This window comes from Loxodonta africana, chromosome 4 (genome assembly GCF_030014295.1).
Source record: "Loxodonta africana isolate mLoxAfr1 chromosome 4, mLoxAfr1.hap2, whole genome shotgun sequence".
Taxonomy (NCBI): domain Eukaryota; kingdom Metazoa; phylum Chordata; class Mammalia; order Proboscidea; family Elephantidae; genus Loxodonta; species Loxodonta africana.
The window spans coordinates 133,694,078-133,766,166 of NC_087345.1; the positions used below are offsets into that span (position 1 = coordinate 133,694,078).

The window sequence follows — 72,089 nt, forward strand, 5'->3', positions numbered from 1 at the left end:
ACCCTAGTTGCCATGGCAATGGCCAGCCAGTGGGAGGTGGAGGGAATTGGTCAGGTGCGGGCCCCCCCACTAGCCTCCCCTACAGCCCTGGACTCCTTCCTACCCACCCCCACTCAGGCCCAGCCGGTGGGCTCAGGAAGGAAGAGATGGGGAGTCCGAGAGGGAGGGAGGCAAGCAGGAAGGATGTGAAGGACAGAGAGAAGGAGCTGAAGGACAGAAAGAGATCAGAGGAAGGTGGGAGGGGGAATCTGGAGGGCTCCTGGGCCGACAGGGGTCCCTCGCCCTTCGGGGTTAAGGGGTAAGGTCAGGTGGCTCCTCCCTCCAGCCACCCACCGTGTTCTCCAGGGCAGAAACAGCAGGTGGCTTGGAGGAGGGGCTGACCCGAGGGGAAAGGAGGCAGCTGGGGTGCGGGAAGAGAAGCCGGGGGCTGGGGTAGGGGTCGTCTTACCTCTGGCTGCGCCTAGCACTGCCATGGAGACCGCACTCCCGAGGCGGCTGGCTCGGACTCCCGCCGCCTGCCGGCTCCAGCGCGCCGTCCTCCCTCCTCCCTCCCTCTCTCCCTCCCTCTGGGCTTCCCTCCTCCCCCCTTAGTCCCAGCCTCTCCGGCACGGCCCCTTCTCACTCGGTCTCTGCCCCTCTAGGTCTCTAGAGGCCTCTCTCTCCCGGGGTCACCCCGTTTGGTAGCCCGGGTTAGGGGCACAGAAGGAAAGCTTTTCGGGGGGTGGGGTGGAGTGGAGTGCAGGGCGGATAACTGGACAGAGGTGACTTGGAGGGGGAGGGGCAAAGAAGGAGCCTGGGGGCGGGGGCGAGAAGGATGGCGGGTGAGATGGTCGTGTCCTGCCCCCACCCCATCCCGTTTTTCAACACGAAGGCAAGCTCGAAGAGGCAGCTGGTGTTGCTCAGGACTGAGGAGCTGGCTGTTCAGGGAGGAGGAAGCGTGTGTCACGGTGTGTCACTGTGTGTCACTGTGTGTATCTGTGTGAGGGCTGTGCCTTGGGTAGAGCTCAGGTGGGCATGTGCTGGAGGTGTGTTGGGAGTGAGGGGCTGCTGTGATGCTAACTGGGGCTGCTTGTGGGGTGGGGGGTGTGTGTACACCGGTCTAAAAGGATACGGGCACACACATACACAAAAGGCTCCTCCTCCTGGAACACACGCTTATGCTGGGGATACACAATTTGCACTCACACGCAGTTTCTCAAAGTTCTTTCTCCCCATCATACACGTACACAATGTAGTACACATACAACCCCTAGCCTCTCTCCCAGATATCACACACATGTTACCACAAAGCCTTAACCTTACATACACAGCCCTTTAGGGTAGGTAGGTGGGTAATCAGCCTCCAGGGAATTTTTCCTTTCCAGGGTAACTTCATCTCCTTTCTGGGGCAGGCCTGGCAACCTCTCCTCTGGTTTGATCACAATGATCAGAAGATTCCTGGCATCCAGAGAAGCTTTCGTCTGATAGTATGTCACTTTCTCTGTTTATCTCTCTCTCTCTCTCACACACACACACACACACACACTCTCCAGCCCCCAAAGACTGTGCACACAGCATTAGCCCCACTTTTCGGAGAGGATGGGTCCTGATAGAATTAAACAGAATCAGAATGCCGAGCATCCTCTTTATGGTAAATTTATTGCATTTTCCGTCAGCTCAGGGAGGCATGGGTTGGGGATGGGTAGGGATACAAAGTAGGCAGTGGGGATCTGTGGCAACAATTGGGTGGTTTTCCTGGAAGAGGCATTCTAGAAAGAAAGAGGGAGAGGGCAAAGATGTTGGGGGCAGGGGAATGAGAAAGAGAAGTAAGAAAGGCAGAGGAGACTGGAGGCCCTGAGTTTAGAAATGAGTCAAGAAGAGGAGGAAGAACATATCTGATCCCATGATTCCTATGTCCTGAATGGTTGGGGGGCATGGAGGAGGATGCAGGGCAGGAAGATTGAGGCCCAGGGCTATCACCCTTCACAGGGGGTTCCCTCAGGGTCTTCACTCTCAGGCTAGCTCACTGCCCCCTCCCCCTAACAAAGTTCACCTTCCAGAAAGTTCTATTCAGGGTAAGTGTCAAGTCACTGGGTACTCTCTCCCACAGGGCCTGTGCTCTGATTAGGAAAACTGAAGGCTTTTTCCTCTGGTAACAGGATCCTGCCACCAGCAGGTGATAAAGGAAGGATTTTAGGCAGGGAGGCCTTCCTTCATGCTCCTGAATTCTGAGGCAGGCCCTCCCTGTGGATGGTGAGGGCTTGTGAATCTAAAGGTACGTACTAGGGACTTATGACCAGCCAGTTGCAGGAATCTGGGTGGTATTCGTCCTTGTGTTCAAGAAACAGCAGTGGAACTGGACTAGGGGTCAAGAGACCTGGGTTAATCCTAACTCCAACACTTACTATGTGACACTGGGCAATCAGCTAACCTCTCTGAGTTCCATTCCTGATCTATAAACTGGAGCTGTCCTGTCATTGTCTGAATTATGGGATTTCATAAGGTTCATATAGACAATTGATGTGAAATTGGTTTATAAACTGAGATATGCTGCTTGGGTAATAAGGAATTATGTACAAGTATGTGGCTGTATACACAGGGTGTGTGTCCAGGTGTGCCTGTTTATGCACAGGTTTGGATGTAAGTCCATGGCCCTGCCAACGCAGTGGGGATGGGCAGTCAGGAGCCTTTGGATCTGGGTATGTCTTGACTGGCTGTGTGATCTTGGACAAGTCCCTGCCTTCTCTGGTCTCAGGGTCCTCTCCTGTAAAAGGACAATCTTGTGCTTCCTATTTCCAGACACCTAGCCTCACCCTGCATCCCAGGCAGGGCTGGTCCTGTGTTTTCCCCTGGGGTCCAAGTGGGCAGCAAGGGAGAGGGTTAAGAAGAGTGAGTGAGAAGGAAATGGGCAAAGAAATGGCATGATTAAGCCTCTGGAAGGCTGGGAGCAAGATCCTACCAGCTGGGTTGAGGCCTAACCAAAGGGCCTGGGAATGGGAAAGGAGAAACAGAAGAGGCAAACTGTAGATGAGGAGACCAGGAGATGGTCAGAGGCACTGGAATAGGCTACATTCACCTGGTCTGTAGCCCCCTAGAGTACAATAGGAATTGCAGGGGTGGACAGCAGCGGAGGCTGTGAGTGGGAAGCTCCCCCTGGCCTGGTGCCTCAAATGAGACTACACGTCTTCTGGAGCCGGCTGGAGGAAGAAAGAATAGGAGACCAAGTCTATTTCTCCCCAACTCCTTTGCCTCTGGGACTTCCATGTCTCCCAGACCCGCCCTTCTCTTCCAGTGCAGTGTGGCCTCTGGGCCACAGCTGCAGTGCCACATCCAGAAACATCCCAGGCCTGCTACCCCTCCACCCCCTCCAGGCTGTCTCCTTCCTACCTCAGCCATCCCTTTCACCTCCTGCACTCCATCTCCTCACCTCAGTCTCTCTCTCCCTCCCTTCTTCCTCATCCCCTCCCTCTTTACCTTTCCTGTTTCCTCCTCTTGCCACCCCTGCTCTCTCTTCCTCCTCCTTCCCCTCCCTTCTCCTCTCTCCCATTTTCTTACTGGGGACACTGGCAAGTCTTCTTCTCACTGAGGAGCCTCTTGATCTGAGACATCCGCTCTGCCTGGCGCTGTCCAGGGAGAAGGAGGGGAGTTGTGAGGGTCCCAGGCCTCCAGGAGGGAGGTGCCCCTTGGAGGGGGCAGGGGGGAAGCTGGGAGAGAAGCAGTTACTATAGCTGAGACCATCTGTCCCGGAATTTGCTCTCTCCTCCTTCCTGTCTCTCTCTCTGCATGGCAGTTGGGACAGGGCCCTATATCCAGTGAAGAAACCTTGGGGCAGAGAGAGCCGGACCAGAAGCAGGTAATATATCCAGGACACACTTGTTGCTGTTCAGGCCTCAGGTGCTCGTGGGTCCTATAAGGGGTGGGGGTGTAGTTGCTCATGTTGGAGGGTCTGGGGAGGCTCACTCACCCGCCGGCGCTGGTGCCTGACACAGCAGAAGATGCCCAACCCAGTGAAAAGCAGCAGGCCTATGCCGCCACCCAGCCCTATAGCCAGGAGCACTTTGGACTGGAACATTTTGGGCAAAACTGCAAGAGAAAGGGGTGTGTTCAGCCCACTGCCCTTCATCAGGGGCACAGGGCAGTCTGGAGGGGCTGAGGAAGGGTGGCTGCCCAGCCAGACTGGGTACTGTGCTTGGGCTGGGAGAAAGGGGCAGGGTTCCCAGGGCTCCTAAGGGCCCCAACAGGGCTTGAGGGGGAAGAACTGGGGAAGTTTATGTTTTAGAGACTATAGGGTATGCTGGAGAACTCTGGTTTAGGGCCTGTGTGTGTATGTGTGTGTTTGGAGGGGACCCAGAGAAGGTAGCTCTCGGTCAGGTGGGCCCCATTCCTGGGCTTCAGACCTTAGGGAACTGGAAATTGTGCCATGGGCTACATATGTATAGTCCATCCATCTTAGAGGAATTGGGAGGTGGCCTCGGCCAAGCCCAGGAAGGTCCCATGGCTGAGGAGGCAGAGGCTTGGGGTTAGGGCATGGGAGCTGGATTCTCACCCTCAACCTTGGATTCCAGCAGGACCTTGCCCTCGTCACTCAGCAGACACAACCACCGTCCCTCTTCAGGGTTCGACACCTGCACCAGCTTCTGCTGCTTCAAGACCTTTGTCGTCTGGTTCTCTATCTGCAGGCTCAGACTCATCTTGGGGGAGATGGGTCCCAGCACCTCACAGGTCAGATTGTTCTGGAGCTGAGTCACTGCAGAGAGGCAAGAGGCTGGGGCTGGGAGCCTGGACCTCTGGGTTCCCTGCACTGCCAAGCTCTAAGGGCATTCAGTAGAACAATAAAAATGACACTTTGCATGAGTGCCCTTATCTTAGCCTCTCAGAGAACATTTTCATGCAGCTGTAACAGAGAACACACAGCTTCTGGAGTCCAGTGGTCTTGGGTTTGAATCGCAGCTCCACTGCTTACTACCTACGTGTCTCTGGGCAAGTTGTTTAACTCTCTCTGAGCCAAAAAAATAGTTAAATGAATTCTCGTAAAGTGCTTAGAACCAGGCCTAGCATGTACTAAACATCAAGTGTTAGCCATTATTATTTGTGGAGTTATGATAAGTAGGAGCCCTGGTGGTGCAATTGTTAAGAGCTGTGCTGCTAATCAAAAGGATTGGCGGTTCGAATCCACTAGGCACTCCTTGGAAACCCTATGGGGCAGTTCTACTCTGTCCTATGGTGTTGCTATGAGTCCGAATTGACTCAACAGCAAAGAGCTTGGTTTCTTGGTTTTTATGATAGTTAAAAAGATAAAGATGTGAAGAACTCACCCTAGAGCTTGACACAGTGTTATTATCATCACTACTATCTTACTAGGAGCAGATTTTGTTATCCTCATTTGGCAGGTGAGAAAGCAGGCCCAGGGTGGGTAGGGGGTTTAGCCAGGGTCACAGAGGGTGAGCTGGGCAGAGGCAGACCTAGAACCTTGGTTCTCAGTCCACGACCTCTGGGGACTCTCAGTGGAAGCAGCCTCACGCTGGCCCAGGGTTGTTGGGGGAGGACATGTGGATCCAGCCTAAGTTCAAAATCAGCCCAAAACCCAGAGGGCCCTTGATCAGCTTGATCAGGCATCCAGGGCCTAAAACCAGTTGCCATCAAGTCAGTTCCAATTCCCGGTGACTCCTTGTGCGTCAGAGAAGGACTGTGCTCCACAGGGTTCTCAATAGCTGATTTTTCAGAAATAGATCAGAAGGCCTGTCTTTCTAGGTGCCTCTGAGTGGATGCGAACCAATGTTTTGGTTAACAGCTGTGCATGTTAACCGTTTGACTACCGAAGACTCCTAACCAAGGCCTAACTAGGCATCCTCTTTAATAGTCCACCCTGCCTCAGAGGGAGCCCTGGGCCAGGCCCCTCCACCTCCCTTCCCCGCCCTCCCCATATCAGCCTGGCTCCTCACCTCTCATCACCACAAGGCTCACTTTCTGATGTAGCTTTCCTTCGGCAAGATCCAGGGTCAGGTTTCCAAAACCAGCATACTGAGGCAAGGCCTGGGGCAGGGTGAAGCTGAGCGGCAACGCCTCACTCATCTGGAGCCTCTTCTGTATATATGATGTGGACACCTTCTTGTTGTTCAAGGAGAAGGTGATCCAGGTCTTGGGGGAGGAAGCCCCCTCTGCCTGCCATTTCAGCTCCCCAGTCAGGTCTTTATCTTTGAAGGTAAGTGGGAAGGAGAATTTCACCTGCTCCCCGTCTTTCTTATAGATTGTGGTGGAGTCCTCCTGGAAAGCTGGAGGTGGGATGGGAGAGAACCTGCGTCAGATGGAGGCAGGCAGATGAGGCTGGGCAGGGTGAGGAGGCATGTAGTGGGGGCAGCAGAGATGGAAGGGGGACCAGGATAAGCTCAAACACGTACATTAGCATTTCAGGTCCTTAAATTCCCTTTTACCTCTTCAATCTCTCCTGTCTCTCCACCCCAACATGTTCCCAAGGCAGCCTCCCTCCTCCAGGAAGCCTCATAGAGCAGCCCAGTCACAGGGGGACCTCTCCTTCCTCAGGATCCCTAGAGCACAGAGGGCATTTGGCTTGCACTACTTATAAGAAGCACTGATTGTGCAGCAGTTAAGTGCTCAGTTGCTAACTGAAAGGTTGGCAGTTTGAACTCACCTTGCAGTTCCATGGGAGAGACCTGGCAATCTCCTTCAGTAAAGATTACAGCCAAAACCCTATGGGGCAGTTCTACTCCATCACATGGGGTCACTACAAGTCAGAATCGACTCAGCAGCACCCAACAACAACCATTTAGGTGTGCAATTTATCACCCTTCACAAAATAAGAGCAAGCACTTAGAGCTTACCGTGTGCCAGACACTGTTCTAAGTGTGTGAAATATATTAGCTTATTTATTTCTTGTCATAACTCTACAAGATGGGTACTGTCACAGTATCATCCCCATTTTACAGATGCAGCAATCAAGGCACGGAGAGGTTCAATAGCTTGCCCAAAGCCATATATTTGTCAGTGTAAGAGCCAGGATTTAAATCAAAGTCCAAGCATGAAACCACTATACTCCACTACCTTATGTCACATAAGCACCTGGAGGACACAAGCTGGAGTGGGACCTGTGTTCTTGGCTTTGGGTCTTTCCCTCAGTGCCTAGGTCACGGCTGTACAGGTGCAATGTAGAATTTCATCAGGGCTTGCTTGCTGGTGTTAGTGTCCTGAGTAACTGGATGTGCCAAACTGGGAGGGATGGGGAGCTGAGGCAATGAAGAAACTAGATACCCTCAACATTCCTCCTTTGAGGTCTCCTCCAAGGGCCTCTGTTCCCTTCATCTTTATATTCTCTCCCCTCCCCCACTCCTCCATGTCCACCACCCAAGGACTGGCTGTTCCTCAGCACATTGAGGAAGAGAGGGCCCAGGATGACCCTCAGGACAGACCTCAGCTCTTGGGTCCCTGGGCCTACCCCTCCCCCCAGCACCAGGCCTAGGAGCAGAGCAGTGAGAGAAGAGGGAGGGCCTGTCAGCCTCTGAGGTGGGAGGAGACTGCAGGGGAGAAGAGCTCCTCTTACCCAGCACGAAGATGTTTATCTTGAGCTTCAGAGTCTTATGGTTCTGGGAGACCGTACATGTCCAGCTGCCACTGTGCTGGGATCCCAGCTGGGGCACCAAGAGGCTCTTAGCCCCAGTCTTGCTTTTATCCCATGGACCGTTCCATTGCACTGAGGGGTTACTATCAGGAGGGCTCTCCAAGGTCAATGTGAGGCTTTTCCCCTGCAGCACGTGGACTCCAGGACTGGCAGTCACTGTGGAGGGAGCAGGACACCTATGTCTCCCCCCACTCCCACATACACAAACACACACACACACACACACACACACACACACACACACCCCATCCCCAAGAGGCTGAGAAACCAGGGGGGTCTCTACCCTTGTCCCAACATTTCCTTTCCTCCCAACACCCAGCTGCCAACCCCAAATCCAGCCGTCTCCTCCTCCTCTTCCCCTCTTCCCTTCCCCATTCTCTCCTTCTTTCAATTGGTTCCTGCCCTTCTCTTTCTTCTTCTCTAAACCTCTACCTCTCTCCCTGAGGAGGGCTTGAGGAGACTTGGTGGCCAGTCTGATCCATCTCCAGACTGTTTAAGTACCGCCAGCTCAAGCCCTATTCTGGTGTAGAGATGGGTGTAGAAGAGGAAGATGGCGTGGGGGTATTCTCATCCCAGACCCTCTCCACTTACATCTGAACACCATCAATTGAACCTCTTCCTTCTTGTTCTCCACTTCACAGATGTAATTCCCTGAGTCTTTCATCTCAAGATTCTTGATGATCAGAGGAAAGTATCCTTGGTCCCACAGGTTTTTTTTGCATTCAATGCGACTTTTCAGCCAAGATTGAGCTGGAAGCAGAAGCCATATGGAAGAGGTTGGGGAGCTCTAGAGATATGGCACCACCAGATATGGCACCACTGGTGAGGGTAGTATCCACAACCCTGCTGATCTGAGTTACTAATTTCCAGCAGAATCTGCCCCTCATGCTAAGCAGAGAACTCCAGACTGGTGAGGAGGTCCCATTACATTCATTTACCCAACAGGGACAATATTTCACTAATCCAAAATGAAAAATAATATCCTCATTTGAGAGCATAGACTCCTATGTGCCAAATACTTGACAAGCATCATTTCAATTAATCTTCACAGCAATTCCAAAAATGGATATAGTTTTTATTATTTTACAAACAAAGAAACTGAGGTTCAGAGATTAAATAATTGCCCAAACTCTTATAACATTGTTGGTGGGAGTGTTAACTGGTGCATTTCGTTGGAAAGTAATTTGTAATGTCTGTCACAATTATAAAGGCATGCACAAAACTTAATGTCTACCGAGAAAAGAAGGGATAGTCTAAATAAATTAGAGTTCTCCCATTCAGTAGAATGCTATGCAGTCAAAGAAAATAAGGAAGCTGCTTATATACCGATATGATACAATCTCTAAGATACATCATTAGCTGAATAAAGCAAGGTATTAAACAGACTATATAATATGCTACCATTTGTTTAAAAAGGGAGAGGAAATAAATAAGTAAATAGCTAAATATATATATATATATATGGCACAGTGGTTAAGAGCTCAGCTGCTAACCAAAAGGTTGGCAGTTAGAATCCATCATTCAATCCTTGGAAGCCCTATGGGGTGGTTCTACTCCATCCTGTAGGGTTGATATGAGTTGGAATCAACTTGATGGCAAAGAGTTTTGTTTGGTTTTGGAATATATGTGTATGTATGTATATATGTGTGTGTATATATATGCTATTATTTCTGGAATGGAACATAAGAAAATGGTAACCTTGGGTGCCTCAGGGAAGAGGAATTGAATACCTGTGGGACAAGCGTTAGAGAGACTTTTCACTATATGCCCTTTTCTGTCTTTTGAATTTTGATCTAATAATGTTGGAGCCAGGATTAAAATACAGGCCTGTTGAGTACACTATGCTGCAATACTGTCTCTGGAAAGCTCCTCAGGCATGGATATGTGGTATCTTCCAGCTTGTCTTTTAGTATCTAACATCATCACCAACAGGAAGTTCTTCTCTTTAGCCAATTATTTTTGGGTGTAGTGGCAGCTCCAGATTTCTGTAAATGAGGGCCCTTTCTCTAAATTCTAAGGAACTTCTTTAGAAGGAACAATTGGTTTGCAAAGCAAGCTACAGGACTTGTCTTGAAGCTGGGTTTACATAACAAACACACGGTTTGTCACTTAGATTATATATTTAGAGGGATAGTGTCTTGGTTATCTAGTGCTGCTATAACAGAAATACCACAAGAGTACGACTTTAACAAAGAGAAATTTATTCTCTCAAAGTCTAGTAGGCTATAAGTCCAAATTCAGTGTGTCAGCTCCAGAGGAAGGTTTTATAGTCTCTGGAGGAAGGTCTGTGTCATCAGTCTTCCCTTGGCCTAGGAGCTTCTCTGCACAGGAACCTCTGCTCCTGCTTTCTTGGTAGTATGAGGTCCCCCTGTCTCTCAACTCGCTTCTCTTTTGTGTCGCAAAAGAGTTTGGCTTAAGATACTATCTAATCTTGTAGATCTCATCACTATAACCACCGCTAACCCATGTCATTAACATCACAGTGATAGGATTTACAACACATAGGGAAATCACATCAGATGACAAAATGGTAGACAATCATACAGTACTGGAAATCAGGACCTAGCCAAGTTGACAGATTTTTTGGGGACACGATTCAATCCATGACAGATGGGGCGAGGGTGGTTGAAGCTAAAGCCCCCATCCCCAGCCCCCTTGGCACCACCTCTGCCTCTTGAGGAATTGTTGGCCCTCTGCCTATTTTTGCCTTGGTGCAGGAGACTGGACTCCATGTTGGCCATGCATTCTCCCTTTTCTCTTCTTTTAGACCACATAGTCCTCTTCCCCACTGCTCAAGCCCATTCTCTCCTGGAGAACTTTCCAGATAATCCTGTAGCCCTGGGCAACACCTCACCCCAGCTTCCCCTCGTCACTCACCCAATCTCCCCTTTTATTTATCTGTTCAGTAACTCATACCCTATTTCCTCTTTCCCCTGGTTCTACAAAGTGGTTTAGTTTCCCAAATTTTTCTGAAATTCAACTACATCCCTTTCACAATTTACCAAACTTTTTGAAAGAGTAGACTACTCCAGCTCTGCCCCCTTTTTCACCTCTTTTGATTCTCTCCTCCATTTCTAAGTGCCATTCCTTTTTAAATTTTAATTCCTTTAATCTTGGACTCTTATTCTGACATCTAGATTTAGATGTCACCCCAGACTCTTTTGCTTGTCCTCTTCTCCACTCCTATAGACATTCCAAACTCCACTGCATTCCCCTGTCCGCTCTGCAGATGACTCCCAAATATTTATTCTCAGCCCAACACCTCTCCTCAATCCTGGGCCCACATTTCCAACAGCTCAAGGGATAGATTTATGTGAATATCCTGCCACCACCCTAAACTCAACTGATCTAAAGTGAAACTCGTCATGCATTCCCTAAAATAATTCTTCCTTTTTGCTTCCCTTTTTCTCTTATATTCCCTACCATGGCTCACTTGTGCCGGCAGTCTCACACTTTGTAAAAGCGATTGCAAGATGGTACAAACAGTCTAAGAGCGTGGATGAGTCCGGAATAACTTCATGTGGGGCATCAGTATTAAACCTAGCCTTGAGAGAAGTACAGGAACTGGACTAGAGAAAAGGCGAACTGCAAGCACATTGCAAGAAGGGAGGCGGGAGGTATGCTTTAGAAAAGCAGTTCAGGCAGGCTATAAGGAAACCACCTGGAGGTGGACATTTCTGGCTGGGATACTTGGCGAAAGTAATGCTCGGAGTGTGAATGTCTAGCAGAGGCTTCTAAGCTTGGTTTAATGGGTTAGGGAGAAATGTGTGTAAAGCAGTGCTTTGGAAGGCAGTGCTGCTCAGGTGGAAGAGAAATCAACGTATGAGAGAGTGGTAGCAGAAAGAACCATCAGGAGGCTTTCACTGTAATCCAGGTGAAATGTACTACTTGGCTAGTAATGGCGGCATTCCAATCAGAACAAAGAAGAGGATAAAACAGGAAAACTTTTTCAAAGGGAGGCATAGCTAGAGTTGGAGACTGATTTGAAACCAGGAATTAAAGGACAGAAAAAAAATTGACTCTGTGGTTCAGAAATTGGGGAAATGATGAGGGTGATGCCGCCATTGTCAGAGTTCAGAAAGTTGGGGAAGGGAGCTGTTCTGGAGAAAGAGTAAACCACAGAAACAGAACAAAAGCATTTACACAAAAGACTGATGAATTTTCGGAAAGTAGCACATTGTTTCAGTCTCACAGTAGATCAAAGAAATGCAAATTAAAACAACAATGATATACCTTCCAACTATCAAATTACAAAAAAAAGTTTTAAATAATAATACTCAGTGCTGACAAGGGTCCTAGTGAGACAGGCACACAGCAACATTAACTAGACTTACTATAAAATGACAGAGCCTTTCTATCCATTTCGCAATACATATCAACTATTTTTAAATTTTCATATCCTTCATTTCATTTCTAGAACGTTATCCTTAAAACAGTAATTTAAAAATGCAAACCAAAATTAGGCACAAAAATAATAATTATAGCTCCTGTCCAGAGACGAGATGAGAAGGCAGCTAGTGGAATAAAAAAAAAAAAAAAATAGACGGGAAATTCTGGGTAGAAAGGAGGAGTGTGCTGTCACATTACAGGGAGAGCAACTAGGGTCGCATAACAATGTGTGTATGTTTTTGTATGAGAAACTATCTTGAACCGTAAACTTTCACTTAAACACAATAATAATTAAAAAAAAAAAGGAAGCCAGGAAAAACAAAACAAAATATTCTCCAGTTTTCATGCTCCGTAAGGAAGGATGGTGCCGCAGTTGCTGCTGTATCCCCAGTGCCTTAGCTCTCTGCCCTGCTAGTCCAAGGTTCTCAGTAGTGCTGGAACAGATGACAGCACTGTCTGGCCCAATTTCTTGCAAGAGTGAGATAGTCTGCCTATAGGGGCCAGGAAGGTAAGGAGAGGCTGGGTGGAGGTCTATGACAACCTGGAAAGCCTTTGCCCCTTTTCAGTGAGGCAACAAACACTCAGCTCATCTGATAGATGTCATGTGTTCTCAGGTCTTCATGTTTTCAAGAGGGTTCAGAAATCTAGCGTTTTATGTGAAACGCCCTGGATTTTATACTGTTATTTAGGCAAAATGTTTTCCTGCCAGCTTGATTGGCTCTGCCAGTTCAGACCTCTTTTTGAAGCTTTAAAGGAGCTGAATGAAAAAATTAAAATTGCACTTCTTGCACCAAAAAATAATAATAATAATTATAGTGTTGTTAATAATTTTTTTTTTAATAGGGTACAATGTCAGACAAAAGGATAAGAGAATATTAGAGTACATTCATTTGATGGAATATTAGGTTGGCACCAAAAACAATGTTTACGAAAATTTTAATGAAATGGAAAATACTCATAATATGCATTTTTAAGGTGTTTTAAAGTAATCTTTATTTTTCAACTTAGTCATTTCAACTACAAAAATTATAGAGACCCACAATACTTCCTATTTCCATTGTCAACCCTTCTAATAACTACTATAAACAATTTGATGTGTATCATTCCATACTTTTTTCTCTGGATGTGCAAACATATATTCATATGCATATGTAATAATATTACTTATTATTATGTAGCCTACCCCTTCATAGGCTTATTTCCCACCTATATAACCTCTTTGGAGAAATGTCTGTTCCTCTCTTTTGCCCATTTTCTAATTGGATTGTTTGGGTTTTTTGTAATTGTTGAGGTTTGAGAGTTCTTTTTTTTTTTTTTAATTAATTTATTGTACTTTAAGTGAAAGTTTACAAATCAAGTCAGTCTCTCATACAAAAAGTTATACACACCTTGCTATGTACTCCTAGCTGTTGGCTTCCTAATGAGACAGCACATTCCTCCTCTCTGCCCTGTATTCCCCATGTCCATTCAACCAGCTCCTGTCCCCCTCTTCCTTCTTATGTCACCTCCAGATAGGAGTTGCCCACAGAGTTTCATGTGTGTACTTGTGCCAAGAAGCTCACTCCTCACCAGTATCAGTATCTATTTGATAGTCCAGTCTAATCCCTGTCTGGAAAGTTGGCTTCAGGACTGGTTCCAATCCTGGGCTAACAAAGGGCCTGGGGACCATGACCTCCAGGGTCCCTCCAGTCTCAGTGAGACCAATAAGCCTGGTCTTTTTACGAGAATTTGAGATCTGCGTCCCACTGTCCTTCTGCTCCACTAGCTGATTCTCTGTTGTGTTGCCTGTCAGGGCAGTCATCAGTGGTAGTCATCGGGCAGCACCTAGTTCTCCTGGTCTCGGGCTGATGGGGTCTCTGGTTTATGTGGCCCTTTATGTCTCTTGGGCTCATCTTTACCGTATGTCTTTGGTGTTTTCATTCTCCTTTGCTCCAGGTGGCTTGAAACCAATTGATGCATCTTAGATGGCCAGTTGCTAGCGTTTAAGACCCCAGACACCTGGTTTGAGAGTTCTTTAAATTATTCTAGATACCAGTCCTTTGTCAAATATGTGGTTTACAAATATTTTTCACACCCTGTAAATTGTCTTTTCATCTTCTTAACAATGTTTTTTGCAGAGCAAAAATTTTAATTTTGATGAAGACCAACTTTTTAACTTTTCTTTTTATGGATCATACTTTTCGTATCAAGTCTAAGACCTTTTTCGTTAGCTAGATTCCAATGCTTTTCTTTTTTTTTTAATAAAAATGTTACAGTTTTACATTTTATATTTAAGTCTGTGATCCATTTTGTGTTAATTTTTAAATAAGATGTGAGACTTAGGTTGCAGGTTTTTTGTTTTGTTTTGTCTATGGATATCCAATTGTTCCAGCACCATTTGTTGAAAAGGCTATCTTTATCTTTACTCCATTGAATTACTCTTACACCTTTGTCAAAAGTCAGTTGGGCATATTTGTGTGGGTGTATTTCTGGATTCTCTATTTTGTTCCATTGATCTATGTGTCTACTCCTCCACACAGTCTTGATTACTATAGTGATATAATAAGTCTTGAAATTGGGTAGTCCTAATTCTTTTTCAAGGTTGTTTTAGCTATTCTAGTTCCTTTGCTTTTCCATAGAAATTTTAGAATAAACTTGTTTATACCTACCAAAAAAAAAAAAAAAAACTCACTGATGTTTTCATAGGAATTGTGTTAAACCTTTATGTGAATTTGGGGAAAATTAACATCTTTGAGTCTCCAAATCCATGAACATGGTATAGCTCTCCATTTACTTAGAACTTCTTTGATTTCTTTCGTTAGCATTGTGTAGTTATCAGCATACAAATCCTGTAAATGTTTTGTTATATTTACATTCAAGTATTTATTTTTTAGTGATTGTAAATGGTATTATATTTTTAATTTCTGTGTCCAGATTTTCATTGCTATTATTTAGAAATACAATTGCTTTTTGTATGTTTATCTTATATGCTGCAATCTTGCTGAACTCACTTATTAGTTTTTTGTTTTTTAAGATTCCTTGGAATTTCTACATTGACAACCACGTCATTTGCAAATAAGAACAGTTTTATTTCTTTCTTTCCAATCTGTATCCCCTGTACTTTCTTTTCTTGCCTTATCACACTGGCTAGGAATTGTAGTACTATGGTGAATAAGAGTGGTAAGAGTGGACATCCTTGCTTTTTTCTGTTCTTAGGGAGAAAGCATTCAGTCTTTCAATATTAAATGTTTTGTTAGTTGTAGTTTTGTTGTCATTGTTGTTTGTAGATGCTCTTTATTAAGTTGAAGAAGTTATCCTCTATTCATATTTTTCTGAGAATTTTTATTATGAATGGGCATTGAATTTTGTCAAATGATTTTCTGCATCAATTAACATGATCATGTGATTTTCCTTTTTTGGCATGTTAATATAATGATTTGCATCAATTGATTTTCAAATATTGAGCCAATCTTGCATCCCTACAGTAAACTCCATTTGGTCATGTTTTATAATTCTTTTTATATATTGCTAAATTCTATTTGCTAAGAATTTTTGCACCTATACTCATGAGGGATGTTGGTCTGTAATTTTCTTTTCTTGTACTGTCTGTCTAGTTTCGGTGTCGGGGTAATATTAGCTTTATAAAATGACTCCGGAAGTGTCCCTCCTCTTCTATTTTCTGGGAGAGATTGTGTACAATTGGTGTTAATTCTTCTTTTAACATTTGGAAGAATTCTCCAATAAAGCCATCTAGGTATGGAAATTTCTCTTTTGGGAGTTTTTAAATTATGAATTCAATTTTCTCTAATAGTTTTAGGTCTATTCAAATTATGTTTCACATTGAGTGAGTTGTGGCAGTGTTTTTTGAGGAATTGGTCCATTTCACCTAAATTGATGTTGTTTCTAGTAGTCCCTTATTATTCTTTTCTTTTTTTAACATATTTTACATGTACAGTTCAAGACAATTACATTCATCATGTTGTACAACCATCCCCTTATTATCCTTTGATACCTGCAGAGTCTGTAGTGATATTCCCTGTTTCATTCCTGATATTGGTCATTTGTGTCTTCTCCCTCTTTTTTTTCCTTTGTCAATCTTGCTAAAGGTTTGTCAAATTGATTGATCTCTTTGAAAAATCAACTTTTGGTTTCATTGATTTCTTTCTATTGTGTTTGTGTTTTCATTGCCATTGATTTCTGCACTTATCTTCATTATTTCCTTCTTTCTACTTGATTTGGGTTTCGTTTGTTCTTCTTCTTCTTATTATTTTTTTAGTTTCTTGAAGTGGGAGCTCAGATTATGGATTCAAGACTTTTCATCTTTGCATGGGGCCACCATGAGTCCGGGGCTGACTTGATGACAGCTGAAAACATCAACAATGTATGCATTTAGCATTGCTTTAACTATCCCCTACAAATTTTGATATGTTGTATTTTCATTTCCACTGAGTTCAATGTATTTTTTTACTTTCCCTTGAGATTTCCTCTTTGACCCATGCATGGATTACTTAGAAGTTATTGTTTCATTTTCAAGGGTTTGGGGATTTTCCTGTTATCTTTCTGTTATTAATTTCTGGTTTGACTCCATTTGGTCAGCGAATGCACTCTGAATGATTTCAATTCTTTTACATTTGTCAAGATTTTTTTTATGGCTCAGGATATGGTCTATATTGGTAAACGTTCCAAGGACATTTGAAAAGAATGTGTACTTTGCTGTTGGGTGGAGTGTTCTATAAACGTCAATTAGATCCCGTTGGTTGATAGTATTATTGAGTTCTTCTATAGCCTTGCTGATTTTCTGTGTAGTTGTTTTATCAATTGTTGAGAGATGGGTGTTGAAGTCTCCAACTATAATTGTGGATTTGTCTATTTCTTCTTCTAGTTTTATCAGTTTTACCTTCATGTATTTTGCAACTTTGTTGTTTTCTGCATACACATTTAGGATTGCTATGGAAACCCTGGTGGTGTAGTGGTTAAGTGCTACAGCTGCTAACCAAGAAGTTGGCAGTTCAAATCCACCAGGTGCTCCTTGGATATTCCGTGGGGCAGTTCTACTCCATCCTATAGGGTCGTTATGAGTCAGAATTGACTTGACAGCAGTGGGTTTGGTTTTTTTTTTTTTTTTGGTATGTCTTCTTGGTGAACTGACCTTTCCATTATTATATAAATGTCTTTCTGTCTCTGGTAATTTTCTTTGGCCTGAAGTCTCCTTTATCTGATTTTAATATAACGACTCCTGTTTTCTTTTAATTAATGCTTTCACAACATATTTTTTTCATCCTTTTAATTTCAGCCTGCCTATATCATTATATTTGAAGTTAGTTTTTTGTCAACAGTATAGGTTGGTTATGTTTTTTAATCCACTCTGAGAATCTCTGTGTTTTACTTGGTGCATTTAGACAATTTACATTTAATGTAACTATTGATATATTAGGGCTTAAGTTTGCCATTTTATTTTTTGCTTTCTGCTTGTTCCCTTTATTTATTTTTTCTTCTATTTTCTTTTTCCTGTGGGTTACTTGACCATCTTTTTGTAGTAAATTTTATTTTTTAGAACAATGTTTAGATTTAAAGGAAAATTGCAAAGATAGTACAGAGAGTTTCCAAGTACCCCATAACTAGTTGGTATGGTACATTTGTTACAAATGATGAGTCAATATTTATACGTTATTATTCGCTAAAATCCATAGTTTATTCAGATTTCCTTAGTTTTGCCAAAAGCCTTTTTTTCTGTTCCAGGATCCCATCCAGAGTATCACACCACATTTAGTTGTCATGTCTCCTTATTTATCTCTTGGTGTGTTAGTTTCTCGGTACTTTCCTTGTTTTTGATGACCTTGACAGTTTTGAGGAGGACCGGTCAGGTATTTTTTAGAATATCTTCCTATTGGGATTTGTCTGATGTTTTCTCTTGATTAGACTGGGGTATGGGTTTTTGGGAGAGAGGTAAAGTGCTATTTTCATTACATCATATTGAGCGTATATACTATCAATGTGAATTATCACTGTTGATGTGACCTTGCTCATCTAGCTAAGGTAGCATTTGTCAAGTTTCTTTACTGTAAAGTTACTCTCCACTCCCTCCATATTGTATGCTTTGGAAGGAAGTAACTATGTGCAGCTCATGCATAAGGAGTGGAGTTATACTTTACCTCCCTGAGAGTGGGGTATCTACGTAAATTATTTTGAATTCTTCTGCAGGGGAAATTTATCTCTTTTCCTCTATTTATTTATTCACTTAATCATTTATTTATGTCAGTATGGATTTACGGATATTATTTATTCTTTGGCACATGACCACTCTTTAGAATCCATTTTGATTTATCTACGGTGTTTTTTGAGTTTATCGCCTCATATTTTTTTGGTGGTTGTTCTAGGTATTACATTATATGTACATAACTAATTGATGGCTACTAGCATCATCATTTTACCTTATCTCTCTTTGTATCTCTTTACTCTCCCCATCTATAATATAATTGTTTAAAATATTCCCTTTACATACATTTAAAACCACATAGTGTTATAATTTTGCTTCAACTGTCAAACATAATCTAGAAATTTCTAGAGAGGAAGAAAGTCTATTGTATTTACCCATATTTTTTGCTTACCTTGTTTTTTCTTCCTTCTTGGTATTCCAAGTTTCCTCCTTTTATAATTTCCTTTCTGTTTAGAAAATTTTCTTTGGCCATTCCTTTAGAGTAGATCCACTGGCATAAAATCCACTTAGTTTTCCTTCTTGATTTTCCCTTCTTTTCTAAAGTATATTTTCTGTGGGTATAGGATTCTAGGTTTACAGTTCTCTTTCAGCACTTGAAAAATATTGTGCCACTTCCTTGTGGCCTCCATGGTTTCTGATCAGAAATCTACTGTCATTCAAATTGTTTTCCTCCTATGGATAAGCTGGCATTTTTCTCTGGCTGCTTTCAAGAGTTTTTCCTCTATCTTTAGTTTTCAGAAGTTTAATTATGATATGTCTTGGTGCGAATTTTTTTTTTTTTAGTTTATCCCACTTGGGGTTTGCTCAGCTTCTTGAATCTGTACATTTATATCTCTTGCCAAAATTGGGAAGTTTTCAGCCATTATGTATTTGAGTAATTTTTCAGCCCACTCTCTTTTTCTTCTCCTTCTGGGATTCCTGTGTCTCAAATATTAGATCTTTTGGAATAGTTCCTGTGGCGTGATGAATTGCTTTTATATGGCCTTTCTCACCAGGGTCTTGTGACTCCTACAAAATGTTTGGGTAAGACTATGTAAAAAAGGTGCTTGTGGCACACCAAGGGGATTGGATAGCATTGCTAATAATATATATAAGGTACATGGCATTCTTGTGGAGGTGGGACCATGCAAATAAGGTGTTTGGAACCTAACAAGGGGATTGATCAGTTTTGCCATCCCGATAGATTTAAAAGAGAACAAATGCCAGGGCAGAAGGGGGACCTCACTCTCATCAGGAAAGAAGAGCTGGGAATGCAGTGTGTCCTTTGGTCCCAGGGTTCTTGTGCTGAGAATTTCCTAGACCCAGGACACGCAGAAAGATTTGTAACACCTGAGATAACATGAGATGGTGAGAAGCAAGATGGCAGGAAGAGGTAGCAGAGAAATGGTGGCAGCAGAACCAGGAGACTGACTCGAGATGGCTGCAGTGAGCTTCCCAGTCCACTGAGCAAGGCAGCCACAGTGGGCATGCTGACCCATTGGGTGAAAGAGCTATGTGCCTTTCGGCAGGAGGCTTGCTGGCAGAGGGGGGTGCCTCTGGGCATTTATCAGCAGAGTTAAAAGAGATTTTCAACACTTTCCTCAGCAGGGGAGAGGCCAGGCCTGAGCGGGGCCAAAGGCAGAGGGCCCAGAGAGGAGGCTTGTCCTGAGGGGCCTGAGAGGAGCCTGTCCTCAGGACACCGAGAGGAGCCTGTCCTCAGGAGGCTGAAAGGAGCCCTGCAAAGCCAAGAGAAGCTGAGTGAGCTGCTCTGCACTGAAGAAGGGAGACTTTGCCTGCATGCTTCCTGATCCTGATCCTGAGTTGTAGCCTATTACTTCCCTAATAAACCCCATAATTGTGAGTATTGTCTGTGAGTTCTGTGTGGCGATTGCTACAAGTTATCAAACCCAGCAGAGAAGTAGAGTGCTGTGGGAGGGATGACTGGTGGCAGCATTGGTAAAAAGGTTGGAGAGAGGTGGTACGTCTGACTTCCACGCCTTAGGCTGATGCTGATGATTCTCCCCTCTTGTGAAGTTAGACAAGGTCAGATGCTGCCGTGGTGCCATTTTTACAGTTCCACACAAAACTATTGTTCACTTTTTTTTAAAGCAATTTTTTCTGAGGCTCTTTTCACTTTTTTTTTTTCAAGTCTCTTTTCTCTCCATGGTTCATATTGGGTGATTTCTATTGTTCTATCTTCCAGTTCACTGATTCTTTCCTCTCTACCCTCCATTCTGCTGTTGAGACCATCCACTGAGCTTTTTATTTCAGTTATTGTATTTTTTCAGTTCTAAAATTTCCATTTGGTTTCCTTTGTATCTTCTATTTCTTTGCTCAGGCCTTCTATTTTTTCTTTTGTTTCAAGTGGGTTTCTAATTGCTCATTGAAGCATTAATCGCTTATTTATGTCAGTATATATTTGTTCTTTGGCACATGACCGTTCTTTAGAATCCATTTTGATTTATCTGGGCTGCTGTAAAATATTTTTCAGATAATTCTAACATTTTTTTCTTCTTAGTGTTGGCATCTATTGATTGTCTTTTTTCATTCAGTTTAAGATTTTCCTGGGTTGGTATGATGCATGATTTTCTATTGAAACCTGGACATTTTTGTATTATATTATGAGACTCTGGACCTTATTTAAACCTGTTTTAACTGGCTTTCTTTGACATTACTATGGGAGAGGAAGTGGGGGAGCAACCTCATTACTACCAGGTGGAGGTAGAAGTCCAGACTCCTCTCTTGGCCTCTGTTATGGATTGAATTGTGTCCCCAAAAAATGTGTATCAATTTGGCTAGGCCATGATTCCTGGTATTGTGTGATTGTCCACAATTTTGTCATCTGACGTGATATTCCTATGTGCTGTAAATCCTACCTCCTATGTGTTATAAATCCTGACGTTAATGAGGCAGGATTAGAGATAGTTATGTTAATCAATCAGGACTAAATCTACAAGATTAGATTGTATGTTGAGTCAATCTCTTTTGAGATATAAAAGAGAGAAGTGAGCAGACAGGGGGACCTCCTGCCACAAAGAATGCAGAACCAGAAGGGGAGCACATCCTTTGAACTTGAGGTCCCTGCACTGAGAAACTCCTAGGACAGGGGAAGATTGATGGCAAGGACCTTCATCCAGAGCCAATAGGGATAGAAAACTTCCCCTTGAGCTGGCACCATGAATTTGGACTTCTAGCCTCCTAAAGTGTGAGAGAATAAACTTTTGTTTGTTAAAGCCATCCACTTTTGGTATTTCTGTTATAGCAGCACCTGATGACTAAAACAGCCTCCAGTGACAGGAAGAGGGGAGTGTTCCTTGTTATTGCTGGGAAAAACACCACCTATGAAGTGTTCTTGCCAAAAAATTTAATGTGCACTTGAACAGTGCTGCAATGAACATGGATGTACATGTATCTATTCGTGTGATGGCTCTTATTTGTCTAGGACATATTCCAAGCAGTAGGTTGCTGAATCGTGTGGTACAACTATTTCTAGCTTTTTAAGGGAGCACCAAGTTGATTTCCAAAGTGGTTGTACCATTTTACATTCCCACCAGCAGTATATAAGTATTCCAGTCTCTCCACAACCTCTCCAACATTTATTATTTCCTCTTTTTTGGATTAATGCTGGCCTTGTTGGGGTGAGATGGCATCTCATTGTAGTTTTGATTTGCATTTTTCTAATGGCTAATGATCATTAGCATTTCCTCTTGTATCCGTCGGTGAATGTCTTCTTTGGTGAAATGCCTGTTCATATCCTTTGCCCATTTTTTAAATTGGGTTATTTGTCTTTTTTGGTTGAAGTTTTGCAGTATCTTGTAGATTTTAGAGATTAGAAACCCTGGTGGCGAAGTGGTTAAGTGCTACGGTTGCTAACCAAAGGGTCGGCAGTTCGAATCCTGATTGGATATGTCGTAGCCAAAAATTTTTTCCCAGTCTGTAGGTTGTCTCTTTACTCTTTTGGTGAAATCTTTTGATAAGCATAAGTGTTTGATTTTTAGGAGCTCCCAGTTATCTAGCTTCTCTTCTGGTGTTTGTGCATTGTTATGTTTCGTTTTCTGTTTATGCCATGTAGTAGGGCTCCTACAAGGCTGTAAATCTTTATGAAAGCAAACTGCCACGTGTTTCTCCTGTGGAATGGTGGTGAGTTTGAACCACCAACCTTTCGGTTAGCAGCTGGGCACTTAACCACTGCACCACCAGAGCTCCTTGTGACCCATAGGAAGGCCTTATTCAAGAATGTGTTGAGTATTAGAAGCCATACATAGAAGAAAGAAGAGTTATTTAAAAGAGAACATGAAGGAGAAAATTTACATGAAAAAAAATGTGTTCTTTACTATAAAATATGTTTCTAAGGAGTATTAAAGTCTTAAGTCTGAAGATTTCAATTTAAAAGCTAAAAAAGAAAAAAATCACTCTCACTGTTAATCAAAGTAAACAAGGTATCATCTATACGAGTTTGTAGCAATAATATTCATGAAATATATGGTAGTTAGTTTTCTAATACACATTAAAATAAGTTTGTAAGTATCAAAGCATTGAAATTAATGTAGATCACCAAAAGTGCTCCCATGTGCCACCCAGAGTACAGACTAGAAGAAGGCCACCCAGATAGCACCCGGCACTGGGAAACACAGGCCAAGAGTGCCCCAAAGTCGCTGTCAACCCTAATCCTCTGGGATTTTAGAGAGTTTGGTAGAAGCAGAGTTCTGACACCAAGAGTGTTCTATTCATAGTGCATTTTTTCCCCTGGACAGGGAAGTGAGAACCTCTACCTGGTGTACAGAAGGTTTGCCAGGGGGAGGCTTGGTTGCTCAGAATCTTGGTCCCATCAGAATATTTCCAGCTGAAGACCATGTTCTTCTTCTTGGAAGCTGTGCAGGGTAGCTCCACCATCTGGCCTTCTTCACTCAGCATCATTTCCTTTCCCTGAGTGACTGCTGGAAGCAGTGCTAGGTGGAAAAGAAGGGGTCAGGCCTCAATGTTGTCCCCCTCTACCCTCATCTTCCACCTTTGCATCTCCCAACCAGCTCCGCTTTCCAGGCCCTCTACATCCCACCCCAAATCTGAGCACTCACCCAGTTGCAGCACCAGGAGCAGGTGCCTGAAAGAGGCTCTCCATTTCATTATGGCCTTTCTGAGGTGGACAGGGACCTGAGCTATCCCTGTAGAAAGGGCAGGGCCTGAGGGAGATACAATTGTTAGTCAGCAGGCATACACTGGGTCTGGGGCATACAAGGATGATATACATACCTTCAGAATCCTTACAGTCAATTCAGGGAACTAGATGTGCATACCTAGAAGCAGACACCCTGCAGTAAATGCCACAAAATGCCCTGCCTGGTTGGGAGTGGGTTCTCTGCCAGTTGGGATCAGAAAGGATACATGGAGAAGGTGGCAAATTGGTAGGGACTAAGGGCAGAGAGCCAGACCAGGACATGAAGGCCCTTGAATACCATGATAAGATGCTGATACTTGGTCCTGGGCATTAGGAAGCCATTAAAAGATTCTGTGTAGAGATTTGCAACATGGGTCCCTTCAGCCACTTGGGAAAGTGAATGGGAGGAGGCAAGAGTGCAACAATCCAGGTGAGACAAGATGAAGACTGAAATGTAGTAGCTGTGGGAGTATGGGAAAAGAGAGTGATTTGAGAGACAGTTCTCAGGTAAAATTCTCAGGAGTAGGGGTGCAGGAGAGAGAGCAGAAGGTAATTCCCTGTTCATTATCAGAGTGACTCTATAAGGCCCTGGAGTGGGACAAGCAGATGAAGCTTCAGAGTTTAGATGAAAGAATGGTTTCTGTGGGCTTGGAAGACAGTCAAGGCTGGGGCTGGTGGTGCAGGAAGGGTCTGAATAGACCTTGAGGAATGGACAGCACAAGGCTAGAGTAGTGATTCTCAAAGTGTGGTGTGGGATCATTAGCAGTATTACCTGGAAATGTGTTAGAAATGCACATTGTCGGGCTCCACCCCAGTCCTACAGAATGAAAAACTGGGAGTGGGTCTAGCCAGCTATGTTTAAATGGGTGACTGATGCATGCTCAAGTTTGAAAACCACAAGTTACACGGAAAGGGAAGGGGGTGGGTATTTCCACCTCAAGGTGTATGAGAGGGGTTGGGAGTAAAGAGAGTGCTATTGGAGGGAAGTAGTGGAAGGTGATGGGGGAAAGGCACTGGGGGTCTAATTGTAAATCTTCAAAGGTAGGCTAGAGAGCTGGGGCTTTGTTCTTGTGACTGGGAGCTGCTGCAGATTTTTGAGCACAGATATGACGCCGTAGGTTGATGCAGAGATTTAGGAAGCTTGACATGGAGACTGGGGGCCAGATGACGGAGGAAAGTATAGACTAAAGGAAGGACACCCAGATAGTACCTCAAAGAAGCACAGCTGAAGCGTCCTTTGAACTCCATGCCCAGGCTATAAGTGGGCCTCTGAGAGGTGGCTGCCTGAGAAGTGAGGAGGGAGGACAGGATGGACCTAGTCCATCACTTAGCAAGATGAGATCCTACATCCATACTTTTCTGTACCTCAAGCCTAGTCTTTCTTTCCCCCTGGAGGCCACCCTGATAATCTGAGTTCTGCAGCGATTCACCCTCTCTGAACTCCCACAGCGCTCTGGTGGCACCAACTTGGGCATGCCCCGCCTTCTACCTTATGCTGCACGGATGTGAGTTCCCATCTCTCCCCCACTAGCCCAAGTTCCTTGAGGACAGGAATGATGATCCAGGTAGGTTTGCAGCTGCCGCAGGCCTGGTGCCAACTGGAGCACAGACAAAACCAAAAACCAACCAGTTGGATATAGTCAGCACAGCACAACCAAAGTAATAATGAGCTTTTATGCACATATGAATGGGTATAGGCAAAATGATATACAAGTAGGTACATATACGTACATAGGTGAGGACAGATAGAAGTATCTATACCAAAAAACCAAACCCCTTGCCATAAAGTCAATTCCAACTCATAGTGACCATATAGGACAGAGTAGAACTGCCCCATTGGGTTGCCAAGGAGTGGCTGGTGGATTCAAACTGATGACTTTTTGTTTAGCAGCTGTAGCTCTTAACCACTGCACCACCAGGACTCCAGAAGTATCTATAGATATGTATAAATATAAACATGTGGGTGCAGGTACGTATATTCATTGAAGACACAAATATGGATACTCCTCAGACATAATCAAACACCTTCCAAGATTATTCGTTTTATGGGTTTGAAGGCTTAGGACCATAGTCTCATGGGACAACTTAGTTAATTGGCATAACATAGTTCACAAAAATCATGATCTGCATCCTAGTGAAATGAGTTGCATCTGAAGTCTTAAAAAAAAAGCTTTCCATCAGCCAGGTAAGACACAGCTAAAGGTCTCTACTTGCCAGGAGCAAAACAGTAAGAAGGTTAACCAGAAGCGCAGAGAAGAAACAAATCTACAAGAGCCACAACTCATCTACCCTGAGACTAGAAGAACTAGATAGTGCCTAGCTACCACCACTGACCTGAGAGGGATCACAACAGTTGGTTCTGGATAGAATAGGAGGAAAATATGGAGTAGAACTCAAATTCTTATTAAAAAATAAAAGAAAGAAGTCAGACAAACTGGAACAGTAGAGAACAGAGGACCCCTTGAGACTACTGCCTTGAGACACTCTTTAAACCTACAACCAAGCTTATCCCGAGATCACCTTTTAACAAAATACCAGAGTGGCACACAAAATAAAGGATATTACCCATGAGAATGGTGCACTTCTTAAAAACCATCAGTATGAGACCAAAAGGTCAACAATTTCTCAAAAAAAAATTATCACCAGGTTTTTCTTCTGAGGCACCTCTAGGTGGACTTGAACCTCCAACTTTTTGTTATCAGGCAAGTGCATTAACTGTTTGCACCACCCAGAGACTCCAGAGCATAGAGAAGGAATACTTAAATGAGTCATTTAAATATGTGGTTTGTTCAAACCAAATTGAATTGATCTCATCTACCACGAACCCTGGTGGCATAGTGGTTAAAGTGATCCACAGCAGTTTGAACCCATCAGCCGCATCAAGGGAGAAAGATGTGACAGTCTGCTTCCATAAAGATGACAGCCTTGGAAACCCTGTGGGGCAGTTCTACTCTGTCCTATAGGGTTGCTATGAGTCAGAATTGATTCAACAGATGGGTTTGGTTTTAATTTTTTTTTGTTTTGGTACCCTGAGACCAGAAGAACTAGATGGCACCCAGCTACCACTACCTACTACTCTAATCAGGACCACAATAGATGAACCCTTATAGAATGGGAGAAAAAAGGGCAACAGAACTCAGATTCTTAAACTTAAAACTGAGGACTCCTTGAGACTACCACCCTGAGATACTCTTTAAGCCTTGAATTGAAATTATCCCCTGAGGCCATCTTTTAGCAAAATAACAGTTTAGCACACAAAATAAAGGATATTATCCATGCGTATGGTGCTCCATTAAAAAACCTTTTATCAGACCAAAAGACCAACTATCACTCTAAAGCAAAGATAAGAAAATAAGGGCACAAGGAAACTAGAGTACTGGAAATGGAACCACCAGAGTGCAATTAAAGAGAATGTCGGCACGTTGTGGAAAATGTAACTAATGTCACTGAACAGTTTGTGTAGAAATTGTCAAATGGGAACTTAATTTGCTGTGTAAACTTTCACCAAAAACACAATAAAATATTAAAAAATATATATATATATTATTTTTTAAAAATTGAATGATTCTGTATAGAAATAGAAAAACCAGTCCTCAATTTTATATGGAATGGCAAGAGGCCTTAAATCACTCTGAAAAGGAAATCTCTTTTGAGGTATAAAAGAGAGAAGTGAGCAGAGAGAATGGGACCTCGTAAAACCAAGAAAGCAGCACTGGGAGCAGAGCGCATCCTTTGGACCTGAGGTTCTGTGCTGAGAATCTCCTAGTCTAGGGGAAGATTGATGACAAGGACCTTCCTCTAGAGCCGACAGAGAGAGAAAGGCTTCCCCTGAAGCTGACACCCTGAATTTGGACTTCTAGCCTACTAGATCGTGAAAGAATAAATTTTTCTTTGTTAAAGCCATCCACTTTTGGTATTTCTATTATTTTTTTTATTATAGAAGCACTAGATAACTAAAACAGATACTATCTCACACCAGCAATAATGGCACTGATCAAAAAACAGAGAACAATGAATGCTGGTGAGGGTGTAGGGAGATTAGAACTCTTACACACTGCTCGTGGGACTGGAAAATAGTACAACCACTATGGAAAACAGTATGGTGCCTCCTTAAAAAGCTAGAAATAGAAATATTGTACAACCTAGCAATTCCACTTCAAGGTATATACCCTAAAGAAATACGAGCTGTGACACAAATGGATATATACACACCCATGTTCATCACTGCATTATATACAATAGCAAAAAGATGAAAACAATGTTAAGTGTCCATTAATGAATGAATGGGTAAGCAAACTGTGGTATATATATATATGATGAAATACTATGCAAAAATGAAGAATAACTATGAATTTGTGAAACATCACACAGTGAATCTGGAGGACATTATGCTGAGTGAAATAAGTCAATCATGAAAGGACAAATATTGTGTGAAATCACTATTATGAAAAGTCACACAGAAAGAAACATTCTTTGATGGCTACCAGGGATGGGGGTGGTGGAGGGAAAATCATTAACTAGATAGTGCAAAAGCGTTAATTATGGTGAAGAGAAAGGCAATATACAGTTTGGGGGAAGTTGGCACAATGTGATCAAAGCAAAGGAAGACACTGAGAGGTATGCAAGAATAAAGGACAACTACAGTAAATGCTATAACATATATACTCCTGCAACAATGATAATAACAAATAGTAATTTGTGAATAGATAGATAAGTATTTATGTATGCTAAATACTGTGTATAAATAGATGAGAGAAGTCACGCAGGGGTACACCTGCATACATATGTAGGTATGGTTGTGGATATTTCTACATACAAATTTGTAAATGCTGTATGTATACTTGTTTATATATTAGAGCACATGGGGCATAGTTACAGAAACTACTTAGACACTGGCCTAGAACTACTGGACTTGAAGGCTAAGGACCATAGTCTTGCGGGACATCTGGGTCAATTGGCAAAACAAGTTTATAAACATAATGTTCTACATTACTAGTCTGGTGAGTAGTGTTTGGGGTCTTAAAAGCTTGCCGGTGGCCATCAAAGAAACAACTATTGTTCTCTTCCTGGTTGGAGCAAAGGAGAATGAAGAAAACTGAAGACTCAAGGAAGCAATTAGAACCAATGAACCACAGTCTCCTCTATAACCTGAGACCAGAAGAATTAGATGGTGCCTGACTACCACTCTGACCAGGACCACAACAGAAATACCCCCCATTAGAAAGGGTAAAAAAAAGTAGAACAAAATTCAAATTCAAAGAAGACCAGACTCAGTGGTGTCAAAGAGACTGGAGGAACACCCAAGACTATTGTCCTAAGACAACCTTCTAACTTGAAACTGAAGACACTCCTGGAGGCCGCCTTTTAGCCAATTAATAATTGGGCCTATAAAATAAACAGTAGCACCCGGGAAGAATGTGCTCCTCAGAACAATCAACTATACTAGACCAAAAGGGCAGCATTTCCCAAAACCAAAGATGAGAAGGCAAAAAGGGACAGGGAAATTGGAGGAATGGAAACGGGCACCAAGGGGAAAAAAGGGGAGAGTGCTGACACATCACAGGGATTGCAACCAATGTCACAGAACAATTTGTGAATTAATTATTGATTGGAAAATTAATTTGCTATGTAGACTTTCATCTAAAGAACAATAAAATGTTTTTAAAAAAATTAGTGGAGAAGTGGCTCTGCAAATGACTGAGGGTTCTGCCAACTTTGCCAGGGCTTATGACCTGCAGAAATAATGAAGACTGGGAAAATTAAGAGAAACAATCTCTGCAGACAAGGCAGCTAAACGAGCTGCTTCTCAAATTTCTCTTGTCCTTACGATGAGTAAGGAAAAAAAATTCCCAAATTTGTTTATTAATTTATCTAATTTTCCTGAATTAACTTTAGAAAAACTTTTAAAACATCAATAATTAAGTCAAACAGAAGAAATTGGAACATGGAAAAAAGCTAAACTATTTACCAAGAAAATTATAAAAATCAGAAGAAAAATAATTTTGTTATCTCCTGTTCTTCAAAATACCTAAGCCAATTTAAACATATATAATGAATCAAGATTAACCAATTCTTTCTTAGTAATGAGCCTCTGAGACCCACACTGCTCCACAGAAGGTTTTAAAAAGCCCCTCCCAACCAAGTGAAAACCTTTTTAAGACAAAATAAAATAAATAGTATAGATATTAATAAAGTCTAAAATAAGAAAAATGCTGTCTTAATACAGCTACTGGAATTGAGTGGATCACCAACATAACCTCATAGACAAGTCTAAACTGACTGAGAAAATATAAGAAATAGTAAAGATTTAAATAGAAATATAGAATGAATTTACTTAAATGAATTTACTTCAGTGTAATCATGCTTTGTAATACATAGGCTTAAATTAATTTCTAAAAATTTTAAATAACTTACTGATAGCAAGTTGAGTTAAAAGACATTCATTATAATTAAAGTTTATAGGCTCTTACTTTTTTTGCCACACAGAAAAGATATATATACATATATATATATTTAGGTCTGGTAATGAGTGTTCATTTTTACCACTTAAAAGGTTGTACTATAAGAGATATGTAACAAACAAGAAATTTGAAAGGTTTATTAAAGGAAATTTCAAAGTTTTTATTTACTACAACTAGAAGTGTAATAGGTTAATACATGAGAATTTTGAAAAGCTTTAACTTCAAATAGCAAAGAATTAAATTTTTCTGTTAAAATAACAAAATTTTCTTTAATTACTAGGTTAAAGAGTTAATTTTTTTCCCTGTACAATGTACTTCAAAGGCAAATGTTTGGCAAAATAAATCTCTGATCTAAAAAGGTATGATATATATTAAAATCCTAACAAAATTTACTTAATTTTAGTAGTCTTGTTTCCTTAGTTTACTGTCTATTGCCTTCACCTATAATATAAAAGGAAAACCTGGTGGCGTAGTGGTTAAGAGCTACTGCTCTTAACCAAAAGGTCAGCAGTTCAAATCCACCAGGCACTCCTTGGACAACCTATGAGGCAATTCTATTCTGTCATATAGCGTTGCTATAAGTGGGAATCGAATTGACAGGAACGGGTTTAGTTTTTTTTTTCATAATATAAAAAGCTTTCTTTTTTTTTGTCTGTATAATTTGCCTAGGAGGCAAAAGTTCTGTGTTTCTGAGTTTATGTTAACTTTTATACCCTTGACTAAAGAACTAAATCTCTTGGCTCTAGAAAAGCTAAAGCTTTTACGTTTAAGATCTTTGGTAAAATAACTTAAGTATTGTTTCTTGATGACCTATGATAAACTCCTAACAACTTTGAAACTTCATGAAAAGACACAAAAAATTTTTTTCTACTTTATAAAGAGAAAAGTGCTCAAAAAGATTTATTTAATATATAAAACATACTGTCAAATCAGGAGAAGTGCCAAATTTTCTTTAATACTTATATGTCAGTAATGTATACCTAATATTAGGCAACAGGCACATAATATTATGTCATAATTTCACTATTTCAATTGCTAACTCAATCACAGCTTTATTTCCTTTAAATCTAGCATCACCAGGCAGCTAACAGATAACATGAGGAAATGCTCACAATCATTAGCCATTGGAGAAATGAAAATCAAAACTATAATGAGATACCATCTCAACCCAACAATGCTGGCATTAATCCAAAAAACACAATAATAAATGTTGGAGAGGTTGTGGAGAGACTGGAACATTTATACACTGTTGATGGGAATGTAAAATGGTACAACTACTTTGGGAAAATCAATTCACCACTTCCTTAAAAAGCTAGAAATAGAACTACCATGCGATCTAGCAATCTCACTCCTTGGAATATATCCTAGAGAAATAAGAGCCTTTACATGAACAGATATATGCACACCCATGTTCACTGCAGCACTGTTTACAATAGCAAAAAGATGGGAACAACCAAGGTGCCCATGAACGGATGAATGGATAAACAAATTATGGTATATTTACACAATGGACTACTACACAACGATAAAGAACAATGATGAATCTGTGAAACATCTCATAACATGGAGGAATTTGGAAGGCATTATGCTGAGTGAAATTAGTCAGTTGCAAAGGGACAAATATTATATGAGACCACTATTATAAGAACTCAAGAAAAGGTTTAAACACAGAAAAAACATTCTTTGGTGGTACAAGGGTGCAGAGGAAGAGAGGGGTAGTCACTAATTAGCTAGTAGACAAGAATTATTTTAGGTGAAGGGAAGGACAACACACAATACAGAGGAAGTCAGCATAACTGGACTAATCCAAAAGCTAAGATGTTTCCTGAATATGACCAAACACTTCGAGGGACAGGTTAGCAGGGGCAGGGGTCTGGGACCATGGTTTCACGGGACACCTAGGCCAACTGGCATAACAAAATGTATTAAGAAAACATTCTGCATCCCACTTTGGCGAGTGGCGTCTGGGGTCTTAAAAGCTAGCAATCAGCCATCTAAGATGCATCAATTGGTCACAACCCACCTGGAGCAAAGGAGAATGAAGAACACCAGGGGCACAAGGAAAATATGAGCCCAAGAGACAGAAAAGGCCGCATAAACCAGAGACTCCATCAGCCTGAGACCAGGAAAACTAGATGGTGCCCAGCTACCATGAATGGTTCCTCTGACAGGGAGCACAACAGAGAATCCCTGATGGAGCAGGAGAAAAGTGGGATGCAGACCTCAAATTCACATAAAAAGACCAGACTTAATGGTATGGTGGGACCCCAGAGGTCATCGCCTCCAGACTGTTAGCCCAAAACTAAAACCATTCTTGAAGCCAATTCTTCAGACAAAGATTAGACTGTATTATAAGACATAAAAGAATACTGGTGAGGAGTGTGCTTCTTAGCTCAAATAGACACATGAGACTATGTGGGCAGCTCCTGTCTGGAGGTGAAATGAGAAGGCAGAGGGGGACAGGAGCTGGTTGAATGGACACGGGAAATACTAGGTGGAGAGAGGGAATGTGCAGTCACATTGTAGGAAGAGGAACTAGGGTCACAAAACAATGTGTTTTTAAGTTTTTGTATGAGAAACTGACTTGAATTGTAAACTTTCACTTAAAGCAAAATAAAAATAAAATAAAATCTAGCATCACCAAGGCCAATGATTTTAAGTAGAGAATTCACATCATTTACCCATAGATTTTTTTCCTTGGAAACTCTATGGGGCAGTTCTACTCTGTCCTATAGGGTCACTATGAGTCAGAATCAACTCAATGGCAACGAGTTTGGTTTTTTTTTTTTTAATTCAGATATTTAGAGACTTGATAATCTTAGTATATTCTTAGTATATCCTGGTTATTTCATATTATTCTCAAAATTATTATATATCTAAAGCTCTTTAAAAATAAGATGAATCAGACTTCTGGCCAACATGGCACCATAGACAGAAGCACCACGTTGTCTCTCCACAGCAAAGACTGGAAAAACTAAGTAAAACAGAGACAAATGTCACTCCTGGAACCTGAAGTGTCCAATGACGAGATAAAGAATTCAGCCAAGTACCAAATGGAATAAGAAGCTGACGGAGGACAGAGAATGAGGAGAGATAGGTGCTGAAGGCCCCATCAGCTAACGTAGCACGGATCTGCCATCTTGGACTCCTGTTGGTGATCGCCAGACAGGGAGCACGGGAAAGCAGCTTCGCGGAACTCCCAGCAGGAAACAGAGCACCCGGTAACCAGTGATACACGCTTTCCCACCCCGCTTCTCTCCCTGCTGGTCTACCTCCAAGCTTCCTGGCTGGCTGCAGTGGCTCGGCCAGCTAGGAAGTGCAGCATCTATGCTGCTTGGATTCACCCCACCTGCCCATGTTGGAGATCAGCAGACGGGGAATACTGGAAAGCAGCTTCATGATGTTCCCAGCAGGAGACAGAGCACCTGGTAATGAGCGATCTGTATGCTTTCCTAACCCGCCCTTTCCCCCTCCCCACCCTTGGCCTCCTCTGCTTCCTGCCACCCACAGTCTTTTGGCCAGGAAGCAACTGCTTTGGCCTCAGGCTGCTCGGATTTGCCCTGCCCACAGTGGCCAGGCCCCTGAGCTGGTGTTGGTTCTTTCCATCTCTTTTGGTTTCTTCTATGACTCCTACCACCTCCCTCTCCTTTCTCTGCAATACCTGGCTCCATGTGCCATCTTTACTTCTTGAAAGGCTGTGAAGCCATGCTCATCTGGGGAACCACTCCCCTGGCCCACAACACCATATTGGTAGGATCCCTGGGATTTTTTTTCCCCTTGTTTTGTTTTGTTTACTTTTTCTTCTCACAGCTTGGGAACCTCTTCTAGCCAGGCTGCACTACATAGCTTAGGAGACACTCCCCCAAACTGCACAGCCTCGTAGGTGGGGTCCCTGGGGGCATTTCTTTCTTTTTTTTTTTCTTTTCTCTCTCTTTTTCCCTTTCTGTCTTTCTCCATTTCTCATCTCTCTGCACTTATCTTCTTTTCCTGTCTCCTGAATACCTGGTGCTGTATAACATCTATACCCCCTCTAGCCAGGCTATAGTGCACAGCCTGGGAGCCCCTTACCCACTCTTAGTAGCCCCACTGGTGGGACTCTAGGACTCCTGGGGGCTTTTTTTTTCTTTTCCAAATTTTTACCTAGTTATCTTTTCTTTCTTTTTCCCTTTTTTCTTTCTTTCTTTCTTTTTGATTTTCTCAATTTCTCCGTTTCTCATCTATCCATTCCAACAGCAAGCTCCCTTATCAGTCTTTTTGTTTGTTTGTTTATTTGCTTGTTTGTTTTTGGCTCCTCTTTCTCTCTTCTCTCTCTCTTCTTTCCTGAACCCCTATTAGCTCCACACATCACAACTTCCCCCCTCTTTCCTGCCTACCTGCACCACGCACTGAATATCACACCCCTGAGCAGCACATGCACAGCCTACTGGAACCTGCCCAGCACTGATTCCTGGCCTGCCCTGTTGGCCCTAGTACATGGGACAAACAATCTGTCCCAGCCCTTCTCCTTCAGCTGGACCTGCCCTGCTGCACCACAGTGGAATGACTGACCCTGCCCATTGGACAAGGAGGTGAAATGTACCGTGACAAGCAAACAACAAAGAATACACAGCCTGCCTGCTCAGACATAACCAAATAAAACAAAAAATCGGGATGAAACAAACAAATCTACAATCACAAAATGAAGAAAATAACTACTGAATGTCCCAAAGACAGCAGACAATATCAAAACATTAAAAAAAAAAAAAAAAAAAGGACAGGATGGTTCCAGTAGGTGTCCAAAATAAAATACCGGATGATTTTCCAGCAGAAGAAAGGGCACTGGAACTAACTGATAGGGAATTCAGATTTCTAATATTCAGAGCAATCCATGAGTTGAAGCAAAAAGCAGAAAAAATGAGGAAAAAATAGAAAAATTTATGGAAAAGGCAGACAAATTCATGGAAAATACAGACCAAAAAATGGAACAATTCAGGAAAATAATACAGGAACAAAATGCCAGAATAAATTCACAACTAGAAATCATTCAAAAACACCAATTAGAAATCCAAAAGATAAACAAGAAGACTTCAGAAATGGACAGTGTCATAGAAGGGCTGAGGAGCAGGTTTGAAATGATAGAAGACAGGATCAGTGAAATTGAAGACAAATACTTGGATACAAATCTGTTTGAGGAAAAATCAGAAAAAAGAACAAAGAAAAATGAAGAAACACTGAGAATTATGTGGGATACAACTGAAAATAAAATTTTCGAGTGATCAGAGTTCCAGAACAGGGAGAGAAAATGGAAAAACAGAGAGGATTATTGAAGAATTGCTGACAGAAAACTTCCCTAATGTAACGAATGATGAAAAGCTGACCATCCAAGAAGCTCAATGAACTCCATATAGGATAGACCGCAAAAGAAAAACACTAAGGCATATCATAATCACACTCGCTAAAATCAAAGATAAAGAAAAACATCTTGCGAGCAGCTCAAGAAAAACAAAAAGTCACATACAGAGGAGAAACAATAAGACTAAGCTCTGATTATTTGGCAGAAACCACACAGGCAAGAAGGCAATGGGATGACATATCCAAAATTGCAAGATTATTAAAGGAAGCCCTTCAGTCTAAGAACAAACAACATCAGACCACAGCCTGAATCCAGGATGCAAGATTGTACCAGCCAGATACCAACCTAGGAAATTAACTCTCAAGGACCACCCAAAACCAAAACAGTTGCAACAGGGAACCAGAGAGGATAATCTGTAAATGACAAAAATGTCAGAGCAATGAAAGAGGGAATGAACAGTATCAGTATAGAACTTTCTAATGGAGAGCAAGGCAAGACGATACCAAGTAATAATAAAAAAAAAAAATAATAGACTGGTTCAAACCTAGGAAGGTAAGGGTAAATTTCAAGGTAATCACAAAGAAAGTTAACAAACCTACTCATCAAAATAAAGAAGAAAAGCATAAAGTCTCAATAAAAACAAAATCTACAAAAACAAAAGAAATGAAAAAGAAAACCACAAACAAAAGGAACTCGGCGCAGGACAGTAAAAGGAACAAAGAAAATGTCAGCACCACAAAAAAACAGCCGTACAAAATGACAGCAATAAACTCACACCTATCAATAATTACACTGAATGTAAATGGCCTAAATGCACCCGTAAAGAGACACAGAGTGACAGAATGGATTAAAAAAAACCAGGATCCATCAATATGCCATCTACAAGAGACACACCTTAGAAACAAAGACGTAAATTTATTAAAAATCAAAGGATGGAAAAAATATATCAAGCAGATAGCTACCAAAAAAAAGCAGGAGTGGCAATACTAATCTCAGATAAGATAGACTTTCAAACAAATTCCACCACAAAAGACAAAGAAGGGCACTATATAATGATTAAAGGGATGATCCATCATGAAGACTTAACCATAATAAACATCTGTGCACCCAGTGACAGGGCTCCAAAATACATAAAACAAACTCTAACAGCACTGAAAACAGAAATCGACAGTTCCACAATAATAGTAGGAGACTTCAACACACCACTCTCAGTAAGGGACAGAACATCTAGAAAGAAACTCAACAAAGATACAGAAGAGCTAAAGAGCACAATCAGGCAACTGGATCTCATAGATATATATAGAACACTCCACCCAACAGCAGCAAAGTACACATTCTTTTCCAATGCGCATGGAACGTTCTCCATAATAGACCACATCTTAGGCCACAGAGCAACCCTCAGCAAAATCCAAACGCTGAGATAATACAAAGAATCTTCTCTGACTACAGTGCGTTCAAAGTAGAAATTAACAACAGGAAGAGTAAGGAAAAAAAATCAATTACATGGAAACTGAATAATACCCTGCTCCACTGGAAACCCTGGTGGTGTAGTGGTTAAGTGCTACGGCTGCAAATCAAAGGGTTGGCAGTTCAAATCTGCCAAGTGCTCCTTGGAAACTCTATGGGGCAGTTCTACTCTGTCCTATAGGGTCGCTGTGAGTTCGGATCGACTCGACAGCACTGGCTTGGACTGGCTAAAAACCAATGAGTAATAGAAGAAATCAAAGATGGAATAAAAAATTTCCTAAATCAAATGAGAATGAAAACACATCATACTAAAATCTTTGGGACACAGCAAAGGCAGTCCTCAGAGGTCAATTTATAGCACTAGATGCACACATCAAAAAAGAAGAAAAAAACAAAATTGAAACATTAGTTATACAACTTGAACAAATAGAGAACAGCAAAAGAAGCCCACAACCAGCAGAAGAAAGGAAATAATAAAGATCAGAGCAGAAATAAATTAAATAGAGAATAGAAAAAAAAAAAAAAAAGAATCAACAAAACCAAAAGATGGCTCTTTGAAAGGATCAACAAAATCAACAAACCACTGGCCAAATTCACAAAAGAAAAACAGGAGAGAACACAAATAAACCAAATAAGGAATGAAATGGAAGATATTACAAGAGGCCCAACTCAAATAAGAAGGATCATAACAGAATATTATGAAAAACTATACAACAAATTTGAAAACCTAGAGGAAACAGACAAATTTCTAGAAACATACGACCCACTCAAACTAACACAAAATGATGTTGAAAATCTGAACAGACCCATAACAAGAGAAGAGATTGACAAGGTAATAAAAAAAACTCCCAACCAAAAAAAGCCCTGGACCAGATAGCTTCACTGGAGAATTCCACCAAACATTCAGAGAAGAGCTTACACCAGTACTACTCAAACTATTTCAGAACATAGAAAAGGAACTGATACTTCCGAATTCATTCTATGAAGCCAGCATAACCCTGATACCAAAACCAGGCAAAGACACCACAAAAAAAAGGAAATTACGGACCAATATCTCTCATGAATATAGATGCAAATATTCTCAACAAAATTCTAGCCAATAGAATTCACCATCATATCAAAAAAATATGGACAAAGTAGGATTCATACCAGGTATGCAAGGATGGTTCAACATTAGAAAATCAATCAATGTAATCCACCACATAAATAAAAGGAAAGACAAGAATCACATGATCATCTCAATCTATGCAGAAAAGGCAGTCAAAAAAGTCCAACACCCATTCCTGATAAAAACTCTCAATAAAATAGGTATAGAAAGGAAACTTCTCAACATAGTAAAGGGCATCTATGCAAAACCAATGGCCAACATCATTCTCAATGGAGAGAGGCTGAAAACATTCCCCTTGAGAACAGGAACAAGACAAGGATGCCCTTTATCACCACTCCTATTTAACATTGTGTCGGAAGTCTTAGCTAGAGCAATAAGGCAAGAAATAGAAATAAAGTGCATCAAAACTGGTAAGTAAGAAGTTAAACTGTCCCTATTTGCGGATGATATAATAGTATACTTGGACTCCACGAGAAAGCTACTAGAACTAATAGATTCAGCAGATTTGCAGGATACAAGATAAACATACAAAAATCAGTTGGATTCCTATATACCAATAAAGAGAACGATGAAAAGGAAATCAGGAAAACAATACCCTTTATAATAGCCCCTAAAACAACAAAATACTTGGGAATAAATCTAACCAGAGATGTAAAAGACCTATACAAAGAAAACTACAAAACACTATTGCAGGAAACCAAAAGAGATCTACATAAACAGAAAAACATACCATGCTCATGGATAGGTAGACTCAACATTGTGAAAATGGCAATTTTACCCAAAGAAACTTACAAATACAATGCAATACGAATACAAATACCAACAACATTCTTTAAAGAGATGGAAAAACTTATCATTACCTTTGTATGGAAAGGGACGAAACCCTGGATAAGTAAAGCACTACTGAAGAAGAAGAATAAAGTAGGAGAACTCACACTACCTGACCTCAGAACCTACTATAGAGCTATGGTAGTCAGAACAGCCTGGTACTGGTACAACGACAGATACATTGAGCAATGGAACAGAATTTAGAACCCAGATGTAAACCCATTCACCTATGGTCACCAGATCTTTGACAAGGGCCCGAAGTCCACCAAATAGGGAAAAGACAGTCTTTTTAACAAATGGTGCTGGCAAAACTGGAAGTCCATCTACAAAAAAAAATGAAACAGGACCCATACCTCACACCATATACAAAAACAAACTCAAAGTGGATCAAAGACCTAAATGTAAAGCCAAAAACCATGAAGTTCATAGAAGAAAAAATGGGATCTACACTAGAGGGCATAATACATGGCATTAACAGGATACAGATCACAACCAACAGCACACAAGCTCCAGAGGATAAGCTAGATAACTGGGATCTTCTAAAAATTAAACAGTTATGCTCATCAAAAGATTTACCAAAAGAGTAAAAAGAGAACCTACAGACTGGGGAAAAAAAATTGGCTATTACAAATCACAGGTCTAATCTCTAAAATCTACAAGAAAATACAACACCTCTACAACGAAAAGACAAATAACCCAATTAAAAAATGGGCAGAGGAAATGAACAGACACTTCACCAAAAAAGACATTCAAGCGGCCAACAGACACATGAGGAAATGCTCACGATGTCTACGCATCAGAGAAATGCAAACCAAAACCACAATGAGATACCATCTCACCCCAGCATTACTGGCACAAATCAATAAAACAGAAAATAACAAATGTTGGAGAGGCTGCGGGAAGATCGAAACTTATGCACTGCTGGTGGGAATGCAAACTGATAAAACCTTTTTTGGAAAAAGATATGACGCTTCCTTCGAAAGCTAGAAATAGAAATAGCATTTGATCTAGCAATCCCACTCCTAGGAATATATCCTAGAGAAATAAGAGTCGTCACACAAATAGATATATGTACACCCATGTTCACTTCAGCGTTGTTCACAATAGCAAAAAGTTGGAAACAGCCTAGATGCCCATCAACAGATGAATGGATAAACTGTAGTACATACACACGATGGAGTATTACGCAACGAAAAACAACAATGATGAATCTGTGAAGCATCTCATAACATGGATGAACCTGGAGGACCTTATGCTGAGTGAAATAAGTCAGTCACAAAAGGACAAATATTGTGTGAGACCACTACTGTAAAAACTCATGAAAAGGATTACATACAAAAAGAAACAATATTTGATGGTTGCGAGGGAAAGGAGGAGTGGGGATGGAAAAACACTTAATAGGCAATAGATAAGTGGTAACTTTGGTGAAGGGTAAGCCAGTACACAATACTGGGGATGCCAGCACAACCTGTACAAAACAAGGCCATGGTAGCTCCATAGACACATCCAAACTCCCTGAGGGTCTGAATTGTTGGACTGAGGGCTGTGGGAGCCATGGTCTCAGGGTACATCTAGCTCAATTAGCATAACAGAGTTTAAAAAGAATATGTTCTACATTCTACTTTGGGGAGTAGCATCTGGGGTCTTAAAAGCCTGTGAGGGGCCATCTAGGATTCTCCACTGGTCTCACCCCTTCGGGAGCGAGAAAGAATGAAGAAAACTAAAAACATAAGGGAAACATTAGTCCAAAGGATTAGTGGACCACATGTACCATGGCCTCCACCAGATAAGTCCAGTACAACTAGATGGTGCCTGGCTACCACCACTGACTGCCCTGACAGGGATCACAATACAGGGTCCCAGGCAGAGCTGGAGAAAAATGTAGAGCAAAATTCTAACTCAAAAAGAAAGGCCAGACTTGCTGGCCTGATAGAGACTGGAGAAACCCTGAGAGTGTGACCCCCAGACGCCCTTTCACCTCAGTAATGAGGCCACTCCTGAGGTTCACCCTTCAGCCAAAGATTGAACAGTCCCATGGAACAAAACAAGACTAAAGGGGTGCACCATCCCTAGGGCAATGACTGGAAGGTAGGAGGGAATAGGACAGCTGGTAATAGGGAACCCAGGGGTGAGAAGGGAGAGTGTTGACATGCCATGAGGTTGTTAACCAATGTCATGCAACAACGTGTGTACTGTTTGATGAGAAACTAGTTTGTTCTGTAAACCTTTATTTAAAGTTCAATTTTAAAAAAAGATTAATCATTATATTAAAATTTTTTATCTAAAGTTCTTTTTATTGACTTTATTTGGCTTTACATTAGTTTTGTAATTAATTCTCATCAATCTTTCACTTTTAAAAGTTATTATTATAAGTTAGCCATAGACATTTTTAAGTTGTCATTTGTAGGTGAGATTTAGTAATTCACTAAAAACACTTGACCACCTTAAAGAAATAAATTAAAAAGTTTTAACATGGCCTAAAAAGCAATAGCAAAATAACTGGTAATGAGTTTTTATTTTAGGAGAGAAAAAGAAAGTAGTTTGTCTTAAAGTAAAATGTCTGGTTTTGCCACAATATAAAAGATAAAGAAAGCTAAACTTAAGGGTATATAACACATTGTAGAAGGCTTGAGAGAAAGTGAATTTTATTTGCCTCAGTTTGTAATACCTGGAAATAAATTTAAAAAGAAACAGTAAAATGTTAAGAGAATGAATAAGAGAGAACCAGAAAGACAAAAGTAAAGTTTAAAATAAAACAAAGAGCCATGTACATCGCTAAAGGACCAGATAATTAAAGGAAAATCTGTATAAGTTTTTTTAAAGTCTGTGTACGTTAAAAAAAAAGTCTGTGTAAGTAAAAAAAAAAAAGTGTATATAAGAAAGCTCTGTATAAATAAAAAAGATAATTTCTAACTAAAATAGGAATTAAAGAAAGTTAAAATAAAGAATTTTTAAAAGAGCTGTAAAAATAAATAAGATCATATTCAGAAGGAAGTAGAGTGGACTACAAATCTAAAGATAATTTAAAAATAAAAGATTTAATAATACATGAAAATCAAGATGCATGTTCTGCCTCAGGAAATAAAAGAAATGTCTAAGATATAAACTTAAAAGCTAATGAGGTTAACTTTGCTACAGCAGCTTCAAATTATTTATGACATTAAACTCCAAATGACCATGAATACTGTAATTACTAAAGTCAAAACAACAGTCATGAAGAAAAAATATATTTAAAATATTTTAATACATTGTCCCATTTCTGTTATACCAAAATATAGACATATTTTAAGAATTCTCTGATACTTATACATCTTTAGAGAAACATGTTCATACATTACAGACTGTGGGTGCTGAATTATTCTATTAGCAGCCCCTTTTATATAAATTTCTACAGCTTAACACCTTGGTCAAACAGAAACTGGAAAACATTTTCAAATGTCCTCTTGGTCAAAAGGCAGACATCTGAAATAGAAAACTGATCCCAAGATCACAGAACAAACTCCTAAAGCCTGTTAAAATTTTTAGACTTGCTTTATACTTTTTTTATATACTATTATTAGCTGTGCTTTATTATTGTAGAAGTTCATTCATAATAAAAAAATGTTTGTGTTATACTTCTCTCCTTAGTCATTCCTTCTAATAAAAATACATTTGTTAAGCTAGCCCAATCAGTAATTAATGCCAGCCATTTAACTAAATATTAGATCTGTCATCCCCAACCCCAATCTAGGCATAAAATCCATATACCTATTCCTGTTTTAAACTACAGCCTCATTCCCAATGCTGTCATTAATCCCAGCCTCACCTTCAAACGAGCCATACGTGTAAGACTTTGGCATCCCCCTAGATTATTGACTCAGCCTCAGGTACCATGTTTTAATTTAACCTTAATCAGCTAATACCTCTTGACAAGACATTTTTTTTTTAATTCACCAAAAGACTGCCAGACTCATTCAATACTGCCTATGCCTGATTAGACATTTTTAGCTGGTTGCCTAATAGTATTGGTTCTTGGCTATATTCAATATTACAAACTAGATTAATTATTTTAATTGTTATATTAATTGTTGTAGGACTAGTTAAATGTTTTATAAAGTATGTATCAAGTGCTTGTACTCACCATACAATGCCACTTGCTTTGCAGAAGATCATGTACTTAAAAAAAAACAAAACTGCTATTCCTTAAAAAAGTTGTTCTAGTTCAGTTCTTCACCTTGGTTAGAGGTTCTCTCTGTCAAATATTCTTACTTATTTGGCCCTGCTCTTACACACTCTTTCCTAAAAAGATTACAGAAGTAGAGGCCCAGTTATGCCATGGCAAAGACAAAAACAGATTGTGCCCAGCTACTTTTCATAGATAGTGTCTAGGGTTTTAAAGTGTATCTCCAAAATAGACAGCCATCTAAAAGACATAACAATAAATAAATAAATAAGTCCATTCAGAAGAAGACACTCATAACAGTGATCACTGAATTTCAATACAAATTCTTGATCAAAAGGGGGAATTATGGAAGAGCCACCAAAATCTAGTGTTTGGCATAGGAGAGACTTCTGCCCAGGGTACAAGCCAAACTCCATTTTGCATTATGCTAGCGGGCCTGAAAAATAAGAGGCATTTGCACTGAACTCACAGAAACGGGTTAATCTATACTTACTCAGGGAGGATGGGGAGGAGGGGAGGTAGAAATGCAGCTGCTCTTAGAAAGAATATTTTTGCACAAGCTGTCCCTATCCTTGAAAGATAAGTAAAGCCATTTTCACGAAAAGCTTGCTAAGGCAAGCTCCAGGACAGGACATCTACAACTTAACTAATGCATGACTTACAGTTACTAAGTATAACTAATAGTTACTGTTTCCCTAAACTTTTATATAGAAGCCCTTTTCATTTTCTATACTTTAAAACAACTTATAATTTTACAAATTATACTGCAATTATAACATCCTCCAATAAATCTCTTTACTTCTATTTTTTAGCAAAATACTAGTTCTTATTCTTTGACATTTGGAAATACAAGCAGTCCCCGAGTTATGAACAGCCGACTTACCAACCAACTCATAAAGCCTATCAGGAAAAAACTGACTCGGTGTTCAGGCGCCCAGACTCCCACAACAGGCTACTTTTCTCCTGCATGTGTAGGTGCCACAGCCTATCCTTGGGCAGCCCTGGCAGCAGGTGAGCCCCTGCGATATGGTGTACCCAGCCAAGGCCTGCAGCAGAGAGCAGAGACCCCACATGCACCCGCCTCTCTCTGAGCTTAGAAAGGGCTGGCCCCACTGTCTGCATGCCCCAAGCCCTACTGCTCCGCTCTGTATGGTGGGCCTGTAGATGGTGATGGTCAGATGGCGGGGACTCAGGTGCCTCGCTCTACATGTTCTCTGAGAAGAACCAGTCAGTGTGCCTCACTTGGCATGTGGCCAGGCCTCTGTGGCGCCCCTTACCCGGTTCTATCCTACCTCAACCTATCAGGGCCATCACAGCACCTCTCTGGACTTGTTTCCCGTACTTTACACAAGTGAGACTTCACTACTGCAGGGTTCTTGACTTCTTGGTGGCTGGAAGGAGCAGGGGGGCAGTCTTAGATTCCTGACCTCTGTATATCCACTTGGTTTCTGGGTGCGCGTGGAGAACTTCGGACTTGGGTTTCCCTAACCGTCCTCTTCCCAACCCTTGGGCCCTGAATTCACTCTTCGCACATCCTGAGCAGCACTTTCTTCCTCTTAAGAGGGAGATTCCTCATAGCTGGTGCATGGGGTTGACAGGTCTGGTGAGAAGGTGATGGGGGAATGATTCATCTGGCCTCAGGGCCATCCTATCTGCACCCCCAACCCTCCCTGCTTCTGCTGAGGAAGGTTCAAATCTCAGTAGAAATGCAGCCTAGTGGTACAAGGTAGATTTTTTAGTTCAGAATCTACAATAAAGCATCTAATTGGTCTCAAAGATTTTACAGAACATAATCTGAGTATTTTGGGTAACGTTTGCCCTGTAGTTATCTCTTCAACTGCAGAGAAGGTATATAGGATGGTTGGTAATAACATACAGGGCATTACTTTGCAACACACATCAAAGCATTATTATTATTACAGTATTATTATGGTAAAGATGTTTGAGTGTATTGGGAAGTGTTTCTTTAATGTTTTTTATGCATAGGAAGGTACACTATATACTAAGACAAACATTTGACTGACATTAGATACAAACCTAACTGTTCTGACTTAAGTTGAATTCTACTTAAAGACAGATTTAGGAATGAAAATTGTTTGTAATCCAGGGACTTCCTGTAGTCTTTGAAGATGTTATCAGTCAAATTAACATGAGGTCATATCAGAGTAGGGTGGGTCCTGATCCATTCTAAGTGACCCCTTATGAAAGAGGAGAGACAGAGACAGACAGATGAAAGACTGTCATGTAAAAACGAATCTACGTGTGAAGGAACACCTGAGGCTACCAGAAGCTGAGAGAGACAAGAAATGATCTTCTGCTAAAGCCTTCAGAGAGAACATGGCCCTAAGCTACCAACACCATGAATCAGACTTCTAGTTTCCAGAATTGTGAAACAATAAATTTTTGTTCTTATAAGCCACCCACTATGTGGTATTTTGTTACGGCAGCTCTAGGCAACAAATAAAAGTGGAAATCGCTGGTTCCTTTTTCTATGCTTAATGTTCATTCTGTCACTAGAATGGGTCATTTAAGTGTGACCCAATCCATGCTACTTATCCTCGTAGGAACCTGTTATTTTTTCTCTGCCCTTCCCCACTCTGCTCCCTGCCAAGAAGCCTGACTGCCACATGTTGCATTGCCCTCCAGCTATCAGTTGAGTTTAGCCAACGAGAAGTACCTGCAAAAGATGGCAGGGCTGGGGGAGAGAATACTGAGGCATGTTTTCTGGCAATGCCTGTGTCCACTTGGACTATAGCTCCTGTCGGGTGGTCCGTCATCCACAGTTCAAGTTCTCACTGGTGTCTGCAAACACCATTTCCATCTCTTGCCCCTTCAGGACCCTTCCTACTATTATTAGTATTTGGGAGCCTTAACATGTTTGTTGGTTCCCTTAACCCTGTTCTCACCTCTGTAAATAACCCTCCCTCTACAGGCTCTTGAACAACCTGAGCTGGATTCTGGCTCCTGTCCGGCTCTGATGCAAAATCCATAAGAAGGGTATAGCACTCAGAGGAGGTGCTGGGGGCCTGGGCTTCCTAATAAGGTTTGGGGAAGATAGAAAAGGTCCCTTCCAGTCACTCCATCTGCCTGGAAGAGGAATCACCCCTGGCCCCTAACACATAGTAGGTGCTTGAAACACCTACTATGTGTTAGGGGCCAGGGGTGATTCCTCTTAGGAAACCCTGGTTGCATAGTGGTTAAGTGCTACGGCTGCTAACCAAAAGGTTAGCAGTTCAAATCTGCCATGCGCTCCTTGGAAACTCTACGGGGCAGTCCTACTCTGTCCTATAGGGTCGCTATGAGTCGGAATCGACTCGACAGCAGTGGGTTTGTTTTTTTTTGGTTATATATATATATATATATACACTTTTTTTTAAAACCAGGGAAATAGGAAGAGAAGAGGACAGGAAATGAGCCCTGTTGGCACAGTGGTTAAAGCACTGGGCTGCAAGCTGAAAGGTCCCACGAGTGGAACCCACCAGCCACTTCGGAGGAAAAAAACGTAGCAGTCTGCTTACCTTAAGATTTATAGCCTTGGAAACCCTATGGACAGTTCTACCCTGTCCTATAGGGTCACTATGAGTTGCAATGGGAGGACAGGAAGGAGGGTTCCGGAAAAGAGGGAAGGAGGCTAGTCAGTCACTGGGGTGAAGTTGTTTTCAAGTCAGTACAGGGAACAGGAGGCATTAGGGGGGTAAGAAGGGTGGGGTAGGGATAGCCTTACACCTGATAATAATCCCACTGTCCCCCATCCCAGACTCATTGGGTCCTTGGTGAGCAGAGGGCAGAGAAGGGACAAAGCCTCCATATGGGCTCTCTCTTCCCTTGGGTTTAAATTTAACTTACCCTTGTAACGTTCCTGAGGAAGGCTAAGGACATTCTTGACCCTTCCCTCCCCACCTCCCACGGTGGTCATTTTTTCCTTCCTCACTCTGGGATTCTGAACCTGGCGTCTGAGTGGAGGCCCACCTCCCTCCCCCGAATCGCCCGCACAACCCCAAACTGCCCCAGGGTTCAGCTCAGCGGCGGAGGCTGTGGGTTTCCAGAAGAAGCCCGCCGCTTGCTTCGGTGACTTGGGCTTCCGCTGCCGCCCCAGAGAGCTGGCCTTTGATTCCCACATCCTCAGCCTCCCCGGACGAGCTCCGCCCTTAGCGTAGTAGCATCCTGTGTACCACAGCCCCGGGAGAGAGGCTTGGAGGCTGCCCGCCCCCACCCCGCGAGCCTGGTGCTTCTCTCTCTCTGTGCTTGTTTCTCTGCTCCCATCTGTGCATTTCTGTTTCCGCGCCTCCCCAAGCTGATTGCTCCATCGTCAGGTCCCTATGTCTGTGTCTCCCTCTGTGCCTCATACACCAGGAGGCGAATCTGGCTCTCCTGGTTTTGCTTGCCTCCTTTCCTCTTCTCATTTTTCATCTTTCCCCTCTCCAGCTGCCACTAAGCTCTAGTTCCTCCTTCTGTAAGCAGGCATCTTGGCCTCTGGCAGGAATGCAGGCTTTTGACAAGCTTTGATCGTGATGCCCTGGTCAAGAACTCCACTGCTAACCAAAAAATGGACAGTTTGAATCCATCTGTCGCTCCTTTGAAATTCTGCGGGGCAGTTCTACTCTGTCCTGTAGGGTCCTGTACGTTGACTATGAGTTGGAATTGACTGGAAGGCAACTGGTTTTTTGTTTTTTGATCTAAAGGGAGCTTTCCATCTGCAAAACAGAGGGGACCCCAGTGCATGGCCTGGAGACAAGGGTGAAAGCAAGAGGTGGAAAGACATGGGTGGACAAAGGGAAAAGGACAGATTCCCCGAGATACACACAGAGGTCCCAAGGGAGGATGAGAAGGAAGAAGGGAGGGAAAGACTCGGATAAACTCATTAGAGCAACAGCTACACTTCACACTACGCACAATCACACACAAAGCTCTGAGAAGTACAAAAAGGAGCAAAACGAAGAAATTTTGAGAGGCAACACACATGCACAGAGCAAAACAGAGACAAAGAGAGACCAAGAAAGAGAAAAGACCAGAATGGCAACACACAGCCACACACACTGGGAGCCCTTGAAGTTCCTGCCACCCTCACCCCCGGCCCCTGGGGATGGGATGAGGATTGAGGTTGAGAAGAGGAAGAGGGCGCAGCCCCACCACAGTGACAGTCTGTGGTCCCACAGGCACTTTTATCTTCTTCCCGTAGCTCCCACCAGCCCCCTCAAGCCCAGCCACACACACGCACACACACACACTCACCCTTTGTCTACTGCTTACTGGCTTCGTATGAACTTCCTAGACACCGTGGTCTTCCTAGAGACCATGACCCCTCTAAGGAGACTCTTGTGGTTCAGTGGCTACAACCTCCACCATCCTCTCTTTTGCATCAGACGCCCACGTGGGGGGAGCTGTGCCCTCCCCACTTCCCCTATCCCCTGAAAAGCACAGAACAGAGTTCAACCTTACAGCCTTAAAAACCAGGACGACAACTACCCCTTCCCAGCACTATGGTACCTGCCCCATCTCCCTCATCACCGTTATTTCATTCAACAAACATTTATTGAGTGTCAAAATGTGCAAGACCCTTGGTCTATCCAAATCCCCTCAGCGCCACCTCACCATTACGGCCAGGGTCAGAGCCTAGCACTGCTTCCAGGCCTCTGCCAAGAACTAACTGGGGGGGAATTTTTTTTTCTAGGTGAAAACAAACACAACCAAACTCTTGTCAATTCAACAATTTCTACATGTATAATTCAGTGACATTGATTACATACTTCGTGTCGTGCAACCATTATCACTATTCTTTTCCGAATTATTCCACCACCATTAAAATAAACTCTGCTCCCTACACAAAAACTGGTGGGTAGCTTTTATTAAGAGGTGGAACTCTTCTACATAAGTACCCCAAATTGAAAGAGTGGAATCATCTCCTGAGTATCTCTAACTCTGCCCTCTGGGAGCTCTGTCGTTTGAGGTTAAGAGGGCGGCCATTTTGCATGAGTCTACAGAATCTCACACAGAAATTATTTGTCAAAAGTGAAATATCAATGATCTTCCCCCATAAGATTTTACTCTCGGCCTGTGCCTCTAAAAATTGGCCCCACAAGGACAGGACATTCGGGAAGTGCTATCCCACCTAGAGTGAGATCCTTGAATTAGCAAGAATAGGGACTTTCTATTTAGAGGTATCAGGCTCCTCCAGGAGGCCCCTCTCCCAGAGTAGACTATGAAGGGAAGGCAGAGGACACCTGGGAACAGCAGGGCTCCAAGGCCACGGAAATCTCAGGACAGGCAAAAGGGCTGGGGGTGAAGATGGGAGGCTGGAGTTCTATACAGCATCAGTCTTGAGGGACATGGAGTCCTGCTTCCCCCCTACACACCACCAAGCCCAGGGAGGGTCTGCAAATCCTTTTCAAATTCCAACGGCCCCCTCTTCCAGAGCAGTCTGAGTCATCTAAAACTAATTCTCCTAGAATCAATTTGTCTAAAGACATATTTACCTAAAAAGACGTACCTATCCCTTTTATGGCATTTCGTGTGCAAGGGCTCGGTTTCAACCCTTTTTGAGCAATTTAGCTTTCCCATTTCTTCAATCATTTTCAAGCTAATTAAAGCGTAAGTGCCTTTAGACAATATGTATAAAAATCCTAAAAATGCCCAAAAGTAGACAAAAACTTAAAAACACATAACAGAGATCATTGAAAGAGACTACGCCGATTCTGGGGCTTACGAATGCCACAAGGATGATAAATATGACTTTTGGTGTGAAGTTTTGGTGGTTCTGTCATTGGAGAATTGACTTTGGGAGAATTGCCTTGAGAAGTTTTAGACTAGGTTCTCCTCTTTTTCTCGCTTTTGCCTTTTTTGCTCCTCTTTTCTGTTCATTTCTTTTTCATAGGCCACCTCTCTCCTTAATATTTATTTATTCTTCCTATTTCTTTCCCAGCCCCTTCTTCCCTCTTTTTCTCCTTATTTCTCATCTCCCATTCTTTATCTCCTCCACTGCCCTACAGCTAGTTGCCTTCCCCTGCCTTTCTCAGCCCGGGACAGTCTCAAGGGCCTCATTTCTACTCTCCCTTGAATTCCACTCAGCTCTCCTCCGGGAGGACCTGCAGCTTTGGACAATGAGTTGTGCGCTGTGAGGGATGCAGAGAGGGGTCCCTGCCCTCTTGAAGCTCGCATTTCTGGTGGGAGGCTACTACATGACCCATCCTGAGAGAAATCAGATAATGGTCAGAGCTGTGGGCAGAGAACTGGGAATCCAGCATATTTTGGTGCATCTGTGCCACATTCTCCTCCCCTTCCCAGCCCTGAGGAAAAAAATGAAACTGGGTCTATCCATCTTACCTCTGGGTCTGTGTCTTCCTTCTGTGCTTCTTGCACAAGTGTATCTGTGAAAGGGTTTGAAGCCCAGTGGAGAGAGGGCTTCGTTACCTCTGGAGAGACTGTGCTCAAATGAAGAGAAACAGGAAGCTGGGTAGTGAAGTAACTACACCCCAGGCTTGGGCCGGCCCCACACGTCACCCTCTGGGGCTGGGGTCCCCACCCCCTGGCTTTTGGGGGAGATGTGAAAGTGAAAATGCCAAAGTCAAGGGAAAAATTTCAGTAGGGCCAGGCTACAGCCCAGAGCGTCTCTGCCACTGTTGGGTGACAAGAAAAAGATTGTGGCAATGATAGTGCCATCTGGCCTGGTCTTCAGGGAAAGTAGTGGGAGGCAGGTCGGGGAGTATATGAGAGCAGTTGTGTTGAGCCCCAAAATAGCTCCCTGATCTAGGGCTCCAAGGGCAATTTTCCAGTGAATGCCTCCAGGGCCACCTGCACCACAGGCCTTATAGATGAACTTGGGTAGCAGTAAGGGCCTGGACTGGGAATAGGAGGATACCTGGAATGCCCAGAGTCATCATGGACACACTTTTTTCCTCTGGACCTCAGTCTCTGGTAAACTCTCAGATGTTTGCCTCTCGTCCAGACCTCTCATGAGCTCTAAACATTCGTATCAGCTGCCCATTGGACATCTCCACTTGGATATTCATCAGACATAGCAAACCCAACTAAACATCCCAAACTAAACTTACCATCCAGCACTCCACTACTCTTCAAACCTACTTCTGCTTCAAGTTTTCCACTCAGGGAGGGCTTCATCTACTATGTTGAACAAGCCAAATAAATTGGGTATAATCCTTGACTCCTTTATCCAACCCTTACCGTGCATTTATGTACTAGTGCCTGTGGACTAAGGTCCCTGGGTGGTGCAAATGGTCTGTGCTTGTCTACTAACCTAAAGGTTGAGGGTTAGAGCCTACCCAGGGGTGCCATAGAAGCAAGACCTGGCAATCTGCTTCTATAAAGATACCAGTGAAGAAAACGCTATGGAGCAGTTCTACCTGTAACACATGGAACAGAATTGACTCGACAGCAACAGGTTTTTGTTTTGTTTTGGTGGACCTTATCTTCTAAATAGCTCTGAAATCTATCCAGGTTACTCTGCCCCACTGCCACCATTCCAATCCAAGGTGCCACCATCATCCTTTGCCTGGACTACAGCTCCTGCCTCCTCACTGGTCCCCTAGACTCTCCAATTCTGCCTTCCTCCAACCCATCGTTCTCACAGTAGCCTGAGTGACCTTTTAAAAATGTGTGACCTTGTCATTTCTCTGCTAAAACCCTTCATAACTGACACATTGCTGCCAGAATGTAAATTGACACAACCTCTATGGCAGCCATTTGGCTATATATGTAAAAATATGATATGCACATATCTTTGACCCTGTGACCTGATGAAGGTGGGTTTCGCCCTCCAGTCAATTGAGAAACACTAGGCCTTTGAGGAGGAGAAAGTGACCTTTACCGTAAGCTGGTCAAGCAAGGAGCTCAGAGACTAAGTCTCAAACCAAGTTCCTCATGGTTGGAAATTCTAGGGTAGTTAATGGAATTGGAATTGTGAAATTATACATAACTCATCAAGCTTCTTAGGCTAGGTGGGCAATTCCAGAAACTAATTAACATATGTGGGGGTGCTGTGTCATGGTGGCTAGGGGGGTGTGTTTTTCAGGGTGTGGTACATGAAGTTCATCTAAGGACAGGTTTTCGGCTTATTGGGCATGCCCAACTGGAAGGGGAGAGGTGAAGTGGCCTTGGGCTGCTACACAGGATGGCTTATTGGGAGCTAGTTGACCACAGACCAGGAGTGTGATGGATGGAGGGGGAGTGGTCTAACCTTTTTGGTTACAATGCCAGCATTCCTAGATCCAGGAATTCGCGTTACAGATGTTCTTTTCCATGTGCGAAATGTCATATCAACAAGTACTTTCATTGCAGCATTGTTCATAGTGACAATAGATTAGAAACAACCTAATCAAGAGGGGACTGTTGTTGTTTTTAGGTGTTGTCAAGCTAATTTTTACTCATAGCCACTCCATGGGACAGAGTAAAACTGTCCCATAGGGTTTTCTAGGCTGTAATCTTTATGGAAGCAGATCCCCAGGTCTTTCTCCCTGGAGCTGCTGGGTGGGTTTTAATAGCCAGCTTTTCAGTTAACAGCCAAACACTTAATCGTTGCCCCACCAGGGCTTCTTAAGAGGAGACTAGCTAACAGTGGTGGTGACACTGTCAGAGTGAGTGCCACCAAAATGACTCCACAGTCTGTCAGTGGCTGTGGGCAGGCCAGCGCTGCCAGAGGAGGGGCCACGAAGGCAGTAGAATCAGTAGGGTTGGTGCCACCAGTTATCCAGTGAGGTAACTTGCCATTCTTCACCGCCCCCATCCTCATCCCTCCTCCTCCCTACCAGTCATCTGGACACCCCCCACTGGGCAGAGAGGAGCGTCTCCGCTTTGGCCAGTGAAAGAGAGGAGGAGCTGGGGGAGCCCTGGGAGGCAGGGCTGGGGCAGCTGGACTGGGCAATGCAGCTCTTGGCCCTGTGTGGGGGGTTGAGCAGGCTGGGCCACTCCACCCCACCCATGGGCGGGCAGGGTGACACCTTGAGTTGCCTTGCTGGGTGATACCAGCCCTAGTGACACCACAGCTAGTAAAATAAATTATGGTGGATCCATACCATAGAATATGATGCCCAAAATCCTTTGCTGTGGAGTTGATGTCCAATTATAGCAACCCTGTAGGACAGAGTAGAACTGCCCCATAGGGTTTCCAAGGAGCGGCGGGTGGATTCAAACTGCTGACCTTTCGATTTGCAGCCCAGCTCTTAATCACTGTGCCACCAGGGCTGTAATTATGATGCAGTCATTTTAAAATACGAAAAGCTCTTTTAATACTTATGTGGAATGATCTCCAAGAAAGATCATTAATGAAAAATATAAGTGCTTGCTCCCACGTGTTCAAAAAAAAATGCCAAACCGGGAAAATGCAGAACAGAATTTCAAATTCTCATGAATTCTTAACTTTCTGGAGCCATGGAGGGTGAAAATATTGCCCTAACATAATCCTTAAACCATAAACTGAAAATGTCCCTTAAAGTCATCTTGAAAGCAAGCAATTGTTTAGCTAAAGTGGTTAAAAAGCTCTGCCCTGAGCATTATGCTCTTTTAAGAACTGTCTATATGGGATCGAACTGACAACAACTCAAAAGATTAGGTAGGCATTTTAGGGGGCAGTGAGGTTTTTTTTTTAATGTGCTTTAGATGAAGGTTTATAGAACAAATGAGTTTCTCATTAAACAATTAATACACATATTATTTGGTGATATTGGTCGTCGACCCCATGTCATGTCAACACTCTCCCCTTCTCAACCTTGGGTTCCCCATTATCAGCTTTCCTGCCCCTTCTGCCTTCTCTTCCTTGCCCCTGGATTGGTGTACCTATTTAGTCTCCCTTTGTTTTATGCGCCTGTCTCATCTTTGACTGAGGAGCCCTGGTGGCACAGTGGTTAAGAGCTCGGCTGCTAACCAAAAGGTTGGCAGTTCAGATTTACCACCTACTCCTTGGAAACCCTATGGGGCAGTTCTACTCTGTCCCATACGGTCAGAATAGACTCAACGGCAATGGATTTGGGTTTTGGTTTGCTACAACAGAAATGCCACAAGTGGATGGCTTTAACAAAGAGAAATGTGCTCTCTGACAGTCTAGTAGGATAGAAGTCCAACCTCAAGGTGCCAGCTCCAGGAGAAGACTTTCTCTCTCTGTTGGCTCTGGGGGAAGTTCCTTGTCATCAATCTCAGCTTGAGGAGTTTCTCAGCTCAAGGACCCCAAGTCCAAAGAACGCACTATTCTCCTGGCTCTTGTTTCTTGATGGTATGAGGTCCCCATGTCTCTCTATTCGCTTCTCTCTTTTATATCTCAGATGGGGTTGGCTTAAGACACAACCGAATCTTGTAGATTGAGTCTTGCATCATTAACATAACTGCCTCTAATCCTGCCTCATTAACACCATAGGATAATCACATCAGGTGACAAAATGGTGGACAATCATACAATACTAGGAATCATGGCCTAGCCAAGTTGACAGATATTTTCGGGTGACACAGTTCAATCCACGACAGGAACAATGTGCATGTATTGCCAAATAAATCATTTTTTTTGGTAAAGGTAAAAATTAATAAATGAAACATTCAGTGGTTTCCCATTTCTTTAGGATAAAGCCATAAACTCAACCCGCCCTAGGGCCCTGTGTGAGCTGGTACCTCTGTCCCTCACCAGCTGCATCCCGTACCAGCCACTCTTCAACTCGCTTATACTCTGGCCACTCTGGTCTTCTTTCAGTTCCTCAAAGGTACTAACTCCTTTCCTACCCTGGAGTCTCCGCACAAACTATTTCTCTGCTTGGTAAGCTATTCCTCTACCCTCCTCTCTATCCCTTTGTCTAGAATAGTGGTTTTCAAAATTTGTTCCTCTTTTGTTTGAACCTCCTTTGTTGTTGTTAATTGCCATCCAGTTGATTCTGACTGAAAGCCAAGAGGCTTTTTTATTAGAAATTAAGACTGGAAAAGTTTTCAAATTTGTATTTGTTAATTTATCTGAAAATAATAATAAATCCAAGTTGATTCCAACCTGTAGCAACCCTGTAAGTCAGTGTAGAACGGCCCCATATTGTTTCCTAGATGGTATTCTTAATGACAGCAGATTGCCAGGTCTTTTCTCTGGCAGAGCCACTGGTGGGTTTGAATTGTAGACCTTTTGGTTAGCAGCCAAATGCTTAACCATTGCACCACCAAGATTCCTTTAAATCCATTATAAATTGACATAAATAAAATATTTTTTATGAAAATAGCTGTATTTTCCGAAAAGAAAAAAATTGAGTGAGAAGAATAGTGTTGTTTTTCATTTTTGCAAACTCTTTAATTTCTGGCTTAGTAGAAGATATCTGGATTCTCATATTCTCATTTTTGCTTCGGCATTCAATCTTTTATAATATGTTTCTTTGGTTGAAGTATATGAAGAATATCTGGCTCTACACAGATATGTAGTTGGAAGAGGGAAGATCATTTTGAAGGCTTTTTTGATCATTGTGGGCACTCTAATACCCATTGCCATAGAGTCAATACCAACTCATAGTCAGTCTATAGGACAGAGTAGAACTAACCCATAGGTTTCCAAGGAGCAGCTGGTGGATTTGAACATCCTGACCTTTTAGTTAGCAGCTGTAGCTCTTAACCACCAGGGCTCCAGAATACTCTAATAACCGCCCCCCCCAAAAAAACCAAACCCATTGCCGTCCAGTCAATTCTGACTCATAGTGACCCTACAGGACATTGTAGAACTACCTCACATGATTCCCAAGGAGCTCCTGGTGGTTTTGAATTGCCAGCCTTTGGTTAGCAGCTGTAGCTCTTAGTCACTACTCCACCAGGGTTTCCAGATATTCTAATAAAACAAAACAAAAAAAAACCACTGCCATAGAGTCGATTCCGACTCATAGCATCCCTGTAGGACAGAGTAGAACCGCCCCATAGTGTTTCCAAGGAGTGCCTGGTGGATTCAAACTGCCGACCTCTTGGTTAGAAGCCATAGCACTTAACCACTAGGCCACCAGGGTTCCCAGATATTCTAATAAAAAATAGTACACTAAAATTCAATAAGTGGTAGTTTCTTAACTGCAGTGTGGAATTCCACTACAATGTGTAACCTGAAACCATATCAGCTAACTTTTTGTACTCTGTTACATTAAAATCCTCTGATCTATCTTGTACTTTGAATACAGCTTTTACCCACATATGATTTTATGACATCATTGGCCACTTGGAAAGTATCGGTTCACTGAATGATGCAGATCTTCCAAAAGTTGATACATTTCATTAAACTACAAAAAAAAAAAAAAATCTATATATTAGTTTAAATTGCCACCAAGTCCATCAGAAAAGTCTTTAAGTATTGGGATGGCATCACATGGGTGACAGAGAAGTTTTCCAAAATTCTTATTTTCACTTGAAATCTCAAATTTTGTCATGGGCCACAAATACTGTCAGTTGTTTTCCTTGAAGCTACATTTTGTTCATTATCAAGAAACTGTCCGCCAAAGAGTCAAGTCTGAAAAACTGTAGTTTGTCAGTTGTCCTTACAAGGAACTGTAGTTTTCCATTGGAAAAAAAAAAAAGTGGCTAGTTCAGCTTGCAACTCCAACAACTACACAAGTGTTTCCACTGGAGATAACCATTATACTTCATTTGCAGCAGTTCTTTATGCTATTTCTTATTTCATAACACAGTGTGCTCAAGAATTGAGATTTAATAAAATTAACACTTACTGCCTCATCAAGGGCATTCTTAAGTGAACCTGTTGCTAATTTTTTTTTTTTTTTTGACTGCAAGTGCCTGGCAGTGAAGAACACAATGAATGTTAGCACAGTTTGGTGCCACTACCTTGATTTATGGCAAGGCAACAGTTTTATCCAGATTGCTTTTGCAATGTCAATGCAAATGTCAAAATAGTGTCAAAGGCAGATAACATCCTATTATTTTTATGAAAATAGTTTTGACCTCACAGACTCTACAAAAGTGTCTCAGGGATCCCCGGGGGTCCACAGACCACGCTTTGAGAACTATTGATCTTGATAATTTTTATTCATTCTACAGATCTTAGCTATCTCTTTGCACAGACCTTTAGTTGTTTCCAGATCTGTTTTCTCTTCTTCTTTATTAATAAACCAAAACCCATTGCTTAACATTATTAGTCATTAAAAAAACAAAACTATTGTCATCAAGTCAATTCTGGTCAATGGGAAATGCAATTTAAAGCCATGATGAAATACCACTGAACACCTATTAGAATGGCTAAAGTAAAACAAACAAAAAAACCTGACAATATCAAGTGCTAGAGAGTTTGTGAAGCAGCTGACACTTTCTTACATTGCTGGTGGGAATGCAAAATGGTAAAGCTAGTCTGGAACACAGTTTGGCACTTTCTTATAAAGTTAAAGATGCATTTATCATACCAAAAAACCCACTGCCATTGAGTCGATTCTGACTCATAGCGACCCTATAGGACAGAGTAGAACTGCCCCATAGAGCTTCCAAGGAGCACCTGGTGGATTCAAACTGCCAACCTTTTGGTTACCAGCCGTACATCTTAACCACTGCACCACCAGAGTTTTTCCTTAGTAATTAGAAAAAAAAAGGTCGCTGCCGTGGAGTCAATTCCAACTCATAGCAACCCTGTAAGACAGAGTAAATCTGCCCCAATAGGGTTTCCAAGGAGCAGCTAGTGGATTCAAACAGCCTATCTTTTAGTTAGCAGCCGTAACTCTTAACCTCTGTGTCATCGGGTTCCAATAGAACCCTCAATTTTTAGCTGAGCTTGTGGCTGCCAGGTTTTAAGGTATACTTTCTTTTTTTTAATTTTTTTTATTGTGCTTTAAGTAAAAGTTTAGCTCAAGTTAAATTCTCATACAAAAATTTATACACATATTGTTTTGTGACATTATTTGCAATCGCCACAATGTGACAGCAACACTCTCGCTTTCCACCCCAGGTTCTCTGTGTCCATTCAATCAGTTCTTGTTCTTTCTGCCTTCTCATTCTGCCTCCAGACAGAAGCTGCCCATTTGGTCTCATGTGTCCAGTTGAACTAAGAAGCACACTCCCCACATGTATTATTTTTTGTTTAACAGTCCTGTCTAATCTTTGTCTGAAGAGTGGGCTTTGGGAATGGTTTCAGTTCTGGGCTAACAGAGCATCCAGGGGCCATAGTTTTGGGGTTTCCTTCAGTCCCTATCAGACCATTAAGTCTGGTCTTTTTATGTGAATTTGAGTTCTGCTCCACACTTTTCTCCTGCTCCATCTGGGACTCTCTGTTGTGTTCCCTGTCAGGGTGGTCACTGGTGGTAGCCGGCACCATCTAGTTCTTCTGGTCTCCGGCTGGTGGAATCTCTGGTTTATGTGAACCTTTAGTCTCTTGGGCTAATATTTTCCTTGTGTTTTCATTCTCTTTCACTCCAAATGGAACGGGACCAATTGATGCATCTTGGATGGCCACTCCCAAGCTTTTAAGACCCCAGATGCCACCCACCAAAGTGGGATGCAGAACATTTTCTTAATAAACTTTGCTATGCCAATTGACCTAGCTGTTCCCTGAAACTGTGGTCCCCAGGCCCCAGTCCCAGCTACTCTATCCCTCAAAGTGTTTGGATGTGTCCAAACTTAGCTTTTGCTTTAAGATATACTTTCTTAAAATGTGGCCACTTATACCCGTTAATTTTGGTGAACAGGTGTAAGTGAAAGTATTAGGTACAGCCTCTGGAGTGAGTCCTTATAGGCAAGGCTTGTACTCTCCTCCCTCAGACCTTCTTCCTTATTGTTTACAGCCAGCCTGCTTTCCTAATTTATATTACCTAATGGAAACTCTGGTAGTGTAGTGGTTAAGAGTTACGGCTGCTAACCAAAAGGTCAGCTGTTCGAATCCACCAAGCATTCCTTGGAAACCATATGGGACAGTTCTACCCTGTTCTATAGGGTCTCTATGAGTCGGAATCGACTCAATGGCAAGGGGTTTGGTTTGGTTGGTTTTTTAGTAGGCTCCAGCAGCACAGTGGTTAAGAGCTTGGCTGCTAACCAAAAGTTGGCAGTTCAAATCAGCCAGCCACTCCTTGAAAACCCTATGGGCAGTTCTACAATCAGAATTGATTTTTGTTTACTAGGCTTCAGTAGGCATTTAAGTTTGTGACTCCTAATCTGGCACTAGATGCTGGGGATATGGTGCAAAGTAAGATAGTTGTGGTCACCCTCTAGCTGTGAGGTAGATATTAAATAATCAAGTATTTCATTATTATTGGACAAGTTCTACAAAGGAAGAAGCACATCATGCTGGGAGATCATAAGGAAATCATATTTCAGTTGGAAGATCAAGGAAGACTTCCGTTAGAAGTTGTTATGGGTTGCATTATGTCCTCCCAAAAAATGTGTGTATAAATTGGTTAGGCCATGATTCCCAGTATTCTGTGGTTGTCTTCCATTTTGTGATTATAATTTTATGTTAAAGAGGATTAGGGTGGGATTATAACACCACCCTTATCCAAATCACCTCCCTGATCCAAGGTAAAGGGACTTTCCCTGGAGTGTGGCCTGAACCACCTTTTATCTCTCTAGAGATAAAAGGAAAGGGAAGCAAGCAGAGAGTTGGGGACCTGAAAGCACCAAGAAAGCAGCACCAGAAGCAGAGCGCATCCTTTGGATCCAGGGTCCCTGTGCCTGAGAAGCCCCTGACCATGGGAAGATTGAGGACAAGGACTTTCTTCTAGAGCCGACAGAGAGAGAAAGCTTTCCCCTGGAGCTGACGCCTTGAATTTGAACTTTTAACGTACTTTACTGTGAGGAAATAAATTTCTCTTTGTTAAAGCCATCCACTTGTGGTATTTCTGTTATAGCAGCACTAGATGACTAACACAGAATTGTATATCAATAAGGATTGGGGTCTGCCACAAGTGAAAGAAAGCTCAAATAAAACAAGATAGGAGTTTTATTTCTCATATGAAAGAAGTCTGGAGGTAAGTGGTTCAGAGATGATGGGGTACCACACTGTACCCCAGTGTCAGGATCTGGGCTGTTTGTATCTTGTTGTTCTGCTATTCTTTCACACGTGACTTCTTCCTCACAGTTGGAGAAGGCTATTCAAGTTCTTCAGTGGAAATAAGGTTCCCTTATGATACAATCCCCCAGCTCGCCTTGCTTCTCCTTTTGTAGCACTTGTCCAGTTGTAATAAAATACCTAATTATTTAATGTTTCTTTCACAGGCTGGAGCCCTGGTGGTACAGTGGTTAAGAACTCTGCTGCTAACCAAAAGGTCAGCAGTTCAAATCCACTAGCCCCTCTTTGGAAACACTATGGGACAATTCTACTCTGTTTTATTCGATCACTATGAGTCAGAATCTACTCGACCACAATGGGTTTATTTTTTATTTGTTTTTTCACAGACTAGACAATAACCATGTCTGTCTGACTTAGCTCCATACCCCCAGTACCTAGCAGAATGTGGAGGGCCTGGTAGACACTTAATATTTGCTGAATACTTAATTAATGAACAAATGGAGAGGGTTGGACTAGATCAGGGCCCTCAAACTTAAATGCCTATAGGAGCCTGTTGGGTAAAGTAAATGAGATAAGCAGGGTGTAAGCAATAGAGGGGGTAGGAACTGAGATAAAATAGAAAATACCTGTCTCATCTAATAAGGGCAGCCACTACCTACACAACTCCTGCTGAGCTGATAGTAGAGCTTATACCAGAATGTGAACCCAGAGTTGCCAGCTCTGCCAAAATTTCGAGAGGAGGTGGCAAAGCAGACATTTATGTAATATCTCCTAATTTAAATGTTGGCAACTAATTTTGTGTTTTATTGTTTTGACACTGGACAGATCAAACAAAGCATTCTAAGGACTGGATCTAGCTGCGTTTACAACATATGCATCAGATAAACAGTGTGATGCCTTCCACCTCTGTGGGTCTGTGATCTGTAAATTCCTGTGAAGATGGGCCCCAGATTCAAGAGGCCCCAAGAATCAGGTTCTCCTTCTGGGGTTTCCACACAGAAAAAGGAAAGAGAAAAGAGAGTGAGTTTCTACTGAACATTTAAAATTGCCATGTGCTGCATATGGTTATGTATTTTACTTGGTCATCAAATATTGTTAGGGCATAGATATCATGCTCCCCACCATACAAATGAGGAAATTGAGGCTTGGGGAGTTTAAGAAAATTGCTAAAGGTCACAGAGCTAGTAACCATAACTTGTAGAACTGGGATTTAAATTTATCTGCTTGACTCCTATCCCTTAATTGTCCCACTTGCCTTACTGCCTCTCCTCTGCATGAAGTAAGGCCCCAGATAATGGATAAGAGAAGCCTTCTCCTACAGCAATGGAAAAGAGGATGACAGCCTCACCTGAAGGTCCTGAGGCTGATCACCACTGTAATCCCATACACCTGTGAAGTGATTTTCCATTTTCAAAGCACTTTCACATCCATGAGCACATGCCAAGCCTTTTTGGTAAGTATTACTATCCCCATTTTACAGAAGAAGAAGTTAAGCTATCTGTCCCCAATCCTGTGACTGTCACACAGAGCATGGGGATATCCAGAGGTCTTCTGGTTCCTGATTGAGAGATATTTTTGCTGCATGTCTTCTGTGTCTCCAGGCTGGAGCAGGGGAGAGGAGGCCTAGGGGGAGAAAAGAAATGAGAATCTGAGGGAAGTCAGCTTCGGAAGCTCCTGACAAAGCTTTGGAGATCAGGCTACTAAGAAGGGGTGGGGCAACTTGTAGAGCAGGGAAGTGGGAAGCCCCAGGTGCAGTCCTGCGGTGGCCTCCTTACCAGAAGCATCTGCAGTGCACTGACACCCTCTACAAAGGGGGAGGGGCAGGGTTTGGGATTGGGGAGGAGGGGTCACAGAGGCTGTTTTCTGGGACAGGGTCTAGGAGGGCTAACCCCACTTCCACCAATGGCCATATTTTCCCCAGCTCCATGACCACTTACTTTTTGCAGCACTCAAGTGGTGGTTCCTGGACCTCCCCCACCCCATGGGAGAGTTGGACTGCAAATTTCAGAGCCCAGCCTAGGCTCAGCCAGCTGACACCTGCAGCCCCTTGGAGAAACTGTCAGCCACAGAGTGGAGCAGATGGAACCCATCCCCACCTCAACCCTATTCCCTTCAAAGGGCCAGCTCCGCCCCGGGTGGGCCTGAGTGCGGAAACCTCAGCTGTTTGCTCATCTTCTCTGTGGAGGGGTAACAGCAGAGGCTCAGGCCTGAACCCTAAGTTCTCTGTCTGGTGCAGAAAGTAGGGCAGGGAACTTTCTGAACCTGCTCAGGTACCTGCCCTGCCCCATGGAGCTGAGCAGACAAGTTCATGGTAGGGGAAGCACTGATGAATTTGACCACAGCTCTGAATGACCACGGTATGGCCTCTCTCCTGACACACTTGATTTGGCAAGGGCCTGACCCTCATTTGACTTCCATAACTTCCAGACAACAGGTCCATGGTAGGAGTAGGGGTGGGGGTTTTCCAAGATACCCTTCCCCCGCCTCCCCCCCCGACCTTGGCCTATCTCTCTTTCAAGCACTGTTCCCTCTTATGATAGTCTCCAAGATGGCCCCTGATGATTCCCACCCTGTTCAATTCACACCCTTATGTTGTCCCCTCCCACATTGTGCCAGTGTTGGTTTGTGTGACTCTCTCAGTCTAGGTTCTCTAGAGAAGCAAAATCAGTGAAGCATACATATATATATACATACATACATGTAGAGAGAGAGATTTATCTCAAGGAAATAGCTCACACAGTTGTATAGGCTGGCAGGTCCCAAGTCCCTGGATCAGGCATCAGGCTAGAGGCTTTTGCTGACTCATGTAGTTGCAGGGGCTGATGAACCCAAAACCAGCAGCCAATACAGCAGGCCGCCGGCTAAAGTCCGAAGAACCAGAGGTCAGATGATGATGAGTCCAATGCAGGATCCAGGATGAACAAAAGTCAGCAAGTTTTGCCAGAATGTCCATATATATTGGATGCATAGAGTTTTTGTGTGTGTGTGTGTGTGTGTGTGTGTGCTTTAAGTGAAAGTTTACAACTCAAGTCAGTTTCTCATACAAAAACTTATATGCACATTGTTATGTGACCTTAGTTGCTCTCCTTATAATGTGACAGCACATGCCCTCTCTCCACCCACTATTTCCTGTGTCCATTCAACCAGCCCCTGTCCCCCTCTGTCTTCTCATCTCACTTCCAGACAGGAGCAGCCCACATAGCTTCAAGTGTCTACTTGAGCAGAGAAGCACTCTCCTCACCAGTATCATTTTATATCTTATAGTCCGGTCTCATCTTTGTCTGAAGAGTTGGCTTCAAGAATGGTTTTAGTTTTGAGCTAACAGAGAGTCTGGGGGCCATGACCTCTGGGGTCCCTTCAGTCTCAGTCAGACCATGAGCCTGGTCTTTTTACTAGAATCTGAGGTCTGTATCCCACTTTTCTCCTGCTCCATCAGGGATTCTCTGTTGTGTTCCCTGTCAGGGCAGTCTTTGGTTGTACCTGGGTGCCATCTAGTTCTTCTGGTCTCGGGCTGATGGAGTCTCTGGTTTATGTGGCCCTTTCTTTCTTTTGGGCTCATATTTTCATTGTGTCTTTGGTGTTCTTCATTCCCCTTCTCTCCAGGTGGGTTGAGACCAACTGATGCATCTTAGGTGGCCGAATGCTAGTTTTCAAGATCCCAGAGGAAACTCACAAAAGTGGGATGCAGAATGTTTTCTTAATACACTTTCTTATGCCAGTTGACCTAGAAGTCCCCTGAAACAATGGTCCCCAGACCCCAACTCGTGCTACTCTGTCCCTCAAAGTGTTTGGTTGTATTCAGAAAACTTCCTAGCTTCTGGATTAGTCCAGTTCTGCTGGCTTCCCCTGTACTGTGTATTGTCCTTCCCTTCACCTAAAATAATTCTTGTCTACTAACTAATGAGTGAATGAGTGAATACCCCTCTCCCTCCCTCTTTCCCTACCCTCATAACCATCAAAGAATATTTTCTTCTGTGTTTAAACCTTTTCTTGAGCTCTTATAATAGTGGTCTCAAACAATATTGGTCCTTTTGCAACTGACCAATTTCACTCAGCGTAACTCCTTCCAGATCCTCCATGTTATGAGATATTTGACAAATTCATTATTGTTTTTTATCTTTGCATAGTATTCCATTGTGTGAATATACCTTAATTTATTTACCCATTCATCTCTTAATGGGCACCTTGGTTGTTTCCGTCTTTTTGCTATTATAAACAGTAATGCAATGAACATGGATGTGCATATATCTATTCATGTGAGGGCTTTTATTTCTTTAGGATATATTTCAAGGAGCGGGGCTGCTGGATCCTATGGGACTTCTATTTCTAGCTTTTTAAGGAAGTGCCAAATCAATTTCCAAAGTGGCTGTATCATTTTACACTCCCACGAGCAGTGTATAAGTGTTCCAGTCTCTCCACAACCTCTCCGACATTTATCAGCTTGTGTTTTCCTTAATAATTTTTATTGTGCTTTAAGTGAAAGTTTACAAATCAAGTCAGTCTGTCACACAAAAACTTATATGCACCTTGCTACATACTCCCAATTACTCTCCCCTTAATGAGACAGCCCGCTCTCTCCCTCCACTCTCTCTTTTTGTGTCCATTTCATCAGCTTCTAACCCCCTCTACCCTCTCATCTACTCTGCAGGCAGGAGATGCCAACATAGCCTTAAGTGTCCACCTGATCCAAGAAGCTCACTCCTCACCAGCATCCCTCTCCAACCCATTGTCCAGTCCAATCCATGTCTGAAGAGTTGGCTTCGGGAATGGTTCCTGCCCTGGGCCAACAGAAGGTCTGCGGGCCATGACTACCGGGGTACTTCTAGTCTCAGTCAGACCATTAAGTCTGGTCTTTTTATGAGAATTTGGGGTCTGCATCCCACTGCTCTCCTGCTCCCACAGGGGTTCTCTGTCAGGGCAGTCATTGGTTGTAGCCAGATACCATCTAGTTCTTCTGGTCTCAGGATCAGTTTGTGTTTTTTGGATTAATGCCAACCTTGTTAGGGTGAGAAGGTATCTCATTTTCGATTTGCATTTCTCTAATGGCTAATGATTGTGAGCATTTCCTCCTGCATCTCTTAGCCACCTGAATGTCTTCTTTAGTGAAGCGCCTGTTCATATCCTTTGCCCATTTTTTAATTGGGTTATTTGTCTGTTTGTTGTTGAGGTTTTGCAGTATCTTGTAGATTTTAGAGATTAGGCGCTGATCAGGTTTGTCGAAGCCAAAAGTTTTTTCCCGGACAACAACAAAGAAGATCATTAAAAAAAAAAAAGAATTTATATCCCAGCTAGGAAAAAAAAAAACAAAAACACTCAAACTGGAACGTACTGATGAAAATCCAAAAGAAGAGGTGTGCAATAAATACCCTTTTGAAGGCAAAAAAAAAAAAAAAGTTTCTTGCCGGTCTGTAGGCTGTCTTTTTAGTCTTTTGGTGAAGTCTTTGGATGAGCATAAGTGTTTGATTTTTAGGAACTCCCAGTTATCTAGTTTCTCTTCTGGTGTTTATGCATCGTTAGTCATGTTTTGTGTACTGTTTAGGCCATGTATTAGGACTCCTAGTGTTGTCCATATTTTTTCTTCCGTGATCTTTATTGTTTTAGATTTTATATTTAGGTCTTTGATCCATTTTGAGTTAGTTTTTGTGCATGGTGTGAGGTATGGGTCTTGTTTCATTTTTTTGCAGATCGATATCCAGTTATGCCAGCACAATTTGTTGAAGAGACTGTCTTTTCCCATTTAACAGACTTTGGGCCTTTTTCAAGTATCAGCTGCTCAGAGGTGGATGATTTTATGTCTGGATTCTCAATTGTGTTCCGTTGGTCTCTGTATCTGTTGTTGTACCAGTACCAGACTGTTTTGACTACTGTGGCTGTATAATAGGTTCTAAAATCAGGTAGTGTGTGGCCTCCCACTTTGTTCTTCTTTTTCAGTAATGCTTACTTATCCAGGACGTCTTCCCTGATGCATGGCATTTTTTAATGAGATGGAGAAACAAATCACCAACTTCATATGGAAAGGGAAGAGGCCCTGGATAAGTAAAGCATTACTGAAGAAGAAGAACAAAGTAGGAGGCCTCACATTACCTGATTTTAGAACCTATTATACCACCATGGTAGTCAAAACAGCCTGGTACTGGTACAACAACAGATATATAGACCAATGCAACAGAATTGAGAATCCAGACATAAATTCATGCACCTATGAAAATAAATAAATAAAATAAATGAGCAGCTGATATTTGACAAAGGCCCAAAGTCTGTTAAATGGGGAAAGATGGTCTCTTTAACAAATGGTGCTGGAAGTAGTGGGCCAAGATGGCAGAATAGACAGACACTTCCAGTGAGCCCTCTTACAACAAAGACCCAATGAAAACAACTGAAACGAGTATATTTATGACAAGCTAGGAGCCCTGAACATCGAAGGCAAAGTTAGAAAACGAACTGAGTGGCAGGGGGAGGAAGAGATGGTTCAGAAGCAGAGAGGAGTTACCAGACCTGAATTGCCAGGAGTTCTCAGGCACCATTCCCAGCAGTGGCTGCAGCAGGCTGATGCTAGCATTTGGCCTCAGTTACCTCAGGGAGAAGCAGCCAGCCACACGGGCTACTCACACCTCCAGAACCAGAGAAGTACCGTGCTCTCAGCAAAAGCTAAGTACTTACATATATTTTACTGTGCCGCCTGCCCCCAAGCCAGTTTCAGGGATTGTTGATTTCCCTGGGCCTGAGATAGGCCCTGTGGAGTGCCTACAGCCATCCTGCCTGCCTTGGAGAAGGAATAGTTTGCAATTGGGGGAAAAGATAATTTGCCAGCTCCACTAACTGGGGGAGCTCAGGACAGAAGCGACTCCTGCCCAGGCATAAATGGTCCATGGACTTTGAGTACATTTCTCCCCCTGCATGGAACTGCGTGGGCCTATTTCAGGAGAATAGGCCCTTGCTGGCAGACTACAACTGTTTCAGCTGTGTGCTGGAGAGGTGGGTGTTTGATGTTTGACACTGCTTTGCCTATTAAACAGGGTCCTCACCTGCCCACACCAGGTGCCTAAGGACTCCACTCAGGTCACCAGTGGCTCCACTCAGGTCACCAAGCCCCCTGTGACAGGGGTCCAAGGATAACTGATACCTCCCGTTCCTTACAAAAACATTGGGTTCCCATCGTCCAACCCACCCACCTGTACACTTTAGGGAAGAGGGACATGCTTTCCTCAGAGACACTTGGGGGATGATTCTCAGCCCCCTGCCTTGTTCATAGCATGAACCCCTGCTGCAACCAGATACCGGTACCTACACAAATCTCCCCTGCCCCTCTAAGACTGTAGGACAGAGCCTGTACCATACACTTGATGATCAGCTACCTGGACACCTGAGCTGAATCCATACAAGAAAAGTGAATGGACTCCTAGACTGATATACCTGATAACAGCTCTAGCCATGTGGGGACAGGACGTCAGAACTCCAAAGGCAAAAATAAGCTAGCTCACTCAAGAAACCTATTTGGGCATATCAAAACAAAGCAAAGCAAGAAGCTATGAAACAGTAAGCAAACATAAAATAAACCAATACAATAACTTATATGGCTGGGAGACAACAGTCAATTTGAGTCACATAAAGAAACAGACTATGATCACCTCAACAAGCTCTCAAAACAAAGAATCAAGGAATCTTCTACATGGAAGTGCCTTCCTGGAGTTACCGGATGCAGAATACAAAAGATTAACATACAGAACCCTTCAAGACATTAGGAATGAAATCAGACAAGACACAGAAAAACCAAGGAACACACAGATAAAATAGTTGAAGAAATTAAAAAGGTTATTCAGGAATATAACAAAAAATTTAATAAGCTGGAAAAATCCATAGACAGATAGCAATCAGAAATTCAGAAGATTAACAATAAAATTACAGAAGTAGAAAACTCAGTAGAAAATCAGAGGAACAGAATCGAGCAAGTGGAAGGCAGAATATCTGAGCTTGCAGATAAAGCACTTGGCACCAATATAGTTGAAGAAAAATCAGATAAAAGAATTTAAAAATATGAAGAAACCTTAAGAATCATGTGGCACTCCATCAAGAGAAATAACCTACGAGTGATTGGAGTACCAGAACAGGGAGGGATAAAAGAAAATAGAGAGAGAAATGTTGCAGATTTGTTGGCAGAAAACTTCCCTGATATCATGAAAGATGAGAAGATATCTATCCAAGATGCTCATCAAACTCCACATAAGGTAGATTTTAAAAGAAAGTCACCAAGACATATTATAATCAAACTTGCCAAAACCAAAGATAAAGACAGAATTTTAAGAGCAGCTAGGGATAAACAAAAAGTCACCTACAAAGGAGAGTCAATAAGAATAAGTTCAGACTACTCAGCAGAAACCATGCAGGCAAGAAGGCAATGGAATGACTTATATATAAAGCATTGATGGAAAAAAATTGCCAGCCAAGAATCATATATCCAGCAAAACTGTCTCTCAAATAAGAAGGTGAAATTAGGACATTTCCAGATAAACAGAAGTTTAGGGAATTCGTAAAATCCAAACCAAAACTACGAAGAATACTAAAGGGAATTTTTTGGTTGGAAGATCAATAATATCAGGTATCAACCCAAGACTAGAACACTGGACAGAGCAATCAGATGTCAACCCAGACAGGGAAATCACAAAAATAAATCAAGATGAAAAAACACTCACAACAGGGAAACAGTGATGTTATGATGTAAAAGAAGGCAACGTTAAAACAATAAAGAGGGACTGGTGGGAAGAAACGTAGTCATAGATCTTTCATATGGAGAGGAAGACAAGGCAATATAAAGAAATAAAATTTAGGTTTAAATTTTTTAAAATAGGGGTAAATATTAAGGCAATCACAAAGGAGACAAACTATCCTACACTTCAAAATAAAATACAAGAAAAAAATAGAGACTCAGTAGAAGCAAAATCAACAACAACAAATACGGGGAAAAGACAATATATAATGATAAAGTACTCAGCACAAAAAATTAAGTGGGAAAAAGAAACTGTCAACAACACACACAAAAAAGACATCAAAATGATAGCACTAAATTCCTACCTATCCATAATTACGCTGATAGTAAATGCACTAAATGCACCAATAAAGAGACAGAGAGTGGCAGAATGGATTAAAAAACACAATCCATCTATACGCTGCCTACAAGAGACATACTTTAGACTTAGAGACACAAACAAACTAAAACTCAAAGGATGGAAAAAATATATCAAGCAAACAACAATCAAGAAAGAGCAGGAGTGGCAATATTAATTTCTGACAAAATAGACTTTAAAGTTAAATCCATCATATATAGTGATTAAAGGGACAATATACCAGGAGGATATAACCATATTAAATATTTATGCACCCAATGACAGGGCTGCAAGAGACATAAAACAAACTCTATCAGCATTGAAAAGTGAGATAGACAGCTCCACAATAATAATAGGAGACTTCAACACACCACCTTTGGTAAAGGACAGGACATCCAGAAAGAAGCTCAATACAAACATGGAAGATCTAAACGCCACAATCAACCACCTTGACCTCATAGATATATACAGAACACTTCACCCAACAGCAGCCAAGTATACTTTCTTTTCTAGTGCACATAGAACATTCTCTAGAATAGACCACATATTAGGTCATAAAGCAAGCCTTAGCAGAATCCAAAACATCGAAATATTACAAAGCATCTTCTCTGACCATAAGGCCATAAAAGTAGAAATCAATAACAGAAAAAGCAGGGAAAAGAAATCAAACACTTGGAAACTGAACAATACCCTGCTCAAAAAAGACTGGGTAATAGAAGACATTAAGGATGGAATAAAGAAATTCATAGAATCTAATGAGAACGAAAACACTTCCTATCAGACCTTTTGGGACACAGTGAAAGCAGTGTCCAGAGGTCAATTTATATCAATAAATGCAAACACGCAAAAAGAAGAATGGGCCAAAATCAAAGAATTATCCCTATAACTTGAACAAATAGAAACAGAACCACAAAAAAAAACCTCAAGCACCAGAAGAAAGCATATAATAAAAATTAGAGCAGAATTAAATGAAATAGAAAAGAGAAAAACAATTGAAAGAATTAACAAGACCAAAAGCTGGTTCTTTGAAAAAATTAAAGAAGTTGATAAACCATTGGCCAAACTGACAAAAGAAAAACAGGAGAGGAAGCAAATAACCCAAATAAGAAATGAGATGGGCAATATTACAACAGACCCAACTGAAATTAAAAGAATCATATCAGATTAGTATAAAAAATTGTCCTGTAACAAATTTGAAAACCTAGAAGAAATGGACGCATTCCTAGAAACACACTACCTACCTAAATTAACACAAACAGAAGTAGAACTACAAAATGGGCCCGTAACAAAAGAAGAGATTGAAAAAGTAAGAAAAAAAAGACTTCCAACGAAAAAAAACACCCTGGCCCGGACAGCTTCACTGCAAAGTTCTACCAAACGTTCAGAGGAGAGTTAACACCACTACTACTAAAGGTATTTCAGAGCATAGAAAAGGACAGAATACTCCCAAACTCATTCTATGAAGCCAGCATATCCCTGATACCAAAACCAGGTAAAGACACCACAAAAAAAGAAAGTTACAGACCTATATCCCTCATGAACATAGATGCAAAAATCCTCAACAAAATTCTAGCCAATAGAATTCGACAACATATCAAAAAAATAATTCACCACGAACCAAGGGGGATTCATACCAGGTATGCAGGGATGGTTCAACATTAGAAAAACAATTAATATAATCCATCATATAAACAAATCAAAAGACAAGAATCACATGATTTTATCAATTGATGCAGAAAAGGCATTTGACAAAGCTCAACACCCATTCTTGATAAAAAACACTCAGCAAAATAGGAATAGAGAAAAATTCCTCAACATAATAAAGAGCATTTATACAAAGCCAATAGCCAACATCATCCTAAATGGAGACAGTCTGAAAGCATTCCCCTTGAGATCAGGAACCAGACAAGGATGCCCTTTATCACCACTCTTATTCAACATGGTGCTGGAGGTCTTAGCCAGAGCAATTAGGCTAGATAAAAGCAATAAAGGGCATCCAGATTCGCAAGAAAGAAGTAAAAGTATCTCTATTTGCAGGTGACATAATCTTATGCACGAAAACCCTAAGGAATCCACAAGAAAACTACTGAAACTAATAGAAGAGTTCGTCAGAGTATAAGGATACAAGATAAACATACAAAAATCAGTTGGATTCCTCTACACCAACAAAAAAGAGCGTCAAAGAGGAAATCGCCAAATCAATACCATTTACAGTAGCCCACAAGAAGATAAAATACTTAGGAATAAATCTTACCAGAGTTGTAAAAGACTTATACAAAGAAAACTACAATACACTTCTGCAAGAAACCAAAACAGACCTACATAAGAGGAAATACCTACCTTGCTCATGGATAGGAAGACTTAACATTGTAAAAATATCTATTCTACCAAAAGCCATCTATAGATTCAATGCAATTCCGATCCAGATTCCAACGACATTCTTTAATGAGATGGAGAAACAAATCACCAACTTCATATGGAAGGGAAAGAGGCCCCGGATAAGTAAAGCTTTACTGAAGAAGAAAAACAAAGTGGGAGGCCTCACTCTACCTGATTTTAGAACCTATTATACTGCCACAGTAGTCAAAATAGCCTGATACTGGATCAACAACAGATACATAGGCCAATGGAACAGAATTGAGAATCCAGACATAAATCCATCCACATAATGAGCAGTTGATATTTGACAAAGGCCCCACATCAGTTAAATGGGGAAAAGACAGTCTGTTTAACAAATGGTGCTGGCATAACTGGATATCCATCTGCAAAAAAATGAAACAAGACCCATACCTCACACCATGCACAAAAATTAACTCAAAATAGATCAAAGACCTAGATATAAAATCTAAAATGATAAAGATCATGGAAGAAAAAATAGGGACAACATTAGGAGCCCTAATACATGGCATAAACAGTATACAAAACATTACTAACAATGCAGAAGAGAAACAAGATAACTGGGAGCTCCTAGAAATCAAACACCTATGCTCATCCAAAGATTTCACCAAAAGAGTAAAAATGCTACCTACAGACTTGGAAAAAGTTTTTAGCTATGACATTTCTGATTAGCACCCGATCTCTAAAATCTACATGATACAGCAAAAACTCAACTACAAAAAAACAAATAACCTAATTAAAAAATGGGCAAAAGATATGAACAGAAACTTCACTAATGAAAACATTCAGGTAGCTAACAGATACATGAGGAAATGCTCACGATCTTTAGCCATTAGAGAAATCCAAATCAAAACTACAGTGAGATCCATCTCGCTCCAACAAGGCTGGCATTAACCCAAAAAACACAAAATAATAAATGTTGGAGATGTTGTGGAGAGATTGGAACACTTGTACACTGCT

The 72,089-nt window shown here is 42.0% G+C and overlaps 1 protein-coding gene across 2 annotated transcripts; it reads right to left on the minus strand.

The window, feature by feature from the left end:
* Positions 1 to 1,593: 1,593 nt before the first annotated feature.
* Positions 1,594 to 50,117, minus strand: CD4 (CD4 molecule). Of its 2 annotated transcripts, XM_064284689.1 has the most exons (10): positions 50,010 to 50,117; positions 23,252 to 23,356; positions 22,949 to 23,125; positions 8,204 to 8,362; positions 7,535 to 7,768; positions 5,922 to 6,251; positions 4,526 to 4,726; positions 3,944 to 4,062; positions 3,535 to 3,602; positions 1,594 to 3,176 (listed from the first exon to the last, which is right to left on the minus strand). In XM_064284689.1, exons 2-10 carry the CDS (start codon positions 23,298 to 23,300, stop codon positions 3,146 to 3,148), a joined length of 1,368 nt encoding a protein of 455 aa, XP_064140759.1. In that variant the 5' UTR covers positions 23,301 to 23,356; positions 50,010 to 50,117; the 3' UTR covers positions 1,594 to 3,145. The 2 variants fall into 2 exon arrangements, with proteins under 2 accessions (XP_064140759.1, XP_064140760.1); XM_064284690.1 differs by lacking the exon at positions 3,944 to 4,062.
* Positions 50,118 to 72,089: the final 21,972 nt, after the last annotated feature.

Bases quoted from the DNA above. Each gene is read 5' to 3' on its own strand.
- CD4 (XM_064284689.1), bottom strand. From the start codon at position 23,300: ATGAAATGGAGAGCCTCTTTCAGGCACCTGCTCCTGGTGCTGCAACTG. The intron at 8,363-22,948 runs GTAGAGGTTCTC...TTCTGCTTCCAG, and splicing joins GCAAACCTTCTGTACACCAG to CTCAATCTTGGCTGAAAAGT. The intron at 4,063-4,525 runs GTGAGAATCCAG...TTTCTCTTGCAG, and splicing joins GCTGGAATCCAAGGTTGAGG to TTTTGCCCAAAATGTTCCAG.